The sequence below is a fragment of the Numenius arquata genome, chromosome 12 (assembly GCF_964106895.1).
Source record: "Numenius arquata chromosome 12, bNumArq3.hap1.1, whole genome shotgun sequence".
Taxonomy (NCBI): domain Eukaryota; kingdom Metazoa; phylum Chordata; class Aves; order Charadriiformes; family Scolopacidae; genus Numenius; species Numenius arquata.
The window spans coordinates 21,994,476-22,066,149 of NC_133587.1; the positions used below are offsets into that span (position 1 = coordinate 21,994,476).

Here is a 71,674-nt window from a genome sequence, read left to right on the forward strand (position 1 = left end):
GGCTACGAGATTTCCATTCTGTGATCTTAGGTCATCCTTATTCCGTGTTGGTAGCCAAATAGTTAAAGCTTGATACATCCGGTCTGAAACTATGTACAAAGCCAGATCATTTCCTACAGGTTCCTCTTTTAACATTGTTAGCAGAGTTTGTAGCTCTGCTGCTTGTGCTGAGTGAAGGCAGGCAGTTCTTTATTTTTCACAGGGGTTGCAGCGTATCTAATAGAAGATTTTCCATCCTTTTGATGAAAATTGGACCATCTGTGAACCATACTGAAAATCCTGTAGCACGAAGTCAGCAACGGAGCTTTTATCTGGTGAGAGACACATAAGCAGGTAAAGGGCACTTAATGTTCTGTTCCAGTGGTTAAAAGCCATATAGTGCTGGTGACAAAATCTTGTCATCTTCTACAGAAAGCTCTTAGTTTATAAAAGCCAATGTCCGTCCAGCTAACCTAGGGTTTGTTACTTACCTGATTTGTACTTTTCCACTGATTATGTACTTCAGTGGAATGTGTGTGGTATGTACCGCTGCAAAACAGCCTCTAGTGATGTACTCCCAAAGCTCATTGTCTATGCCAATGCTAAAACTGGTTTTTATATGGAATAGAGTTCTTTCCCAATGATATTAAGACTCTCAAAGCAAAGGCTGTAACTTGCATATTATTTCTGTGTTCTTAAAGTAGCACAGTCCCAAGGTCTAGATTGGTAGTGGCCAGTTGAACATGAAACAGCTTACAAGAATCTGTGCTTCTCATGGCCAGGGTTTGAACTAGTGCAGTTTTGCTTCTTTCTATTCTTTTCATTCTTGTTTGTGAGATTTCTTCACTAATTTCTTCACTAATTTAACTTACTGATTTCTGCAAATGTAAGGATATTCTCACAAAGATATAAGCAATTCCAAAAGTGAATCTAATACCATTATTACAGACTCTTATTGTCACTTCTACCCTTTAGTGACCCCAGTATCACCCTCTCTTCCTGGCCTCAAAAACTGTTTCTGAATATTTCACTTCAGAGTGTACCAACTGAGTTTTGTTGTGATTAGCTTTAAAGCCTGTGTTTTGAGTAATGCTGATTATTTCTTGGGTATATTTCTTGCAGTTCAGTTTTTCCATGTACCAACACATCACCCACTTATGATATGACATAACCCATTTTGATGGTAATTTCATTCACATTTGATACATTTGATCTGAAAGTCTTGAGGCACATGGATAAAACTATTACTTTCCCTCACAGGTAAATGCTTTTTTTTACCAGCTTTGCTCTCCTAGCGAAATTGCGAAGAAAGCACTGGCTAAGTTAATAACAAAAGATCGGTGAGATATTCTTAGTGCTGCAAGAATTTCAGGCATCTTTCCATCACAAACAACCTGAGATGTGGCTACCTTATTTAAGTGTTAAAAATCCACTTTTAGGCTTTTTTTTTTGCTTTTAACCCTGGACAAAATGGGACATTAAAATTATAGGTCTCTGCACTAGGACCTTGATTTCCAGTAAAGTTGTTGATGGTGGGTTGCATCCTTCCTCTGCTTCTTGAGGGTGTTGATATTGGTTTTGGGAAGGAGGATCTGGACCTTCAATTAATACACAACTTCTATTTTTTCATATTTTAACTTACAGACACAAAAAATTCGAGGAAATTCTGTTACCCAAATATCCACTGTTTTGCTTCCTCCGGATTCTTAATAACAAAGCATCAATGACCTGCAGGAATCACTCCACCCTCACCTCCTACTGGTCAGCCCCAATTCCACAAACATCCGTAGCAAAATCTGCAGCTAATCCATTTTGTTTCAGCAAGGCTGTGCCAGTAATTCCCTGCTGTTCATAAGAGGGATCCTCCCATCCCTACACTCAGAAGGAACTCCTGAACCTGGCAGCTATTTAACTGCAGGCAGAGACCTTAATACAGGTGCTTGAACATCCTTTCATGAATATAATACAAGTTTTATAAGTTTTCCACTTTGATGAGTTCCAACTGCAATAAATCTTAATTGAAGAGTATTTACTGACACTATGGTATCAATTAACATCATAGCACTAGTGGTAGTTAATGTTCTTTCCCTGACCACCTGGCACTAATATTGTTATTGGCCATTTGCGTTGGTTGTATTGTAATTTTACCACTAGACCAGGGGCAGTTAGACATCAGAGTGCCCCTAGCCTTTGTTATTGAGAGGGAGGGATGATGAAGACTTCACTGAGAGGGACCTGTTAGGTTCTGTAGTTTTCATTCCTCCTCCTCATCTTTTTTCATTAGCTTGACAGAAGCAGCCAGTTAGGGAATTTATGAATTCTATCCCATTTTCTCATATCTTTGCCTCTTTTTCTCAAATTTTACCATGTTGCTTTCCTGCAGTCCCATTGGTGTTCCCTAAAGGAAGTTTTTATCATGTTCTCCAAGCATCTTTTGCAGTTACTCTTTTTTACAGAATGAGCTAAACCCACACTGGGGACTGTTTTCCCTTTTCTGTTCCTTTTGATCTTTATTTTTAAATGGAGGCTGTGGGTCCTTTATGACCATATTTCTGAAAATTGCAGTATGTACAGACCTTCTGTCAGATCTACAGGACTGAGATTTCCTTGCATTCCTTCTTACCTTCATTACCTTGCCCATTGGATGAAGCTGAATTTGTAGCTCCTCCCATTGTATTTCTGCTTGATTCACAGGTCCCAGAAATTATTCTTACTGACTTAACCCTTGTACTACTGCTACTTTAAAGGCACTGTTGTTCTATTAACCCAAACATACTTCCCTGGATGCCAATCCCAACAATTTTTCCAGGATTCATATGATTTTACATTTTTCTCATGATGTTCTTCTAGGTGGAGTAACCTGCTAGCCAAATCTCCTTTCAGTGCTCAGGTAACTGTTCTGAGACATCTATCTACTAAATTTTGTTTAGTACTTTCTTCCTGCAGTGTAGCTGATAATCATACTCCGCTCTGAGGCTGTTTAAGGGCTGTGCAATCTTTACTAGTTAAGGAGAGCTAATCCTTAGGGCCTGCAAGCCCCGTTTTACAAATTTCTGAATTCAGTGGCCTCAGGGTTTAAGCAATTACTCTTGCTTGCTCTGCAGTCAGGTCAGTTCCTTTTGTTATAATCCCCCAAGTTCTAGGAGAAACACAACCAAGCAGGAGTAGCCAGAGCTAGAGTTCTGTTTTTACCACTGTTTTGGTTGTAACTGCGTAACTGGATCAAAAGCCTATTTTGCTCTCACATCAACATGAACTTTCAGGATAGTTGAGGACTGTCTTATTCTGCATAGAGAAATGTTAACAAATTCATTATGTATAGTTGACAGTTGTGTCCTGGGTGACTGCAATTGAAGTAAAAAGGCTCTCCGAGTGTGCAGAAATCCATCTACAGAATAGTTTTCAGGATTAGTCTTCAAGTTAGTAAATGGTTCACTGCAAAAATTATAAGGTAAACCTAGCAACAAGAAACTGATGACTTACTCTTAAACACCATTAGACTAGTATTCTATACCCAGATCAAGAAAGAGACAAAATTCTGACTTTTTATCATCATCTAGATCAAAGCAGATGCATAACAGAGGGTTTTGGTAACATTTGCCATAATTTCTATTCATATTTTGCTGGTATTGAAGATATATATACACACATATTTCTTTTATCTGTTGTTCACCCCTTTCTTTTTCCATATATATTCATATAAATACACGTGAAGAAGAAAGGTGATTTTTATAGGTGAACAACGTCATTACTGTTTTCCTCTATTTCCTATCATGGTTTAACACTAACGTGAGACTCATCTGATATGGCATGACAATCAAGTCCTTATCTGTATCCATGTGATCCGTTGGGAGGAGATCAGTTTACTCAGTTTACCATTAACAGAATAAGCCACTACTATGCCAAGATGTTCCATGAATAACCTAGGCAGATATGTTCTCCTCCCTCATGAGCACCATATCATGGAATCAGTTTTGGGTTTAGAACCTGGCCTTGTTCTGGAAACACCTGCTTATAACTGCCAACTCAATAGACCTCTCCATGAACTGATTGCCAGCTATAAGTGATCACTGTCTTCTTTTGGATGTGGGATAACCCAGCAATGTATCTGTCCCAGACACCATGGAAAATGCTATAATGTCGTCTGCAAATGGCCCATGACATGGAATCACTACCAGATCATTTCCTCTAGTGGTTAGATAAAAGGCTTTGTTTGCATGCCACCGACTCTCAAGATACTCACCAGAGGTAGACTAAAACAGATTCATTTTCTAAATTCAGTTCTGCTTCATAGTATCAACTATAGAAGGAACCCCAGAGGATGCTCCCACCGAGGAATTCCTGCAGTATTTAATAAGCGTACCTGGCCCACAGGGGGAGCCTGTGGATCCTTAGGATATCTAGTTTCTACTGGGACAACATTCCTAGTGTGCCAGGCGCAGACACAGAATACAAGGGATATAGGCCTTTTCTTACAGTAGTGGGTATGTCAGTTTGACTAAGTGCTCAAATGAGCTTATGAGAGTTGCTTCCTTGAAAGTTTTTCCACGTTGACAAAATCACTTGCTCTTAGTGAATGGTGACATGGACTGCTCTGAACACTTGGTTCAGTCAGAATGAGTGAGCTGTTAATCATTTATTATTTTTTTGCTGACTATAAGATGAAATCAAGGAATTACATTTAGTATCGTGACCCTCACACAAGGTCATGTGTCATTGTGTGCAAGCAGAATGTAAACTGGGCAGTGGTAGTGACTCAGGGTTGAGTCAGAAAGGAGGAAATCTAGAGTGCAAAGGGTGAAGAATATGATCAGACATCACTGCGTCCCTTCAATTAGCTCTGATGGTCCTGGAACACTATCCTAAGCCTTGTGGTTCAAGGGCCCCTTTGAACAACAACTTTTCTGTGGAGCCACCCACTAGTCCTTCTGTCTCTGACCTACAGCTTTCATCTCCCATTCTGTCTGGGAAGCAGACAAGAAATCATGTTGTAATTTCACAGTCCACACAGGGAAGGGAAGAAAGCATTGGGGAAGAACCCTGAGGCTTGCTGATTAGTTAAATACTTTGTATTGGTTCTTTCTGCTGTTTATTGGCCAGGAAGGACTTTGTTTACTAACATTACCCTATGAGTTTGGCCATGCTTAGCACTTCTTAAATTTCATGGATCACATTGCTGTTTAATATGGTATGTCACTTTTATACAAAGTTTGTGCTTAGAAATGAGTAAGAAATAAACAAGAAAAAAGAAATTTGGATTTGCAAGGCAGAATTCTAACAAGTTCAAGTTTCGGTGGGAAATGTATGGGAAGAGGTTGTTTTGCCCTTGATACAGCTAATATTTGGGAGTACAGCAAAAAACCTTGTTGGAATCAGAATACATTTTAACAACCTTATGATGTGCTAGCTTGTCAGAACTGGAGTGAGTTTCAACTGAAAAGAAAGAACAGAGAAAAACAGTATTTTGAATAGGTGAAAAACTAGTTTTAGTTTAGAATATTGGTATAAATTTAAGTAAAATAACAATATTATTTTAGTATACATATTATGAAGTTATATCAAGTGCTATAATACTGTACCCTATGGTGGCTGCTTAATAAATACATGAAGTAGTTGCTGTGAAGATAAGCCAGTTAAGAAATGTGTTTTAGGAGTCTTTATAGAACTGGCACTCATTTAGATTTTTACATAGCAGAATTGTGAATGAGAGAGAATGTTTTACTGACTTGGGAAGACAACTTTTCTATCCTTTAAAAAGCACAAAACATACAGGATAAAGCAGATCAGCTATCAAAACTGACATCTAAATGCTTTGTTCCTCTCAAAGTGATGTTTGGCTAATGATGAGGCAACTGAATTGTGCTCACTAGTGACTTGAGAGCCTGTGGCTTGTAAAAGAGTTATCTGTTTCGTAGTGTGAGAATAGATTTATGATAATTTCTAGAGACTAGAAACCAGAATAAGTTACGAATCTTGGGCGTTTCTGAGTCTCTGTGAAGAAAACTATTTTCTCCAAGAAATATAAGCCACATTCTTTCTTTTTTTTTTTTTTTTCCCTAAAAGAAATCAAACAAATTATTCTAACAGGGGGAAAATTTCTTTATTCCTAAGAAACATTAGCTATTGTATACTTATCAGTAGCTGATTAACACTTTATGAAAATCTATCTTGCACCCAGGAACTGGAAGCAGAAAATGGAAAAGATACACGGTAGGCAACCAGTCCACAGGAAGAGTAACAGCTGTAGTGAGTGAGCTCAGATGTATCTTGCTTGCGATCACTGTAAATGTGCTTGCTTCTTCCTGATCTCTTTTTCCATCCTCTCTGCCACCAGCTTCAGCTGCTGACACCCCCTGGACTAAAAGATGGCTCAGAACTGCAAGCAAACCAGGAGCTTGTACCTGGAAGTGTTGGGAAAGATAAGGAGCTCTGATTAGCCATTGGATAGGACTTTAGGAAATTATTTTGTGGAAATTAAGATTAATTAACCCATATAGAATGAGGAAAATTGGTTGTTAAGTGAAGATACAGGTACTAGATGATCTTAAAGGTCCCTTCAAACCTAGGCGATTCTGTGATTCTGTAAATTAGCAAGACAGTAGAGCATCTAATCTGGGTCAATAGAATGACTACAGATAATTGTGCCTTCGGTACTTGTAGCCATAATGTATCTGGCCACAACAGACAGAAATCCAATGTTCTAATTGCTGAAGTCCTGCATGGTGAGAGTTAATTCCTCTGGTCTCTTTAGAACTATTTCTTAAAAAGTGATCACATGCAGGCATATCTTGATACTGTAACTGGAACCTTCCTGGTGGATCTACCTGGATTGTTGTCAGTGATGCATCAGCATTGTGGCATGTAGCATGTTTCTGGAAGCAGAAGTGGTTGGTAAGAGGAAACATTACCTCTAGTGTCTATGGATATGGTATTTAAAACATTTGGAGCTTGTGAAAAAGTGTATCTACACTGAATAAAATTGCCCATAGAACCACATTTACCTTACAGTATACAATCCTTTGTTTTACAGTAAAACTTAAAAAGAAACAAAGCAATTTGACTCTGGTCAAAGACTAAAATGCAGAACATGGCCATTGTGCCATAATCGATCTCTTATGAGATGAACTGAATAAAGGGGTTATTTTTAGTCATTTCACTACAGTGGCAGAATCCCATTTACAAGATTAAGTAAAATAAGTAAGTATACTTCCATCCTGCTAGAGCACAAGAAAGTCAAATTAGTATAGAAATTAAAAATATTTGCCTATTTTTGAAATAAACCCCTGTTTGGGGCTACTTTCCTCAAAAAAAACCCAAAACAAACACAACAAAAACATTGAAACAGTTTGAGTCCAGAGGATAGCGATGTCAAAGATCAATAGCACAAACTCTTTCCAGAAGGGTTATAGGAACTGGGTTTTTTTTTTGTTGTTTAGAGAGGACACACAACACTTGTGAAAGCAGTATTAAAATTTCAAAAGTACTGCAAAGGGGAATGGAAGAAGTCGTTCTTCATATTTGCTGAGTATAGGAAAGGGGTAACAGTAACCTTTATCAAGGGCAATTCAGATAAGACATCAGAAAAACTTCCTAACAGTTCAGATAATCTGAAATCTCCATCTTCGATTTTGGAAACTACAAATAGAGTGACAGAACTCAAATACCTGTCAAGAGAGCCAGATGGAATAGCTGATCTGATCTGGAGAAAGGAGGATGGATGGGATGATCTTCTGAGGTCTCTTCCACTCCTCATTTTTGTGGTTTGTAAGGGATATGATGAACTGTAACTCTAGAATAGAGACTTAAATAAAATTTTGAAATTCAGTATTAATAAGCAGAAGCTGAATAACAGGTTTTTATTCTCAGAATTTCCTGGGTAATCTAGACATTTCAGAAATTGTGTGGAACAGAAGGCAAGTATTTATAAAATACATTTTTAAATAGTATTGTAGAAGGGAATAAGTCGATATAAATAGCTTTGTTTTCTGTTTATATATTTAATATGTAATTACTTGAGTTTGTAAACCCCTTCCCGTCCTCCTCAGGAGTTCAGCTGCCTGTGATCCAACGCATAGCTATGTAACCCTCTCTGAGACTTGTGAGGAAATTGCTAAATTCTGAGCAAGAACTCCAAAAAAGTTGATAGAGTGGACTTCTGCAAGCTAAGAGAGATAAAATTGCAGACAGAGGTAAGACTCTTGAGATGGAGCTAGACTCAAGTATTCAAGAAGGAAAACATCATTATGAAAAGGAATAAGATCCTAAGGGAAAAGCAGGGATTTGGAAGATGGCAATTCAGTCACACTGAGGATCCATTCCAGGGGCAGTGGAAACCAGCCCTACCCCGCCTCAACAAGAACTTCCTGGCCAGCAAAGACTTTTTCTGTTTCTTATTTAGGGCACTGAGTGTACTAACACTTAGTTTAGTATTTCATTAATTCAAGTTATCTTTTTTCTGTCGTGACTAAGCACTAACTGCTGAATACTTTAAGTTGTGTATATTCAGCTTACAAAGGCTCTTTGTGCTTGGCAAAAGCTGTCCCATCAAAGTGATTCAGTGAGGGAAGGATAAAAGTTCATTCAAGTTCCTTGATTATTTGTACTGTTGCAATGTTACCAGGCGTATCATTGGCTAGAAAAATTATCAGGGAAAAAAACCTGGATGTCTGGAATAATACATGCTTTATTCAGCTTCAATAGGTGTGTGAAACTGGATGTGAGAATGTGTTCCCAGTTGTTCTAACTTATGTTAGGGCTGAATGCAATTGAGTAATCATTACAGGATTCCTGGGACCCTCTCCACCATTTCACCTACCTGGAGCTTATTGGAAGATCCAACTCTCCACCTTCAAACTAAATAAAAGAAAACAATAGTTTTTGTCCTTTTCTCTGGTTATAATATGTAAAGACTTTGAAGTGTTTGCCTCAGTTACCTGTCCTGTTTGCTATTTTTATTGATAAGCTTAAAAAAGCTGTTCATTTTTATTGATATTGTTAAAAAAATTTTGTAGGTATCATGCCATCATTTCACGATGTTTCAACTCTGATGTCAAAGTTAGATTAAACTTTCTGTGTTAGTTGTTTATCCTCAATCCAGGACAGATATGATGTATCAATTGGTCATCCCCTTTGCTGGCCTGTATCAGACCAAAAAAATACATGGAATCAATGTGTGATTTGTGGGATGAGATTCTCTCAACATGAGTTGGTTAAATCAGTACCTTACCCTCAGCTTTAACCAATCTTTGATGTCATCAAGGGAGATTTATTTTTAATTCTGTAGGCTGAAGCCCTGAAGCATGAAATCTTATATGGATATTGTCTGTGTCAAATGGACATTGATTTAATGCAAAGTAAAGTTATTTTGAACATATTGAAAGTGGAGTGTCCTATACACTCAAAAGTCCAAGAAGAAAGAAAACCTTTCTTTTTCTCTTTCTACTTGACACAAAATTTCCCACAGAAGATGGATTTAAACAGAGGTGACCAATCTATGACCTTTGAGTTATTTTAGGCTCATAAACTATTCAAAATTCACTCCCAAACCAGTTTGTTATCCTATGATCAGAAGCAGCAGGGATCTGCTGATATGGGAATGGTTGGACAATTCAAATCACTTGTTGTACAAGCAAGTGAAAAATGGCTAATAAGGTTCACGTACCTGAATTGTCCAAAAACCTGCTGCGCGTCCATCTCACAGTGGATCTGTGGGACTCTATGAACATAATGACAAATGCAGCTCAAAGAGCTACCTCTATTAAGTTATATGTTTTAAGAGATTTTAGCCAGTAGAAAAATTCTGGAAAGCGACTCACAGGATCAGGAGAGTTGACCTTGTCTAAATGAAAGCCTATACAGGGGGAAAGCATCTAGTTTCATTTTAAAAATTGCAATTGCTCACAACTTCATTGCACCTATTGTCTATCTGCTTCTATGCTCCATTTTCCTTCATGGAAATTGTTTAGTTCAAGACAGAAAATACCTCTTGGATATTATTACTTCTATAAGGACATTCATTTTCAGATATCTTTTCTTTCTGAAAATACTTATAAATATTCATAAGGTTTATTCAACCCTGTTTTTATTAAGGTAGTAGCCAACTACCTTTTACCTGACAGTTTTATAGCTCCTGGATTATATTCACACAACTTTTCTAGAATTTTGAGCATAAGAACTTGTGTTTTTGAAGGATGATCATTAGTGAGCTCTCACGGCAAGTGCAGGGCAGCCGAGGGATCAGGGCCAGCCAGCATGGGTTTATAAAAGGGAGGTCCTGCTTAACAAACTTGATCTCTTTCTATGACCACGTGACCCGCCTTCTCGATGCGGGGAAGGCTGTGGACGTTGTCTACCTGGACTTTGGTAAGGCCTTTGACACCGTCCCCCACAGCGTTCTCCTGGAGAAGCTGGCGAATCATGGCATAGACAAGTGTACCCTTCACTGGGTAAAAAACTGGCTGGATGGCCGTGCCCAGAGAGTTGTAATTAATGGGATGAAATCCAGTTCGCGGCCGGTCACCAGTGGTTTATATATTTTTATATATACAAAAATATATAGACACTATATATTTGTATATATACAAAAATATGGAGGCCTTCCTACCCTCCAGCAGGTCGACACTCCCACCCAATTTGGTGTCGTCTGCGAATTTACTGAGGGTGCACTCGATCCCCTCATCCAGATCATTGATGAAGATGTTAAAGAGAACCGGCCCCAGTACCGAGCCCTGTGGGACACCACTCGTGGCCGGCCACCAACTGGGTTTAACTCCATTCACCACCACTCTCTGGGCCCGGTCTCCAGCCAGTTTTTAACCCAGTGGAGAGTCCTCCCATCCAGGCCATGGGCAACCAGTTTCTCCAGGAGGATACTGTGGGAGACTGTATCAAAGGCCTTGCTAAAGTCCAGGTAAACAACATCCACAGCCTTTCCCTCATCGACCAAGTGGGTCACTTTGTCATAGAAGGAGATCACGTTTGTCAAGCAGGACCTGCCTTTCATTGCCTGGTTGTCCTCCATGTGCCGTATAATGGCACTTAATGGTTAAGTTAGATAACACAGATCATTCTATATTGTAACTCACTATTAATTATTCCAGACTGTTTCCATGCATTTATTTATCTAAGTTTACCATCTCCTATATGTGAAAATGTCTTAATGTTTTATGAACAAACTGATCATAAGTCAGCTTCTGGAATGGCAGAAAAAGGCATTTGAAAAATAGGGCGCTTATGTTTTGTGGTGAAGTTTCAACTACTTATGCTTCTAAAGCTGGGGGAGAAGCTGTCGCTTTAACCAAATAACTGATCTGAGGGAAGACAGAAAGTATTTTTCAAGCCCTGGGTTTATGACTTTTGTAGCTTACTAAGCAGGTGTAAAATTCTGTACTGTCCCAATTTTCCCACTTTTTAAAAATCAGTTTAGTTGGTTCAGCTGTAGTATAACAAGACTGACTATAAAAGAGTCTCATTTTCTTTGCACTACTCTATGCAGGCAATAGAAACTCTAGTACAAATTGATATTCTGATTTATTTCTATTTCACTTTATTATCGTGATTGTACTCTAATAGCATTGAGATGTTGCAATGAGATAACAGAACATTGTGACAGATCTTGCAGTTTTGTCCATTTTCCCTTTAAGGTGAAACAGTTATGAAAGACCTGCATATATATGTTAAATTTGTTTAAATTAATTGACTTTTCTCCAGAGTCTCTCATTCATCTTTATTCAGTTCCCACTGAAATAAATTGACAAACAGACTTTACCTGAAGTTGGACGAGTCCATTAAGATCTAGTCCAGGAAAGCACGTAGGCAGGCAAGTTAAAACCCAGAAGTATTCCCATTAACTGCTGTGGATAGAAATCTATACAGATATCTCAGGATGACTTCTCATAAACAGATAATACTTATATTTACTAATCCTTTATATTTTGCTTGGCTGACAATGGTAAACTACCCTTCCTAAAGTAATCCTCACTCTGGTAAGACTTTTTGTATTCTAAAACATTGTAAAAGTAGTCAGTTTTATTAAAATTTTGAGAATACAGGTAGGCATGACTAAAAGCAACAAAAATTATCTCTTCTGGTTAATTATCAGATTAAGAAATTTTTGTTTGAGTAAAGTGATAGAAGATCTACAGAGGAATTCATATAAAACTACTTGTCTTCTAGGAGAGGGATTTTTATTTAACTTCTCATAAATTTGACTTCTGTAAAGGTGTTGAACACATCTAGTTTACTCTATACATTGAAATGACAGTTAAGAAGTATAAGTAATTTATTTTAAATGTTTTAAATATTTGTTATTATTTTCATTCAAGTAATGCCTACAGATAATGATAAAAACAATACGTTTCACAATAAAATAAATGGTCACTTTAAAATAGTTTAGAATCTGAACATACATTCAAAAATCAGAAGAATACTAATGGAGCAGATTTCTGCTGACCATAGCTATTTCCAAACCATTTCTAAACTCTGTCTGAAACTCATCTTGCTATTCTGCAGTTACTCAAGTGAGAAACGATATGCACTATAGTAAAATCCTGTTTTCTTTCAGGCTAGATGGGTCATGTTTCTCTGGATTAGACTTAGAAGAAGGGAAAAGAAGCAAAGGAGTAATACCCTCCTTTTGTGTTATTTGGCTTTGTTCTCACTGTGTATTCAAGAATGGATTCATCCTTAAGTGTAACAGTCACTTGGAGCATTCAGCACCACCTCTAATAAGGTAAAGAGGAATTCCTGGGAGTTTTAAGGGGCATAATTAAGCCAACAGTAGATAAAGATAACTTTTCTTGGTGGAAAAATAGTCTGTTCAGGCTTGTTTTCCTCGGCAACAATGAAATAAACATTTATTTAAGGACTTTGTTTGCTATATATTCCCTTTAGGAAAAGGGAGACAGAGTCCAAAGTGCATACACTTTCCAAAGTAGGCGAGGCAACAGGAGTGGAGAAAAAAAAAATCACACACAAGAGAAAGCTGTTGATCATCTGTTTTACATAAGAAGAGCAAAGTCCAATCATGCTGCCTGTCCTTAACCATATTAATTCTGCTGATTTTTGAATAATCTTTCAGAGAACTAGAGGCAAACCAAGAACAACCTTCACGGTAAGTCAATAAAAAAAATAAAATCAGAGCTGTTTTATAAAATTCACTGATAACTACAATCGGGGAAATTCCAAATAACTGCATATTTTGTAAATCTGTGCTGAATTGGAGAAAATTTAATGCTTTTATCTTTCAAATGAAATTAAATGAAGGACCATAGTTATCAAATAGGTACTAATACAAAATGTAGATGTTTGTAAGCAAATTCCAAACATCTGGACTTGTTTTAACATGTTTATACTTGCCCATTATGAGGGTTCACTTGCAGTATATTACATTAATAACTTTATTGATTTAAATAAGTATCTTTTTTTTTCAAACAGATGGTCATTGATTTTACCATCCTTGGCTTTAATACTTATATATTTCTCAGTCAAATATTATTTTACAGGGAGCTATCTTAAATAAATTTAAAATGCGTTCTGAAGATGAGAACAAGCAGAAGCATACTGCAGATGGAAATAGTCATGAGATCACTGCACCCAGCCAGGGTCATGAAGCCGAAGACAGACAGTAAGTATTCTTAAACATTGTCAACATGTTACATATTGAAGCTTAGAAGATTACATTATCTTATTTTAGATTTAATTTTATTCAATTTAATCTTTTTTTTATTTTACTTTATAAGGAAAGCCTAATAATCAAAAGCATTATAACAACTTGAAAGTAGCGTTGATTGACACATTTATTTGGTGCAGAAGAACTTTTTATTTTTTCTCTTAAGGACTAAGTGTCCGCAGTATTGACTACAGTTTATTGAAAAATAAATCTAAAATATGTTAGACATGATGTCAGAATGGTCATTTTGGATACAATTATCTCATCTGTTAAAAATTATGTTAAAATATTTAGTATGGCAAGGAATCAATATTTTACATACCTTGAACATTTTATTTATTCTCCATCCCCCATGTGCCAAAACTTGATTTTATAAGTTATCTTCCTCTTTCCCATTTTAAAAGCTATATACTGCTTCGGTTCATAGCTTCCCTGATCAGATAGTGGAACCACCAGCCCTTGTTGGTGGTGTTGCACCCTTGAGAGGAATGAACTGGGAAGAGCTTGACTTAAATGTATAGCAGTCGGGAGCTGATGCTATTTATATACCTGGTGTTTTAAAGAAAAACATCCTAAGAATGCTCAATAAATAATATTAATTTTACCCAAAATTATTTCATAATTATATTTTAATTGAACTTCATTAATACATTGCATTAGTATTTCTGTGAAATGTTGTCGCTTTTCAAGTGCACTAAAACTATCATACCTTTTAAGCAGGGAAAAGAAGAAAACAGAAAAGGCTAAGATGGTCAGCCCATTTACATTGGTAAGATTTATTCTCTCTATATATTTGTACATATATATTCACATATGCACATTTCAAGGCGTACACAAAGATGGTTAAAGTTATGTTAGAGTACTGCATATATGGTCTTGTCTCCACCAAATAGTTTGATACTACAGAATATTGGATATAGTATAGCAATCAAGCAGTTCTTTTTGTGGATGTGCTTTTATTAAAGAAGCTGTCTTATTACTGATATGGCTTCTTAGAAGTCTTCCCTTAGTAAGTTACCATGCTAAAAACACCTGTACTAGATTTTTGTTTGTGAAAGGTAGGGATTTCCATGGTCTGTCATTTCTTCCAACACAATGAAAAAGTGTCCATATACCTAAAATTATGTGTGGTTTTGTCCTCTAAATTACCTGAGTCAGGTACTAATCATACTTATTAGGCCCTTTAGTCATTATTCAGTCACCTGAGTCAGCAGTAAAGGGCAACTCCATGGCACTAATGAAACTTATAATTAAAAATTAAAAATTAAAAAAGTACTTTACAGAATCACAGAATGGTATGGGGCTGGAAGGGACCTCTGGAGATCATCTAGTCCAACCCCCCCTGCCAAAGCAGGTCCACCCAGAGCAGGTTACACAAGAGCGTGTCCAGGTGCGTTTTGAATGTCTCCAGAGAGGGAGACTCCACCACCTACCTGGGCAGCCTCTTCCAGTGCTCTACCACCCTCAAAGTGAAGAAGTTCCTCCTCATGTTTAGATGGAACTTCTTATGTTCAAGTTTGTGCCCATTTCCTCTTGTCCTGTCACTGGGCACCACTGGAAAAAGACCGGACCTGTCCTCCTGACATCCTCCCTTTAAGTATTTATAGGTGTTGATCAGATCCCCCCTCAGCCTTCTCCTCTCCAGACTAAAAAGACCCAAGTCCCTCAGTCTCTCCTCGTAAGAGAGATGCTCCAGGCCCCTCGTCAACTTTGTAACCCTCTGCTGTACCCTCTCCAGCAGTTCCCTGTCCTTCTTGAACTGGGGAGCCCAGAACTGGGCACAGTGCTCCAGATGGGGCCTCACCAGGGCAGAGGGGGAGGATGACCTCCCTCAACCTGCTGGTGACACTCCTCCTGATGCACCCCAGGATGCCATTGGCCTTCTAGGCCACAAGGGGACATTGTTGGCTCATGGTCATCCTATTGTCCACCAGGACTCCCAGGTCTTTCTCCTCAGAGATGCTTCCCAGCAGGTCAGTCCCCAACCTGTCCTGATGCAGGGGGTTATTCCTCCCCAGGTGCAGCACCCTACATTTGCCCTTGTTGAAGTTCATCAGGTTCCTCTCTGCCCTGCTCTCCAGCCTGTCCAGGTCTCGCTGGATGGTGGCACAGCCTTCTGGTGTGTCAGCCACGCCTCCCAGTTTTGTGTCATCAGCAAACTTGCTGAGGGTATACTCCATCCCTTCATCCAGGTCATTGATAAAAATATTGAAGAGGACTGGACCCAGTACTGACCCCTGTGGGAGCCCACTTTTTACAGACCTCCAACTAGATTCTGTGCCCCTAGTCACGACCCTCTGAGCTCTGTCTTTCAGCCATTTCTCAATCCACCTCACTGTCCATTCATCTAACCCACACTTCCTAAGCTTACCTCTGAGGATGCTGTGGGAGATGGTGTCAAAACCCTTGCTGAAGTCAAGGTAGACAACATCCACTGCCCTCCCCTCATCTATCCATCCAGTCATGCCATCATAAAAGCTATCAGGTTATCCAGAAATTTTTAATTTACTGGGTATTTTAAAATAAGGCAATCTGTTAATATTTAATCACAGTAAATACTAGGTCCTCTTTTAGTAATATTGAAATGTTTACTATTTTGTAGATTTCATGTTCATAAGGTGCAGCAATGTCATGGCAAATAAAAGAAATAAAACTATAGCCCATGATGATGGCCAATGCCTGATTTTTCTGCTTTGATATACCAGTTTGCACTTGTACAATTATATCATAACACTATAATTTACAACAGCAAACAGTATTTTACTGTAAAGAATAAAGCCAATGATTTTGTAACAGATGAGCTAAAACTTTATTAAGTTCAATGGCAAGAAGTATTTAGAATTTCAGTAAGTTTTGATAATGTCTATGGTACATTAGGAACAATTTTCTGACTGCATAATAATGATTTTACAGTAAAAGTAATTATTGCCCTATTTATCACAATGCCTTTTTTTTTAATATAACTTGAGCTTTAAATAAAAAACTTTAAAAGGGAAAATTTCTTATACCTTGTTTTCATATAACCTTTCTTACACATGTGCTGATATTGATTCATTAAATAGTATACTTCTCTGGTTTTAAGTTTATAGTCTAGAAGTGCTTATATTAGAATGATTTATTCCTGTACATTTAAATTGTTTCATAAACTAAATTTATAATCAGATAAAGTTGTAGTTTTGTGACACTAGGTGTATAATTGATAGCTTTTTCTTGACTTTCTTGCCTTTGTAGACAGAGCGTGTTAGTATTCTAGTATCACAGTTAGAATAAATGTCTCTTCTCCATCACAGTTTCGCTACTCCAATTGGTCGGATAAATTGCTAATGATACTAGGCACTCTCCTGGCAATAGCCCATGGAAGCAGTCTACCTATTGCGATGCTAATTTTTGGTGATATGACTGATAGCTTTGTTAATTTTGGAGACAAAAATTATACAGGTAAGAATATATCTGCTATGAAGAGAGCAATGGCTCATATTTGGAAAACAGCTAGGGAGATTAAAGAACCTTGACATAAGATACTGATGTCAGAAACCCCAACTAGACACAACACTATGATGCAAACTAGCAGCTCTTGTGTTTGCTGTAATAGAGATACACTTTGGAATTTTTTTGCCCCTAATTCCTACTGTCTGCGTTAGTAGACTTTCACTGAATTTCACTGAATTTCACTGAATTTTTCTTAGAGTTGGAAGGGACCATAGAGATCATCTAGTCCAACTTCCCTGCTGAAGCAGGATTTCCTAGAGCATGTTAGAGCATGTTACTCAGGACTTTATTTTTAGTTTTTTCAAATTATCTACTACAATGTACATTCAACAAATCACATTTAACTGTGGCTATGATAAATGGAGAGAGGCTGGTTTTCCATCTCCTCAGCATGAGTTCCTGTTGATTCCCTTGCATCAAGTCTGGCAATTATAGTCCACAAGGCGAATCAGATCAGTAAGTAGATCAAACAGAAAATTTGCCACCGAAAAAAAAAGTACTTATTTTCTCTTGGCTCAATTTGTTGAATAGCCTCATTTGCTAAATCAGAAGTATAAAATCAAACAGAAAGGAGAGCTGGCATGCACTGCTGGATACAAGAGGGAGGAGTGATACTGTCACTTTGGTTTCAACTCACAGCCCATATTATATAGTTCTCTGGATTCACACATTTGATGCTAAACTTGTGAACAGGTTTTTTGCCTGAAATATTACCTAATAAAATTTTATTAAACATTTTAATAAGTGTCTATGGTGATACAGAAAAAATAACGAATATGACTGTCTTCTGTCCTGCATCCATTTTTTCTCTTATTATGCTGCTATAAGACAGGAACATGGGCATGCTGCCTTTATCAGAACAAAGAATTTATGATTTACTCCTTCCCAAGTACAATAAATTGGTCAGATTTTTATGGTGCAAATGCAAAATGCTGCAGCTGTAGTCTTCTCAAAACATTTATCACTAAGTTCTCATGTGGGGGAGTAAAATTTTAAGGCAAGTACCAACATTATAGCCAATGTTTTCATAATGTATTAAGCTATCTATAGTTACTGATTTGATGTCAATGTCTAGGCCTGTACTATTTTGACATTTTGACATTATACAAATGCCCTATGTTTTCAGAAAGAAAAAAAACCAAACCGAGCATTCAATGAATGCTCAGGAAAACCTTGCAATCTCAAATCACACTGATGTAGTTTTGTAGTCAGTGGAGTTATAGTATATTAGTATAATCATTGTTTTTGAGTAGGTAGATGCCTGAAATCATCCCACTCCTCCTTTCATTAAAGTCAACTTGATTCAAAAGGAGATATAGCAACTCACAATTTGCTTAACAACATGCAGGAAAACAGATTTGTTAAAATTTTCTCTATTAAAAAAATTTACTCTTTTCTTCCTTTCTGCAGTGAATTTCACTTTAGATTTTGGCAATCTGGAAGAAGATATGACAAGGTAATTAGAAACTGATATTTCCTCTTCTTTTATAATGTAGGCACACATTTCTAGTGGAGCCATTCTTCTCTCACAGATGTTTTACATACTTTAAACAACATCAAAGCATTTGTTGTTTGAATAATGTATGTAACTAAAGATTTACACATGAGATTATTGGAGGCACTGATTCTTGAACATCCCCATCCATTCCCAACAATTTCCCTGTAATCTCTTGCTCTCACAGATCCCACCCTCTTTTCAGGGGTGCTCTGTGTCCCAATGCCATCTGCATTTCCTTCCTTCCTTCCTTCTTTTCCTCTGAGATTATAAACAGTAGAAAATGTAAAAAATTATGTTGATTATCATCCATCAATTCCTTGAGCTATGATGATTCACTGATAAAAAGCAGAATTAAAATTGCTAGATGATACCTACTTTGCTGTCAAAGCCTCAAGCTCAACTAAATTAACTAGACTACAGAAAATACAGAGATATATTATATGCAAACTTAAATCTAGGATTCTAGAGATGGCAATAGCAGAAGACAATAGTCAGCAGGTGCTTCTGCTACAAAGCTTCATAAAGAAAAGGGCAAATAAGCTGTCAATAGATGTGTTTTGTTCATGGGCTTTATTAACTACTGTCCATGGACTTGGTTTATGCATGATGTCTAAAGTTCACACACATCTTCTTGTACCACTTCAGCTTCTTTTCTTCAGGTTGAAGTCTGTTCCTCATTAGGTATTGAAAAACATCTGAAATCTCAGGATTGCTGATGTGATCTTCAAGGCAATTGTCTTTTCTGAAGAGAAGGAAGAAATCATAGAATCATAGAATGGTTACAGTTGGGAGGGATCTTAAAGATTATCGAGTTCCAATCCCCCTGCCCTGGGCAGGGACACCTCCCACTAAACCAGGTTGCTCAAAGCCCCATCCAGCCTGGCCTTGAACACGTCCAGGGATGGGGCATCCACAGCTTCTCTGGGCAACCTGTTCCAGTGCCTCACCACCCTCACAGTAAAGAATTTCTTACTAATGTCTAATCTAAATCTACCCACTTTCAGTTTAAAACGGTTACCCCTCATCCTATCACTACACTCCCTGATAAAGAGTCCCTCCCTGCCTTTCCTTTAGGCCCCCTTTAGGTACTGAAAGGTTGCTGTAATGAATCCCTGGAGCCTTCCCTTTTCTCTTCTCTTCTCTTCTCTTCTCTTCTCTTCTCTTCTCTTCTCTTCTCTTCTCTTCTCTTCTCTTCTCTTCTCTTCTCTTCTCTTCTCTTCTCTTCTCTTCTCTTCTCTTCTCTTCTCTTCTCTTCTCTTCTCTTCCCTTCCCTTCCCTTCCCTTCCCTTCCCTTCCCTTCCCTTCCCTTCCCTTCCCTTCCCTTCCCTTCCCTTCCCTTCCCTTCCCTTCCCTTCCCTTCCCTTCCCTTCCCTTCCCTTCCCTTCCCTTCCCTTCCCTTCCCTTCCCTTCCCTTCCCTTCCCTTCCCTTCCCTTCCCTTCCCTTCCCTTCCCTTCCCTTCCCTTCCCTTCCCTTCCCTTCCCTTCCCTTCCCTTCCCTTCCCTTCCCTTCCCTTCCCTTCCCTTCCCTTCTCCTCCTGTGCCTGACCACCCACTCAGTAAAGTAATTCTGCCTAGTATCTAATCTAATCCTCCCCTGCTGCAACTTCAGACCATTTCCTCTGGTCCTGTCATTATTCCCTTGGGAGAAGAGGCCAACACCCACCTCTCTACAACCTCCTTTCAGGGACTTGTAGAGGGCAATGAGGTCTCCCCTATCCCTCCTCTTCTCCAAACTAAACGTGCCCAGTTCCCTCAGCCTCTCCTCGTATGACTTGTTCTCTAGACCCCTCACCAGCTTGGTGGCTCTCCTCTGGACACGCTCCAGCAGCTCAATGTCCTTCCTGTAGTGAGGGCCCCAGAACTGTGTGATTCTGTGATTTTGTGAACTTCAGTAGAATATACTTGTGCCCAGTTATTTGAAAGCAAAATTGAAGGCAAAATTGCAGAACAAAATAATTTGTGTATGGGTGAAGTTAAACAGCTTTAAAATCAACATATTTCCCTTTTTTTTCTACTCAAGCATATCTAACCTGTATTTTAAGAGCAGGATGCACTAGAATTACACAAAGTATTACTGATCCTTATAGCATGAGTAGTGTGTAAATCAACATGTCATTTTTAAGTCTTTTAGAGCAACAACCAATCAGAACTATTTTTGATTAAAGGTTTGGGATTCATTTAATCCCTGAACTCCTATCACGTCATCTCAACTAAAATCAATAGGAATCCTCCCATTGTTCTCAGTGGGCTGTTGTCTGGAAGTCACTACTGCTTAAAGAACAAAGAGTACAGGAAAGCAAACAAGCTGACACAAAGAAAGTGTAAATGTGAATTTAGATTTACATCAACATCTAAATGTTGAGAACTGCCTGTTCTCAGGACTCTAAGAGATAGTCTGTTTGAGGCAGATCTGTTATCAACATTGTGCATGCTACCTTGAGTTTCAGACATTAACTCTGAAAGTACGAGTACGAGTAAAAAGCAGCCTGAGCTTCTCTTTAGAAACAAATTGTTGAATGAAAGTGCTAGTACTTATTAACAACACAGGAATAGGTTCTCTTTTCTAAAGATTCTGGATAGAGCCTTGAGTTAGTGTGTTCACTGGTCTGAAGAAGAAGCTGTTGGTACCTACCTTCTGTTTCTCTAAGAACATCTGCCAGCAGGTCAAATAATAAAAACTGTTTGCAAGGCCAAAGTTCTCACACAGGTGTGCTCAAGTACTGAACTATACACATGGACCTGGTTGTGTTTGTTACTCAAAAAACAGTTTGTCTAAAACCCAACTTCTCAAGACAAAAAGAGACATTATTTTACAATGCAGCGAGCATTTACTCTGTTAAGTTTCAGCAATGAATTTGTAGAATATATTTCATCAGCATGGAATCCGGCAGAGAGATCAATCCCTTTTGATACAATTTGTCATGAAACAAAGTCCAAACATAAAATATACTCTGAAGTGATGTAACATCATAAAGTAATTGTCTCAAGTAATTGCAACTGAGTTTTGAAGCAGTGCCCTCGGTTTTAGTTTGGTAGTTTCTGTGTAGAGTTTTAATGGAGCTGAAGATGATGGAGGTCAATATTCAACTAACCAGCATTCAGTTAGGCATTAACCCATTTTATTAAACAGTCTAGATAAAGTTCATTTCATAATGACTATAGTTCCAAAGTCTGCCATACTAAACTGATGGTATCTTAGCCACAAAAAAAGACTGGATTAAAATTTGAAAAGTTTAATCTATAAAGCCATTATCTGCTTTTTTGGAGCAAAGCATTTGCACACAGATTTCTGCAATTTGCTCCTACCAAGTCTGATGATACAGTTCTAAAGAATAAGTATGCATCATTTACTGCATGTGAATGAAAGTCTTAAGAAGTTTTAAGCTTTTTTCTAATTATTACTTTTATATGGATGCAGTAGTCTTACAATTACATGAAAGATACATCACAAATATCTAGCCATGGTTTTTGCTGATGTTTATGATCATGAACAGAATCAGTTCAGTTACATTTTTCTGGTTTAGTTCTGGTTTAAGTTCACCTGTAACTGCTTCTGATGTCAATTCTTAATCAAATAAAAACTGATTTGGTTCTGTTTGAATAGTTTAAAACTGTGGCTCAAATTCTTTTCCATTTTGAGAAATATAGTCGTTCACAAACTCCTTGGTTTTGATTTGACACCCTGTTCATGGTACAAAGCTGAATTAATTTAAAAGTAAAATATCAGTTATGAATAAAATAAAGAGCAAAAGAATTTTTGATCTAATGGCATTTGCTTGCAATAGATGTAATGCTGTATTCTCAAATTGGTAAATATTTATAGCATGCATGTATATAGACAAGGATGTTATATGAATATAGGTATGTATAATTAGGTCTGTCTATATGAGTTAAAACAAAAATGTTATGAAGTTTTGGGGAATTATGCATTTAAGTGAAAATCTAAAATATAGTTCTTAAATATTCTTATGAGAAAATATATACTATATTGACAAAAAGAAAAAGTAATTCCTGTCTAACAATAATTTTGATCAATTTATTGCATATCAAAACTGATGATAAATACTACTCATGGAAAACTTGACAAATTTTACAAAGTATAAACTCTAGTAGAAGCGTATAAACTCTAGTAGAAGCATATAAACTCTATTTCAGGCCTGAAACCGAAGAAGTAAGCATCAAGCTAAATACAGACTAGTGAGGCAGTTAAAACTAATGTCAGAGATTCCTGCCTTTTTTGTTTCTTTCAGATATGCATACTACTATTCTGGAATAGCAGCTGGTGTTCTTCTTGCTGCTTATATCCAAACTTCATTTTGGACCCTAGCAGCAGGCCGGCAAATAAAAAAAATCAGAGAAAAATTTTTTCATGCGATTATGAGACAGGAAATTGGATGGTTTGATGTAAATGATGTGGGAGAACTTAACACTCGTCTTCTAGAGTAAGTATACTATACCTTTCCCAATGTTATTTTATCTCATTAAGCATGTATGAGTTACTAATATTTTTATTTTTAAATCGAATTATTTCATTGTGAAATTAAATTTAATTATTTCATTGTGAAATGAAGTTTTCAGGTTTTCTAATGGAGAGTTTCAGAGACTGAACTTATGATACTTATGATACTGGACTGCGCCAAGAATACCAGAAAAGCATTTAGATAAGTCCCCTTGAACTCTGAGGATGACTAAAGCCCAGCCTATGAGATTATCCCCATGAAGAGAAAACAGTTCATTTCTGTGCATGGGGACTGAACAAAGGTGCCAACTGACCCTTGCAGTGTGAACAGCTTTAATTGCATGACAAGCTATTCCTTTCTCTTTGCCTACATAAAAGGTTTTGTTTTTTCTTCCCAGTTATCCCATAGTTTCCAAACAGATCAAAAATTTGGAAATAAGAAAGTGAGAGTAACTACACTGTAGGCAGAATTTCAACCTTTTCAGACAAAAATGAGTTTATAGCAGTACATTTTCACAAGAAATACAAAATTTTCCTTGACCACACTATATAGTACTCTATTTTGAGGCAAATTTTTGTTTGGAAGTAATTGAATAATAAAAATCGTCATGTACACAGATGCCCATGTAATGAACCTGAAAAGTTTTCTTGTTCTTTTTACATTTTCCTTCCTGTCTGCGTGTAATTTGTTTTTCAGTGATGTCTCCAAGATTAATGAAGGAATAGGTGACAAAATTGGATTGCTTGTTCAAGCGGTAACAACATTTGTAACAGGATTCATTGTTGGTCTCATAAGAGGATGGAAATTGACCCTTGTAATACTAGCAGTCAGTCCTGTACTGGGACTTTCAGCAGCCCTCTGGGCAAAGGTCGGTTAACATACATTCATTGTCAGGTTTTATATTAATGAGAGATAATGAAATAAATCTACATATCTGTAATTCTTACTGTTGGAATGTATTGCTTAGAATTGCTTTAGACAACATCTATGTATGTAAGCTCTTAGACGAACTGTATATAAGTACCCTCATGTAATCTGAATACTGTAATTCCCATAAATTGGAGAGACTTGTTTGATTTGAAGCTGCTTCTGCCAATATAACATATTTTTATATAGAAAAAAAAGCAAGATATATGGGTAGAATCCACATCTGTAACTGTTAAACTTCACCCACATGAGTACTTGCTCTGTTGAAAGAAATAATTGCACCTCCTGAAAAATAAGTGAACAAATTAGACCAAGCCTTTGTCTCAAACAAAGAGTTTCTATTCAGAGTTTTTAACAGCTTTGGTAATAAATTTTAGACAGACGTAGGTGAGAGAAGTACCCAATTACCATGGGATTGGAGTCACTTACATTTGTAGTTTGGAAGCCTTCAGATTTTTATAGTATTTTACCTCCCTTACATTTCAAAGATTATATAAGCCTTCTCTTTCTTGTGGAAGAGGTAGGAGTAGAGAAGCATGTGCTACATATGTCTGGTGGCCAATTAATGTAAGCTATAGAGCCCTCTGGCTAAGGTAGCTAGAGATGAGAATAAGCTGAGGAGATCTGCCTGAGGAGAACCACACAAGCCCAGTATAAGTAGTCATCTAATCTCCTGCAATGGGTGAAAGCAGAGTGGAAAATCCAGCCCTTAGTTGTTGAGAATGGGCAATGTTGAATTATTTGATTGAATTCATAATGTACTTAAGGATTTTGATATTGAACATTCTGCACTCGTACATAATATAATCAAAAGGCTTCATATTGAATGAAAGTAACTGTGATAAAAGCCATTATGAATTGCTTGAGCTCATTCTGGTTTTTTTTTCAAGTCAAAATATTTGATCCTGTATTAGGTTCTCTCTGCTTTCACTGACAAAGAACAAGCTGCATATGCAAAAGCAGGTGCTGTTGCAGAGGAAGTTCTGGCAGCAGTCCGTACTGTAATAGCTTTTGGAGGACAAGAAAAAGAAATTAAAAGGTAAGAACAATGGTTGCTTTCATCAGCTGATTTTGAAGTACTTGCTTCAGATGGTTTGAAATTTTCTTGTATCTTTGCTGTTCAAAGTCTGTCAAAACAAGTAAATATTGTGCTTCCTGCATTTTTAGGTAATGGGAAATTGTCTGTTACAGGCTAGTTTCACTACGTGTTGAAAGACAATTAGTTATTTTTCTAGAAAATGACAAAATAATTGGAGATATACTGTCTCTACTCTAGAAAGTGTACAAACTACTTTAAACATCACACAGTGAGAGCTTTAGACCAAAAAAAAGAGGCCCTGCCATGAGAAGAGATGATGGTATCCTTGGCAATCTGCTTACGCAGTAGTTGTGAAGGTACTAATAAACAATATCTCTATTTTTACTATACTATAAAACATCATTCTTGTGATATATTTTAACCTTTTATCTAAGCTAACAACAATAATCTCAAAACCTGTCATGAATGGTTTATGATCGAAGTTCACTGACCTGTGGGTTATTTAAGGAACCTGAATGCCAGTCCCTGAACTGCAATGCCATTTTTTTCTGTATACCAGGTGGGCTGATGTTGACCTTTTTAGAGTTACCTTAAATTCTCTGTGAAGCCTGTCAGGCTTGCCTTTGTACAGTCTTAGGGTTATATATTTTATATATCTTGTACTTTATGAGTGTTCTTTTTCTAACTCATCCACAAGAGTGTTGTGGCGCTGTGTGCCATGGTGCACGTCTGAGTCTATTTTAAACTTCTATCTTTCTTCCAGATACTATAAAAATCTCGAAGATGCAAAAAAGATTGGAATAAAAAAGGCCATTACATCTAATATTTCTATGGGTGCTGCTTTCTTACTGATATATGCTTCATATGCACTGGCCTTCTGGTATGGAACTACCTTGGTCATAGCTGATGATTACACTATTGGCAATGTTCTTACAGTAAGTATTAAAGAGTCAATTTCCAATAACAGTGAGAAATACTAAAGGAAATACATTAAAGTGTATTTTTGGAACTTATTTGAGTTTAATAAGAATTATGTGCCAAGATTGGCAAAATAGCATCCTTTCTTCTTTACAAAAAGATTCTCACCATGAGAGTCTACACACTGTTTCTATAGTATCTCAAAATCTACATTGAGCCAAATAAAACGTGTATTATTTTACACTGTTTCTACATCTTTTCTGACTTCCATATCATCAGACTGATATAAAAACAGTTCAATCAAAACCTTAAGTACTGTATCCTTCATAGCTGCTATTTGTTTTCAGACTTGTGGGGCCGAATGTATTTTCAGAATGCAGAGGCAAATGGTTTCTTTTTTAGCTGTTGTGTGGTCTAAGTAGATTATATTATTGATACTTTTCTTGTATTTTGCTCCATAAAAGCTTGGAATTACTTCTTAGTATTTTTAGAAATCAAGGGGGAGAAAAGATATACTTGTGATTAGGAAACATGTCACCAACTAACTGAAGAAAGAAAACCATAACTCATAAGTCATAATTTAAATTCTTCTCTTGATGTGGCAACGATTCTAGTTTCATATGAGATATCAAACAAATATAGTAAGAAGAATAACTTTGTTAACCATGATGAAACCCAGCCAGGAGATACTATATATATGTATATATCTTTTTTTTAAGCTACCTGTTTTATTTATGAATCACTCAAGTTTGTGAAAAATGGCTCTGATATGTGTTATTGGCTCTTTTGAACTTGCCTAATTTTTTTTAAAGGCAGGCTGGCATACAAAACATCTCAGTGAGGTTCATGCCCTTGTGTGTAATTTTTTTTCAGTTCGAAGTATTTGCAGTTTCTGTTGTCTATGTTGTACTTCATTCAAATGATGTTTTTATAACATGAAAGGGAGGGTGTTGCCTTGTTAGGTATCATGTCTGTGAATGGCCATTGTTGGAGAAAAGATGATGGGTGTGACAGGCCTTTGCTCTGATGTATTATGGCTCTTACTATGATCTCTGTTCGAGCAGTGAGTTTTTATTATTTTTGTTTTGATATTAGCTGAAAGCAATGAACTATGCTTCCTTGAGAAAATAATATATTTTTTCTTTTTCTGTTTTCTTCTTGTTTGCTTGCACTCACTCTCTTTCATGCCAGCACCCTTTATTACTTTGTGATGCAGAGGTTGCATTTATATACTTCTATTTCCCTGTCACTTTGAAAGCAGAATGATAGTGCTTTGCATATCTGTCTTTGTTCTGTTTGAAGACATGCAATATACTTTCTGGTCTTTGGAACATCTTTCGCCAAAGAATTAGTACAATAAATCCTTAGACATCAAGTGTAATTACACATCTTTTGGCATTGATTTGGCAGGTCTTGGTCACTTTTTCACTTCTTACCAATATGTTTGCAACATTCACACTGTGCAGGAGCTCAGTTCTCAGCTGAATCTTAAAAAGCCCTTTTCTTAATATTATTCTCTGTTTAAGAGTGAGTCATTTTTTTCCTTTAGTTCTAGATTCCTTAAACTTCTGTTAACAGGCTTGGAGACTCCTGACCCAAGGATATCTAATGTAAATACATAAATGTAATTCTCCGCTTATATAAGAAATTATATAAGTCACCAAAAACATTTCTTTCAGGTCTTTTTCTCTGTATTGATTGGAGCTTTCAGTATTGGACAGACTGCTCCAAGCATAGAAGCATTTGCGAGTGCAAGAGGAGCTGCCTATGCCATCTTTAATATCATAGACAATGTGAGTATCTTTCCCTCACTCTCATTTCAAAAGTGAGAGACCCTTCTTTTTAAAGTACAGGCACTATTTATGCACATGAAATTAGTGAGAGTAAATAACAGGGTGTAAAATAAGCAGAAATATAAACAAAAAAGCAGGTAGAATGTGTAATTATTAGTCAGTACCTCTTTGTCTGCTAGAGTTACCAGTTCTTGCTTCAAAGGTAAAAGTACTGGATCTCTGAATCACTTGGTGTTGGAGGTATCCTCTAATGTTTGTATCAAGAAGGGCATGTCTCTGGTGCTATATAGATATGTGATTACAGCCGATGTAGGTATACGAGCAGAGGTTTCAAGGTTACAGTGGCACCCCCAGTAGCGTGGGTGTTGGCGAATCGGTGAAACACAACCTGGTCATCTGGATATGTACTATGCCAAGAGAGTCTGAAATCAGGGAAGCTGTTATTTTACTAGCTAATGAATCTCTATGAAATGCAATTGCACGTTTCAGGTTATTGTTAAGACATGTTTCGAGTTCTAGACCCACCCTGGCTAGAAACAAAACCAGTGATGATTAAGAACTCTGTTTCTGCTTTGTGATCAGTGGATTGGTTCTTTCTCACACAAATCGTTTCAGCAGAAAGGGCAAAGCTATAAATGAAAAAAGTATGAACAGCTTATTAGAGATCATCTCAGGTTAATCATCACAGTTTTAAAGACAATGTACTAAATTCACACAAAAGCTTAAATGGAGAAATTATTGAAGTATTCTTGCATGAGCAGATTGTCAGTGTAGTAATGAGACTGCAAAGCATCATGCAATTTACATATTTCATAAATCTCACCTAAATTACTTTAAAATTACATTTAACATCTCTTCAGAGCGATGGTGTACTCCAGGACTCCTTTATGAAAAAAATCATAAGGAAATAAGTTGGTTTTTTTTGTTTTTGTTTTATTTTTTTGCACAGGAACCTCAGATTGACAGTTATTCAGAAACAGGTTACAAACCAGACCACATTAAAGGGAACTTGGAATTCCAAAATGTTTATTTCAACTATCCATCCAGACCAGATATTGAGGTACTGTAAATGAAACTTTATAGATATTACAGTTAAACATGTGGATCATTTGTTAGGAAAAAAAAGTCAGAAGTTGAAAAGTGAAAATATAACAATTCAAAGTTGTTTCTCTTATTTATATGAAACTATCTTCCCATCACTGATTTTAGCTAGAATTATTTACACCTGATAAATATTCTGAATATTTTTCTAAATATTCAGTCTAACGCTATACTCAGTGTGGCTATGCAATAAAACTTAAAGATTTATTGCTATCAGAATCTTAATTTATGCATCTGACTTGTGTTTGTGTAATAATAATGAGATAGTGGGTTTCAAAAGTACTTGCAATGCAGCTCTGTTAAGGTTATATCTAAACCAGTTAAAGAAAGCAGATCCAGTAAGGACTTGTTATATATGGAATGGAGCTCAGAATCTGTATTTTTCTGCCTAGACAGCAAAAATGTCTGCTTTTTAAAGCACTTTCATAAATCCAGAGTCTTAATGCAGTGGAGGTGGAAGACATTTCAATGATTTCTGAAAATATTTTCACGAAGAGTGTCTTTGCACTATGTAACTATTCCCTTCCCTACCTTGAAGGAAAATCACTGACCTAAAGGGATAAAGGGATCTTTTTTACTTTCAATAGGCACAAAGGAAAGACAGAGAGCTTTCTTTTTATGACATTTTTACTCATAAATATATTAAATATTTTGGCTTTTCTTTCTATCAAGAAAGTGAATAAAGTGAACGTGCTTGATTTTTCTATAGAAATATAAATGAAAAGACAACTATTGATCTCATTGGATTATTTTATATGTTTAAACAGGTATAATATGAATACAGATTTCTCCCTTATGGTTTCAGAGACAATAATTATAGGAAGTTAAGGCTACACAAAATATTTACTAAGTATTTCATAAATTATACTAAAAAGAAAAATGAGGAGGTGAAATAACTCAGGGTATTTAATTTCTGCCTAAGTTTAACCTACCTGACTTTCAAGTTAACTCTTTTTTTCAACAGGATTAAGTGAAGCAAAGTAACTGACAGGCAGGATGAAAATTGCAAATTACTTCCTATCTCACTAGACTGATTTATTTGCTGGGCTTACTCTCTCTTCTCTGTTTGCTTTAAGTTGTTTGAAACAGCCTAAATAGATTTAATTACGGATTTTATTTTGGTGTAGGAAAAAGGTTCTGATCAACAGTCCAATGAAATCAGTGGTAATCCACAAGTTTTTGATCAACTTCTATTCGCTACTTTATTTGTGTTAGATTTGTTTGAGTTATTATATGTAAAGTCGTAAACTAAATTATCTATAGCATTGTGACCAGACAATTAAATAAGGGTGCTTCATAAATTTTCAGTTGTTATTACTTACATTGGTCTTCTTGTTTTGATCTAAAAATATTATAGCAAAATAAGACATACTAACAGTTATGATTTTTCTATGCCTAAACAGTTAGATATATTTCACTTGTAAAGCACAAAAGTACTGGTACTAAGGGTGAAGAGGCAGCGGTAGTGCCAAGGGTAGAAATTTAGGAAGAAAGAGACAGTAACAAGGACACAGGGCTGCAAGGTATTGGGAAATACATTGGGAGAGTATTGGAACATATATATTGGTGCAAGATTGTACATTTAGAATGGAAAAATGCACTCAGCCATGAGGCAGATATTGACATTCAGGTATGCATAGTTCATTGTAGCCTAGTCCTTCTAGAACACTAATTAGCAAAATATATGCTTTTCTCATTTCAGTGTACATTTCCAACCACAGAGGTTTTACAAAGTAGTGAAATCTTTACAGATTCCTGTACACCTTTTGTCTGTGTAAAGTAGAAACAAAAGCACTTTATTCCTTTTTCCCTATTGTTTTATCTTCTTACTAGGTGGGCTAAATTAAACATATATGTCATGGACAAGATAACTGTGTGCCTATTCTCCAGCCCCACTACACAGCCTAATACAGGTTATATTCTTGAAAATAAAACGAAAGAGCAATTACATGGCACCAAAGAGCTACATTTACTGTTAGTAAGAGTCCCAAGAAAAGCAAAACTTTGTATCTTCAATGGTTTTGAAATGCTATATTTTATGCTAACTAGTACAAAAAGGTCATATATCATGCAATGAAATGTCACTGTTGTAAAGAAGTCCCACCAGCAATCCTAATCAAAAGGGGAAAAATTAAGGGTACTTCAAGGTTACTGAAAAGACATTTTCTCCAAAACAATGTAGAATATATTCTGTCTCTTTTAACTGTGACTTTACTGTACAATAGTTTTCCTGTAGCTTGCATGGTGCATTAAAGAAAAAAGTGAGGCAACATAAAACAGAAATATTGCATCATATTGTTTCTATATTATATTTTTGTTATGGGTAGTAATCATGTTACAAGTGGTTCATGATATGGGTAATTGTGTAGTGTGTTCTATAATACAATATTGATATTGGACCAGATGTAAGTATGAAGAAAATTAAGCTGAAGTAATTAGTTACCCAAAAATTAAACTCTCATGTTTATAAATTTTATTTTGTATCAGATTCTACTATAAGTACAAAGGACATTTTATTGTAGTCTTTAGAGTTTCTTCAAATCTACACCGACATTTTTACACACTGTTATGGTTTTGGTCACCTTTCTTACATGCGCAGATACTGAAGGGCTTGAATCTCAAGATTAGTTGTGGCCAGACAGTGGCCCTGGTTGGTGGCAGCGGCTGTGGGAAAAGTACAACTGTTCAGCTCATCCAGAGATTTTACGATCCCAGGGAAGGCACGGTAAGATATCTCAAGTGAGAGGACTGCTCTGTGTGTCCCAGGTGTTGCAAGTCTAGTTCTGGCCTCACTGCCCTTGTTCCAGTGACATGGTAAATTCTCCCCTAAAAAGGCTTGGGGAGACCTGGGGAGAGAGGTTCCTTGACCAAAACACTTAGTGAACAGTTTTTGTCTGCTTCCCTTTGCTTAGGTGACCATTGATGGGCAGGATATTAAGACCTTAAACGTAAGATATCTGCGGGAGATTATTGGTGTGGTGAGTCAGGAGCCCGTGCTCTTTGCTACTACCATTGCAGAAAATATTCGTTACGGCCGTGAGGACGTCACCATGGAAGAGATTGAAAAAGCTACCAAGGAAGCAAATGCTTATGACTTCATCATGAAGCTACCCCACGTAAGCAAACCAGCTGTCCTGCTGAAAAAAATTAATTCTATAGCTTCTTGTACCAAATAGGTCTTTAGAATGGATTCTTGTAAACAAAGGAAGCTGTTTTCCAGAGCTGTGAATATGCAGAGCTTCCTCATAACTTTTGAGAATAATGTTAATTCTTTAGGTCATGACTTGATGAGCTTTTGAAGAACTATTAGAATTCCAGGGCCACAAACAATGAGGCAGCTCTATCCAAGTGGGTGTTTATCCTGCAGTGTTTTAGAGGAAGGAGAAGGTGCCGCCGGGGTTCCTAACACTGATGTGCCTTTTCTTTACACTGCCTTTCTTTGGCGAAAGGACTGTGCCACAGAATGTTTTGGAAACATGTGTGGTTGTCTTGTAGAAGTTTGAAACCGTGGTTGGAGAAAGAGGGGCACAGCTGAGTGGAGGCCAGAAGCAAAGAATAGCCATTGCCCGAGCTCTGGTTCGCAATCCTAAAATTCTTCTGCTTGATGAGGCAACGTCAGCTTTGGATACTGAGAGTGAATCAGTTGTACAGGCAGCACTGGACAAGGTCAGTAGTGTTCTAAAATGAAGCAGGTAAGCAGGAGCCTAATACTTACTTTTTTTCCAGACGTTTGTTGAAAATGCTCCAAGAAATAGAGATCCTTAAAACACAAGAAAAACTTGATTTCGCCATATATTCTCTGTGCAGAGAATTTCTGAGATCCTGCAGGTATTACAGAGAGGAATCTTGTTTCAAGTGTGAAGATGGAATTATATTTTCTGCATTATTAAGCTTCAATCAATGTTTTCTTGGTGTAAATACTATCCCCTGCGATTATCTGTCTTAGACATGCATGTTGTTGTTAGGCACCTACTTAATTAACTTGTGTTTTAAGCCTGGCAGACAAAGTGCTACCAACATGTCATAAGTGATTGTAGCAGTAACTTGCCAGGAAACACTCCAAGGAAACATTTGCTTCAGTTAACATGAATATGTCTAGGTGCTTGCTTTGTTCTTAGAGTAGAGCTGTATCACTAAGAGACAGCTGATCCCTGGTGCAACTCAGGAGTCTCTATATTCATAATGGGACTGTACTCCCAAATGGTATTCTGAATTTAGTCAGTTGGATTCTGCTGGAGTACTGTAATGTTTCCCACTGATGTTGGATAAAGACAGTTTGAGGAGAATTATTAATGGAAACTCATTTAATAGAGAAGTTATTTGTCTAGCTTTTCTTGGTCACATTATTTTATAAATTTGGATCCTCATAAACTTTTGGAGAAGACATAGGGAATCATAGAATCAAAGAATGGTTTGGGTTGGAAGAGAGCTTTAAAGATCATCTAGTCAAACCCCTCTGCCATGGACAGGGACATCTTTCACAAGATCAGGTTGCTCAAAGCCCTGTCCAACCTAACTTTGAACACTTCCAGTGATGGAGAACCCACAACTTCTCTGGGCAACCTGTTCCAGTGTCTCACCACCCTCATTGTAAAAAATTTCTTCCTTATATCCAATTGAAATCTACTTTCTTTGGGTTTAAAACCATCATTCATTCTCCTGTCTCTACAGGCCCTGGTAAAAAGTCTCTCTGCACCTACCTTATAAGCCCCCTTCATATACTGAAAGGCCACAATAAGGTCTCCCCAGAGCCTTCGCTATTGCAGGCTGAACAACCCCAGCTCTCTCAGTCTTCATAGGAGAGGTCTTTCAGCCCTCTGGTCATTTTTGTGGCCCTCCTCTGGACTCACTCAAACAAGCCCATGTCTTTCTTGTACTTGGGACTCCAGAGCTGGATGCAGTACTTCGGGTGGGGTCTCACCAGAGTGGAGAGTAGAAGGGGAGAATCACCTCCCTCAACTTGCTGCCCACACTTCTTTTGATGCAGCCCAGGATACAATTGGCTTACTGGGCTGCAAGTGCAAATAGTTGGCTAATATCTGATTTTTCATCCACCAGTATTCCCAAGTCCTTCTCTGCAGGGCTGCTCTCCATTCCTTCGTCCCCCAGTCTGTATGGATATTGAGGATTACCCTGGCCAAGGTGCAGGGCCTTGCACTTGACCTTTTTGAACTCTGTGAGGTTCACATGTGCCTACTCCTCAAGCCTGTTAAGGTCCCTCTGGATGCCATCCCTTCCCTCAAGCAAATCAACTGCACCACTCAGCTTGGTGTCATCTGCAAACTTGCCGAGTGCGCGCTCAATCACATTTATCTATATCAATGACGAAGATATTAAATATTATGGGTCCCAATATAGACTCTTGAGGCATGTCACTGAAGATGAGCTCCATCCAGGTTCCAACAAAATTCCACTGCTTGGGATTATTACTTTGATTATTTAAACTAAAAGTTTTTTGATCATTTTAATACAATCTGGTAATGAAAACAGCAAGTTGTGACATTTGATACATTACGTGCAATAGGCGCGTAAGTATCCAAAGATAGGTAGGTAGTTAAAACGTATTTCACATGAAATTATAGAGAACTTTCTTTTGATTGAAGCTACTTGAGTCGGCAATGACTCAAAACTTAAAACACTGAAATTCTTTAAATGTCAGCATAAAATATTTTCTAATGCTTCTGAGTATAAATTATCCTTCACAGATTTTAAGGTTTACACAAACAACTATGAGCTTAAATATAAAAACTTTTAGCATTGTTAAAATTTTAAGTTTTGTAATATCATAACATGTTAAAATTTTAAATATTGACAATTTTTTTAAGATATCTGTGATCCAAATTTGATGGTTTTATGTGCCATAGTAAAAGATTGTCTCTAATATTAACTTTCATGCTAAAGATTAGGGTTTTATGTTTATGTTTTCTGTTTTAAGGAACGCATTGAAATCTCTTTTTAATTTTTTATTGAAAGTTATAGTTTTCTGTGAACAATTTTAATGTTTCTCTTAGGTCTTACTCAACTCTAATATGAAGATGAACAATTTTTGAATACACTTAGAAATACTCATATTAAATATTGTTATTTCTAGGCAAGGGAAGGACGCACAACAGTTGTAGTAGCTCATCGATTGTCAACAGTCCGAAATGCAGATCTTATAGCTGTGTTCGAAGGTGGAGTTATCACAGAACAAGGGAATCATTTCAAATTGCTTGAGAGAAAGGGAATCTACTACAAACTTGTTAACATGCAGGTACTTTTTTCTCACTAGCTGTTGCCTCATTGTCTTTTTTGTATTCCATGCCCATGGTTATTGTATGCTCTCAGAAGTATGGGGAATTCTGCAGCGTATTTTGTTAACACCAAAAAAATTACGTACTTTGAAAGTAGAGCAGTAATTTGAGAGAGAAGACCACTAGTTTTGACACCGGATCTATTTAAACCCAGGATAATACATTCTTAATCCTCTAGGGATTTGAGCTTAAAAGATTATTCTACGTTTTCCTTTCATGCAATTAATGTAGAGCAGCTGACTACAGTAGTTTTCTATTCCATTGCTTGTTCTTAGCCTATGATAAAAGGTAAAACACAGTAGCTGATATAGGAGGAATAGAGCATGCATATTTTAAGCTGTTTAATTATAATACTTCATACTGAATTTCTTTCTGAAGAAAAAAAATGTGGAGGAATAGGAGAAAAAGTAAAATAATCCAGCTATGCTGAATGCAAAATTATGTGCACTTTTAAACTTATGTAGCCAGAAATAAAGAGATTAGAAATTAATATATCGGAAATGTATTAATTATGAAGCGAATAACAGAATACTTTGGTACATTCCAACGTCCCATGCGATAGTTTGGTTATAGCTGAGCTTCACTGTAGCCTTCTGTGTCACTAGTGTTTTACTGCATAACCACCATGCCCATTAAAGGAAGTGAAACTGCTGTCTCAGTATGTCAGACTGGAAAGAGTAAACCAGGCCAATTAAAATTCAGAAAATAACTACAAGTATGCATTTGGTCACCTTAGATTCAAAGTAACTTTGTATTCAAACAAATGTGATAATGGAAAAAGTTAGGAAATATAAAATGGAAAGAAAACAAAAAAGAATGCAAAATATAAAAAAATGAAAAGAAAGCAAAAAAAAGTTCTTTTGATTAGAGGTACAAAAAGCAGTAAGAAATAAAAACTTTCTGGAAGAAAAAAAATACAAGTTGAAAACAACTTTGAATCCATTACTGTTAAGCACCTTAGTGGTGGGTAGACATTTATTCATTCTGTCAAAGAAACTGGCAAAACAACCCCAAAAGTAGGGCTCTGTACCAGAGTGTTCAAATTTTTCAGTTAGAATCTCTTTTTGACCTCTTCCGTCCTGAACTTCGTTATTACATTTTAAGTCAAGAATTTTTAAGTGTTCTGCGGTAAAGAAGGGTAATTTTTTCTCACTTCATGAATAAACAGTGTATCCACTGAAAACTCTTTCAAAAAAATCCCAAGATGGGTGCAAATGGTTTACACTCAATTTAAAACTCTTTTAGGAGTTAATTCATAAAAAAAGAGCAGCTGCTTCTACTCCCCTGCTCTCCACTTAGTTCAAGTATTTCCTTGAGAGGTAGGGTACTCTTAGATATGAATCAAGCTCTGAAGATAGACATCTACTCAAATATAATACAGGTTTTCATATCTGCTTTATAGCATTATGTATTGTTTTCCTCATATCTCTTTCCACTGAAACAATCAAAGTTAGTTTTACTTTGATTACCTAATAATTTTTAAAAGTTCAAAGTAATACAGGTATAGTTAATCTTAGCATCATGTTCTTTCCTCTATTAGGCAATAGAAGCTGAAGCTCCATCATCAGAAAAATATGAGAATGTACTTAGTGTCAAAAAAAGTGAATCTGAAGCAGAATTTGAAGAATCCTTAACAAAGGGATTGAGAAGACGATCAACTCGGAGAAGCATGAAAAAGCCAGGAGCACAAAATGGTGATCCTGATGAGAAAACTAGTTCACCTGTAAGTATCTTTGCAACCCTGTTTGTGAACTTTGGTTCCTTTCAACAAAGTATGTTGAAATTATATTCATTATCCTGCTCTAGAAAGGTACAAGAAGAAGGAGGCATTTGGAAGGGGTGAAAAAAACATGAGAATTTTCTCATTCTAAATAGCCTTTGATTAATAGTGTCCATAACTTGTTTTGTTATTCTCACCATTAATGTTTATACAAATAAAATTGGACTTTAAAAATCTATAACAAGAAGGAGTTTATTCTTGAAAATCAATTTGCTATAAAAGAAACATACTTACATATATTTGCATACCATACAGACATAGTCTATACAGGTTAAGCATTCGTTTTTGGATCAGAAAGAGAACATTTGACCCAACATAAAACTCTTAGAGGAAACCTTACAAAAAAAAATCATACTACAAATATAATTGCATTCATATTTGCAACAAATATTTTGCCATTATAAATCGCTTAATGAACAATTAATTAATTTAGTCCGGGATTACACTCAACAATATGCCCAGAATGAATAATTCAGTCACTGTTGACCAATACCAAGAGTATTGATCAATGAAAATGATATAAATAAACTAAAATATGATGACAAGAGCTGTAGATATGTTCTAACAGCTCTTTTTTCCTGGTATTTAAATAACAAAAAGAAATGTACAATCTGCTAATTTTTTGTGTTATTAAAATATACATTTTAAATTCCCCTGAGTAGATTCTGGGAGTAGGAAATTGAGTATTAATCTCTCTTTTTCTCCATATTTCTCCAAATACATACATGTTTATCCTAACAGAATTCTAATTTCATAGGATGAAGAATTACCTCCAGCTTCATTTCTGAAAATTATGAAGTTGAACAAAACGGAATGGCCATACTTTGTAGCTGGAGTTTTATGTGCAATTGTCAATGGAGCTTTACAACCTGCATTTGCAATCATATTTTCAGAAATCATAGGGGTAAGTTTGAATAAAATATGCAAAAAATTATAAAGCCCACAAAATTTATCTTTAATAAAATCAGATCTTAAACAATCACAACATAGTGAAGCTGAGGAGTGGATGAAGCACTATTACAAAAATATGAAGAATTATATGAGATTTATAAAATCCTAAAAATTTTGCTACAACCTGAAATTTGCTTGTTATATCTATAGTCACATGTAACATATGCTTAATTTTATATGAATGCAAATGACTACCAAACATAGTTACTGAGAAATATGGAAGAATTTTAGATTATTAGTTGATTTTTAAAGATGTTGTTTTAAATATTATTTTATAGATTTTTTCAGAAACCGATGACAAAATTTTAAGAGAAAAGAGCAACTTGTATTCACTGCTGTTTTTAGTACTTGGGATCATTTCCTTTTTTACTTTCTTTTTTCAGGTATGTTTTATTATTTTAGCTTTATTATAATTGTTCATCACATTTTAGAAACCAGATCTGAAATTTACTAAAAATGTTTATCTTCTTAATACATATCTCCAACTTAAACCAGAATTTATGGTTCTAGATGTGCCTTGTGCTAAACTGTATCTTTTTTGACGTAGAGCTTCTCATGTGTTAGAGACCTTCCAACCTATTCTGACCTCTTAACTTCAGAAATTCCCTTCTTCTCAGCAGTCAAATACCTCTCAGCATGAAACTCTGGATTCTCTTACTATTTTTTCTGTTGCCACCTAAAAGTCAACCCCTCCAGCCTTTCACTGTACCACTCCCTTTTTACCCTCAAGCACCCCTGTTTGAGTCTGTTAGTAACTGCAAATTTACCAATCTCCTGCCTTACCTCTCCATTTTTTCATTCCCCTAACCTCTTCCCCATTCAAGTCTTATCTTATGTGAGCCCCTCCAAAGATTCTTAGGCCCAGTTCCTCAAGTAATGCTCATCATGCTGATACTCAGCTCCTCCTGCTTAAATACTAGTGGCTGAACAGTAATACCCCATCCCCTGTTCTCACTGATTTCTATAGCCATCTCAACTTGCATAAAAAAAGTATTTCAACTTTACCTTAATTCTTATATGTATCTAACTGCTACAACAGTGCCACAGTAAAGAAGAAAAAAAGGTAGTAATCATACAGGTGCAAACTTTGGCATTTAAATATTTTCATATATAGTCTGATTTATAATTTCTGAATATGTATAGTTTTACCCATTAAATGAGCCTACACAGTGAAATAATAAAGTGCATTTGGAACAGCGGCATAAACAGTCTCTAACAAAATCCTCCTGATTTATTTGTGGAATTATCTTGTTGCACATGCATGCAAGAAGGCCTTGAGTATAGAAGGCTGAGTTGTAGATGGCTATGACAGGTTTTCTCAATTTATCAATGTTCACATAACGTTTTCAATATGAGTGGGAAGTTTGTTGAGATGTAAAACCACCAAATTAGTGTGAATGAAAGAAAAGTTAAAATCTCTTTAAATAGTGCCCATTCGCTGATGTACTTTTATGGTTTTCTGTGTCACATACTTGTGCAAATTTACTGATGGTATAGGACCACAGCAAAGATAATGATCCAAGTTAAATGAGAAATATTTGCTGATTGGAATATGCCATAATAATTTTTCCTAGCATCACATAGTCCAGTTGCATCTGTTCCTTGTATTTTAAAAGTATTCAATTTCACAAATGTAGGTTCCAAACAATTAATATTTGTAATCACATAAAGGTGATAGTGAGCTAAACAAAGCTAATTATAAACACTGAAGTCATACTAAATTGTAGGAATAGCGTATCTTCCCAAAATTTTAACCAGCGCATTCCTCTTTGTATCTTGTTAAATTGATTCATATATCTGGCTAAAAATATGTTCAATTCATTATTAAACATCACTTATGTGTTACTGCTGATAGCTATGACAGTTTGTGTTAGGATCCCAGGGAAGAAATCTTAATTCCATTGAAGTCCATGGGAAATTTGCATTTGGCTTCAATGAACCCAGATTGCCTTATGAAGTCTTTAACCTAAAACAAGTGGCCTAAAAGCCACTTGTTTAAACCTGACTTATGTCAACTCAGATAAAAGTCAAATGGCTGATTAGTGATCTTTTCCTTGAAGCATGCAAGTGAAGCAACGTCGGGAAATATTGCTATGCTCTATGCATTTTTTTGAGAAGTAATATTTGAATGTCTGTACTGTGAACCTACTATAATTTATGAATATTAAACCTGGTTTTATATTTGCTTTGTGCAATCAGGACTGCAATATTTTGTACTTTGACATTGTAGGGACAATGTATCTAAAATATTTATTGAATAAACACAAAAAGTGTAATAGTATGCTAAGCATTGTACCTTTTCTCAAATAGGGTTTCACATTTGGCAAAGCTGGAGAAATTCTTACAATGAGGCTTCGATTCATGGCATTTAAAGCAATGCTTAGACAGGTAAAGATAATAATTTTTTTTACTTCCAGGGTTTTAAAAATAATTATATAGATATCATAAAATAACCCTATTCTACATTATTCTATCGTATTATGACTTGTCTGCAGAGAATATTCCTTAAATCAGTCTAGAAACCAATTTGGTTAGTTTCATGTGGTTAAGCAAAGTATCCTTAGAAGGAGAGTCTTAAATCAATACAAATGCAATTGCTTTTTATGTACCCCTTGCCAGGAGTTAGATTTACAGTCAAGTTACTATGGCCTGACAGGTGGATGTGCACTAGCAGTATCCCATTATGTGTTCATTTGTCTGCTTTGCTTTCTCGGTGCCCTTTCTCCCCTCCAGAAGTGCAATGCAGTTCAACTTAAATTGTAACTCTTCAAATGCCTGATTTAAATTGTGATATGTACAGCTATATTTTTATTTATTTCTTGAAGGTGTCTTTCAAAGAGTTCCCAAATCTGTAATTGTTGTTAGTTAATACAATAGTGAGATTGTAGACTTAAATCTAAAGCTACTTTCAGCAAATTAAAATACAAGTATTTCATAGTGTTTCGAAGTAATTCATGTAGTTATCTAAATTGGCTTTAATCTTGCATGATTTCAGGATCAATATTTTAGATTTTCAAATATACAATGTCATATTTCTGAGGTTTTATGTCTTGCACATAAAGCTACATGCAGACACAGAATTTACTTCATGTGAACATGACTATTTGCAATGCAGACAGAAAGCTGTTGTGGTCTGAAAAACTATGATTTATAGATCAGCCTCACTGAAAACCTAATGAAAAAGCAATCTTAAAATTGAGTCTTGAGGTCACAAATGCCTGTACTACATCACCGGTTCTTCATTCAATGCATATTACACATGAAAGTTTAAATCAGATATTTGGTCACATGGTGAATAAATTATAAACTGTGTACCTGACCTCAACAGTTGAATTTGATCAGATAGACCAGTTTGTTTTGTTTTGTTTGGTTTTTTTTTTTGTCTCGTAGCTTCCAAATAACCCTCTTCAATCTGAGGAGAAACAAAGCAATGAATTGGGAGTTTTTACCTTGAAAACGCTTGACACTTAATTCATCCCCCAACAGCTTTGCAATTGTCAAGGAGTGTGACTCAAGAGTCAACTCCTCCAAGGAGATGCAGATGCAGCAGTAGTGGGGCAGAGTAGATTTTAGTTTTGGGAAGCCCCCAGGCTGCTCTCCTTCCTTCTCGGCAGTGACAGCGTACACATCATATCATCCACAAGCATATACTTTTTAAAAAAAAATATTCATTGTGCAATGAAGGAATTAGACTTAATTAAATATGCAGAACTGATGCACTGCCACGTACCCAGTCTTGTGACACTGAACTCAGTTATATTAGGTAGACCTCAGTTTTACTTTGCGGTTTACATGAAATGTCCAAAAACTGGTCCTAAGAAAAATGTTTCCTGTTGTAGGACATAAGCTGGTTTGATAATCCTAAAAATAGCACTGGAGCCTTAACTACAAGACTTGCTAATGATGCCTCACAAGTGAAAGGAGTAAGTAAAGTTTCATTTCAGAATTTTTCGTATTTGGTTTAGTAAGTAATAAAGTTGCGGCTTGGGTTTGACTAGTTGGATAAGCCTTGACTGATAACTAAAATTTACTAAAAAATGATAGATAGAATGCATGTGATAGTATAGAATGCACTGATGTGTTTTATAACAGTTATGATAATATAAGCTAATGAAATAATTTCCAAAGAAACCTTTTTTTTTACTTTTACTACTTTGCTGTATTGTGATGTTCATTATTAAACCAATTCATTGGGAATCTCTTTATCTAAGTAGTCTGTTTAGAACTATCTTTTTTACCTGAAGATATACATCTAAATTTGTTCAGTTTATGATCTCGTATTATTTCTTTGATTGTACAGATTCCTTATATGAAAAAAATAGACATAATAGCAACAGACTTCCTTTTTCTTGTTGCTTTTTGGAGATTCTTTAGGAGTAATTTGTGGACTTTCAGGGGTCTGTAGTATTAGGCTAAAGAGCACTAAATGTAATTATTCTTGTATACTTAAGCAAATTTTTACTGCTACATGAAGTTATGTGCTTTTTTTCTGATCTGAGGAAATCCATAGTATTTTTGGCTTTATAAGTTAAAAATTTAATTTTCTTCTTCACTGGGTTGTATGAGACAACTTATAAAGCTAGCTGCATGATCTACAAAATGTGACAGATTTTGATGTTTAGTTGTAAATGTAAATATGTGATATGCTTAAAGTGTGTTCAACTTCAAGAGCAGAATTTAGAAACTGCAGTACAAATTTAAGTAATCAGAACACGGGGAGAGAAGAATTAAATGTGATCTAGATAATTTTTTACAAAATCATTTAAGAAACTCCCATTTTGAAGAACAGCAAAACTGAATTCAGACTTTCTAAATAGAGTTTTGAGAATCGGGAACATTATAGGTGAAAATTCTTTCCATATTTATGATGCAGTTACTTTAGCAAGAAATGTCTTTTTATTTCCTCCAGGCAACTGGCATCAGACTAGCATTAATTGCCCAAAATGTAGCTAACCTGGGGACTGGAATTATTATATCATTAATTTATGGCTGGCAGCTGACCCTGCTACTTTTAGCTGTTGTGCCAATCATTGCAGTGGCAGGAATGATTGAAATGAAGATGTTGGCTGGGCATGCTAAAAAAGATAAAAAAGAGCTGGAAGCTGCAGGAAAGGTGAGTCTAGAGAAGTGTATCTATTCCTGTTTAATGTATAGTCATGTTTACCAAGGCATTGTTGATGGATGTATTACTTCCAAATACAGAATATATCATATTTAACTTCCAGAGACAGCCAGACTCTATGTAGTTACACTAGTAGACCTACAGAGCATAACTGAAGACTTCTGTTACTGACCAATATTTATTTTATAATCGATAAACCCCAGAATGTGCTAAGCACTATTCAGGCACATTCTTTTCTCCTTCGTGTTCTGATCTGCTCCATTTTCCTTATTTTGCAACCTTCTTCATTTTGACATTCTCTTTTTTCTTTTGTCATCCCTTTTTGGCAAGTCATCTATCGTATATTATACTGCTTTTTTTTTTCTCTCTTTCATCTTATTAATGATTTCAGGGTTAATATGTATATATGCACTGGTTTCTGAGTCAGTTTGCCATTCCTTTATTTCTTGAATGGAAGAGCAAGATGAGAACTGAAAAGCGAGAAGGCTAGACTCTTGTTTAAGAAATTAGAGGAAGGCATTTAATGTCACTTCATTCCAAAAAGCCGTTTGGAACAGAACAGCTATTTCATCACTTCCCAGATATTGCTTTCTTCAAGGTAAAACTTTTCTAAAATCCCTTCATATGTCCTACTGTTTTTAAAAGTTGTTGAGAAGAGAATAATTTATCTAAGACCATGCACATAAGGAATGGTACTAATCTTCAGATTTGGTGTTTAAATGTATGTGTCTGTATATGTGCTAGCAGTCTAATGTCCCCTTATAGTTATTGGAGACGCCATAGTATCCGAGTGGCCTCCAGCTGCCATTTCTGAAGGGTATGGGTCCTACTCTATGTTCTGTGTTGTATCTACCATGCCTTACCCAAATGTTTTGAGTATCCTAGAGCATCTCCAATGGCACAAGCCACCTGCATGTGGGCAACTGAGTTAGAGTCCTTCCCATGCTAGCTGGTGATCATGGAGAAAGAGACTAGGTATGCACATAGTGCCTAGGCAACTGAATTCCTTTCTAGTTCTGTTGAATAGGTATTCATGGACTACACTAGTAGTTTAGGCACAGAAATTCAGGTGTCCTAATCCGGATCTGAACCCCCACCTAGTAACTCCTATTTACTGAATGGGTTTTATTTCCTTCCATCATGTCTGTAGATAAAGTTGCTGAAAAACATTTTTGTCCCTCCAAGTCCACAGGGATTTCTGAGTAATGATCTTCCCATGGGCTTTTTTGTACAAACCAAAGGATGCATTTCTTTTCCTTTCAACTGACTACATTTCTTCTGCTTCTTCTTTCTAATAGCTACACATTTATTGCATATTGTTTTGTTGTAAGACATGACAGAAAAAAGTTGACAATTCTTGGAATAGGCACTAGAGACTTTCTTAATGCATCAGATTGTGAAGAATTACCACAGGTGTTACAAAAATTTATGATTTTTTTGCAAAGCTTGAGACATGTTTCTTAGCAACATATGAGTTTCCCCTCTCAAGGCCACCTGAGCAAGCACTACAGTACAGGCATTTTATTCAATTATGAAGTTTTTTAAAATCAGTTTTCTTCAGTGAAAATGGGGTTCCTTGAGTGTATGGAAGATAACTTCCTGACACAACTGGTAGGAGAGCCTACCAGGGAGGTGCCTTGCTAGACCTACTTTTCACAAACAAAGAAGGGCTAGTGGGAGATGTGGAGGTTGGAGGCCATCTTGGTCTTAGCAATCATGAAATGGTCGAGTTTTCAATTCTTAGTGAGGTAAGGAAGGGGGTGAGCAAAACCTCCACCTTGGACTTCTGGAGGGCAGACTTTAGCCTGTTCAGAACCCTGGTTGGGAGAGTCCCTTGGGAGATAATCCTGCGGGGCAAAGGGGTCCAGGAAGGCTGGACGCTCTTCAAGAAGGAAATCCTAAAGGCCCAGGAGCAGGCTGTCCCCATGAGGTGCAAAATTAAAGGGAGGGGAAAATGGCTGGCCTGGATAAACAAAGAGCTTTTGATGGGACTTAGGGAAAAAAGGAAGGTTTACCACCTTTGGAAGAAGGGACAAGCAATTCAGGAAGAGTACAGAGATCTTGTTAGGTTATACAGAGAAAAAATTAGGAAGGCAAAAGCCCAGCTGGAACTCAACCTGGCCATCAATATAAAGGATAACAAAAAAAGTTTTTATAAATACGTCAACAAAAAGAGAGTCAGGGAGAATCTCCATCCCTTACTGGACGCGGGGGGAAACGTTGCGACCAAGGAAGTGGAGAAGGCTGAGATACTTAATGCCTTCTTTACCTCTGTCTTCAATAGTCGGACCAGCTACCCCCAAGGTGTACAGCCTCCTGGGCTGGAAGATAAGGATGGAGAGCAGAACAACCCCCCTGTAATCCAGGACGAAGCAGTTAATCATTTGCTTATGCACCTGGACACGCATAAGTCCATGGGGCCGGATGGGATTCACCCAGGGGTACTCAGAGAGCTGGCGGGAGAGCTCACCAAGCCTCTCTCTATTACCTATCAACAATCCTGGTCAACAGGAGAGGTACCAGATGACTGGAGGGTGGCCAATGTGATGCCCATCTACAAGAAGGGCCGGAAGGATGATCCGGGAAACTATAGGCCTGTCAGTCTGACCTGGGTACCGGGAAAGATGATGGAGAGGATCATCTTGAGTGAGCTCTCACAGCAAGTGCAGGGCAGCTGAGGGATCAGGGCCAGCCAGCATGGGTTTATGAAAGGGAGGTCCTGCTTAACCAACTTGATCTCTTTCTATGACCATACGACCCACCTTCTCGATGCGGGGAAGGCTGTGGATGTTGTCTACCTGGACTTTGGTAAGGCCTTTGACACCGTCCCCACAACGTTCTCCTGGAGAAGCTGGCGAATCATGGCATAGACAAGTGTACTCTTCACTGGGTAAAAAACTGGCTGGCTGGCCGTGCCCAGAGAGTTGTAATTAATGGGGTGAAATCCAGTTGGCGGCCGGTCACCAGTGGTGTCCCTCAGGGCTCAGTTTTGGGGCCAGTCTTGTTTAATATCTTTGTTGATGATCTGGATAAGGGGATTGAGTGCACCCTCAGTAAGTTTGCCGATGACACCAAACTAGGTGGGAGTGTTGATCTGCTTGAGGGTCGGCAGGCTCTACAGAGGGACCTGGACAGGTTGGATCATTGGGCCAAGGCCAATGGGATGAGGTTTAATAAGGCCAAGTGCCGGGTCCTGCATTTCGGTCACAACAACCCCAGGCAACGCTACAAGCTTGGAGCAGAGTGGCTGGAAAGCTGCCCGGCAGAAAAGGACCAGGGGGTGTTGGTGGACAGCCGGCTTAACATGAACCAGCAGTGTGCCCAGGTGGCCAAGAAACCCAACGGCATCCTGGCCTGTATCAGGAACAGCGTGGCCAGCAGGAGTAGGGAGGTGATCGTGCCTCTGTGCTGGGCACTGGTGAGGCCTCGCCTTGAGTGCTATGTTCAGTTCTGGGGCCCTCACTACAGGAAGGACATTGAAGTGCTGGAGCGTGTCCAGAGGAGAGCCACCAAGCTGGTGAGGGGTTTAGAGAACAAGTCATATGAGGAGAGGCTGAGGGAACTGGGCTTGTTTAGTTTGGAGAAGAGGAGGCAGAGGGGAGACCTCATTGCCCTCTACAACTACCTGAAAGGAGGTTGCAGAGAGGCGGGTGTTCTGTGACCCGCCTTCTCCCAAGTGAATAATGACAGAACAAGAGGAAATGGTCTGAAGTTGAGGCAGAGGAGGTTTAGATTAGATATTAGGAAGAATGACTTTACTGACAGGGTGGTCAGGCACTGGAACAGCCTGCCGAAGGAGGTGGTGGAGTTGCCATCCCTGGAGGTATTTAAGAAACATGTAGACATGGCACTTCAGGGCATGCTCTGGTGCCCGAGATTGTTGGTTTCTGTCTGTTTGTGGGTGGGGTGGGGTGTGGTTGTGGGCGTTTGGTTTGGTTTTGGTGTTTGGTGTTCTGGGATTTTTTTTTTTTTTTATTTTTTTTTTTGGTTGGACTCTATGATCTCAAAGGTTCCATCCAACTAAAAATATTCTGTGATTTTGTGATTCTGTGTAGTTGAACAGGACTTTCACCTTGTGAACCTGTGTTAGCTATGACCAATGACTGCATTGTCTCTCAAGTGTTTTTCAATAACTCCCAGAATAACCTCCATAACTTTCCCAGACACCGAAGGGAAACTGACAGTCCTGTTGGAGTACAATGTTAAACATTGCCAGTCTCTTGGTGAAAAAACTCTCCCCAGCTTCAAATGTTTAGATGCAAACAATAAGGGGATGCACCACACCTGTGGGGAAAACCCAAGCATAAATAGGGATTCAGTGCTGAAAAAACACCATCACTATGGAAAGCCCTTCTTTTATAATCTAAATTTTTATGAATATAACGTGCAAGCAGAGGTACCTGATTTCTTACCTTTTTCTGGGCAGATGCCATCTAATGGTTAGCTTCAGATTTATACCTTGAGTTACCTACGGCACTGTAATCTTGTACCCCATGGCCAGTTCTGGTTATTAAGATTAAAAGTTCACTCATTCCTGAGTCTTTTGTCTAGATATACTTTCCTTTGGTTGTATTTTCCCTTGACCTTACTTTATGGTGTTTCCTAGACTAAAAGCATAAAGCATGACATGCACGTTTCCGAAAATATCTATAAACCTTGAGGATCTTTTGTAGACAAGGTCTACAAACTCTAGCTACGTTACGGTTGGCATTGTCCATGTTAATTTCTTGCTAATTAATACTTTCTTGTACATACAGTTCTCTGAGTTATAAACAGACATTACTGTGCACTTGTACTATACACTGTGCTCATAAGTGAGCTTTCCTGCTAAATACCCATCCTTGGAAATGAAACTGGTTGAAAACTGAATAGAGCCTAGATATGGGTGTTTAATACTATTTGAGATACATCAGGAAATTGAAAACATCCATCCCAATGGGAGGCCAACTGGAATACCCAACATATCGTGTATTGCACAAGAAGCAATGTGTAGGTCACAGCCTCAAGCCCAGTGTTTGAACCAGAGGTGAATAGAGGGATGCAGCACTAGTTCCAGTGTCTAAAGTGAAGTGATTGTTATGGGTATTTTCCGTTGGCCTTTTCTAAGCATCATTCTCTTCTACGTGCACATGGACTGAATTGGCCATCCAGCCTCCTCGCCTCACTGTGTGGTCATAGAGGAGGACTTTAAGGGCAACTATATAGACTTAACAGTCTACATAAAAGCCTTGAATCAGTTGCTGCCACGTAGGCGTGCATCTACTGCCTTCAAATGCCATTAGATACCTTTATGTATGCAAATGACTCAAGACTAAAGAATATAGAACCTTAAAGCAAGTATTACTGATCAGATCCAATATTTACCGCTGAGACCTAAGTTAGGCTCTAGGCACAAAAGTAACCTGGACACTCTGATTATACCCCAAATTCAGTGGACTGAAATTTGAATGCTAAATTGCCGTTTTTCTTATAGAATATCTTCTCCATAATTGTCACTGCTGTCTTACGTTTTTTTCACTACTTATTTGGAGGACATTAAAGAGACCTTATCAGAAAATTCTGAGTATCATCAGAAAATCCCACTGTTGTAAAAAGAAAAATGTAAAATGCTTAATTTTCATACCAAAGGTCCATTATTTTAGTAATAATTAACTAATTAATAATTATAATTAATTAATTAATAATTATTAAAAAAATATATTCCAGCAGACTTTTTTTAGTAGTTTAGAATAAGGAATTGCAATATAATCTTAACTTTTGATTAAAACATTTGTGTTTCTATTGCAGATTGCCACAGAAGCCATAGAAAATATTAGAACTGTTGCTGGTTTGACCCGAGAAACAAAATTTGAGTCGATGTATGGAGAACATTTGGTTGTACCATACAGGTATAATAAAAATAACTAAGCTAAAAAAATATATATGTATTTAAACTATAGAATAAATTACAAACATTTACTTGGACAAACATTAGGGTTTTTTGTTAGTGTGTATCATTTACTGTATAATTTCATTACATCAGAATGAATGTAAATATTATGCATATTTTTATTAACAAATGTAACCATCAGCCAATATTTTTGTTCTTTGATTTAATTAATTTTCTGTGATAATATTGGTATCTTCTATTGCAATGTCACTTGGTTTGGAAAAATGTTAATTTTAAGTGAGCTCTGGAAGTCACCTGATCTAACCTTCCACCTGAAGTGTTTCAGATATATAATGAAAAACTTTTTAATGTAAATTGAATATTTCATTAAGCCATTTTTGAAAGTATTAATAGTATTGAAAGAAACAGACTGTTGAGTGTATGATATTGAACTGTTTAATATCTTTGTTATTTATTTAACACAAAATTGCATGTAAAGAAAAAATGACACAAAAGTTTGGCTTTGGCTGAAGGTGAGCTAACCTTCAAAAAGGGCTCTTTTTTTCCTTTTATGTGATGCAGTAGTAAAATTTACATCTTCAAAGTGGTAATCATGGACTGAACTGTAAAGTGTTTTAACACCCAAACTATGACATGGTAAGACAATATACATAGAAGCTACGGTGTCACCCCTTTCTGCACCCATATTCCAAGCTGTTCTTGGAAGTAAATAAAATTCTGGAAACAAGACTCACTTTTCTCTTGGACACAGCCTAATAGGAGACAAGGGATTGTGTTATTTAAGCATGCGCATACTTCCCATTCATAGCAGTATCATCTGAAGTCAATTAATTGGTTTTTGCATACTAGGACTTAGGTATGATTGCACATTTACATGAAAACATGCCTTTTTTCTTACAGAAATTCTGTGAAGAAGGCACATGTATTTGGATTTTGTTTTGCTCTTTCACAAGCAATGATGTTCTTTACCTACGCTGGCTGCTTCCGGTTTGGTGCTTATCTAGTGGTAAATGGACACATGCAGTATAAAAGCGTGTTTCTGTAAGTATCTCTTTTGCAATCTTTTTTCTTCTGTCAGTCCAGAGGTAGCTCTTTGTTTACTGCTAGAGATATAATGGAACTATTGGGTAAGCTATGAGAAAACAGGCAAGTTCTCCTTCTATACTTAAATATAATGAAGGCATATTACAAAGTGGATTCTCTAGGTGACTGCAGAGTCTGAGCTGTTCAAGTAGGCCTGGTTTTGAATTTTCTTTTCTCTATTTCTCTCTTTTCTAGAGGTTGAGACAGTATCCTACCTACTTTGTTTATTCTCACCAACTTTTTTGTTCATGTAGCTGTAAGGTCCTCTGTATATTCTACGAAAAACATAGTTGTACCTGTTTATTGATGCATAATAATACTGTAAAAATCCTTTTAAGAATAAGTAATCGTTGTCTTTGTTTTTTGTATGTCAGGTTTATTCACTGAAATTTGAAATCTCTAAAATACACATTAAATAATTGGAGACAAGGATTCCATTACGTAGATGCTGTTCAATATAAGGGAAGGAAAACTAAATATTTTAGATTACATCCTGATAAGAAGCTTTTTCACTTGGATGAACCAATTTTGTGTTGGAAATGAAAGTATGAAGCATGAATGTAAGAACAGTATGTAGAGTACTGTACATACCCACAGTCAGGTGGAGAGTTTTATTTTTAATTTAAACAGGTACTGCAAATAAAATATGACTTGAATTTGCAGTATTCTTGGAAGATGTATCCATTACAATCTGAAATTATACAAGGAATAGTACAATTATGTATCTCTAAGGGCACTTTATAGGCCTTTAAGGACAGAAACTCTACAAAATTTAAAGTAGCATATGCTTAGCTTTTTACCTTTATATTTTGGGGTTATAATCACTGTTTATCCAATCATTTACCATAATAACTAAGAGCCCCTATCATAACCAAAGTCCTGTTCCTCTAGATCATATATAAACTTGGAAGAAATATAATTTCTAATTTAAGAGGCAATAGCTCAATACAGATCTATGGAAACAAGTATGAAAAGAATGAGATTCTACCAGTATGGATATCAGTGACCACAATAACTAAGAAAGGCCAGTCATACCACTTTTTTTGCTGGCAACCTGATTAAAGATAGTTAACACAGCTTATTTTGACTGGAAGATGTTGGAAAGTGTCTGCATCCCATCTCTAGCCAGCTGGTGGAGTGAACTTTCAGTGATTTAGTTAGATTTGGAAGGGATTGTCTGACCTAGAACTGTGTGAGCCCTTTTAGGCTGTTCAAGTGCAGAACAAAACAGATTAGTTTTTATAGCTCTGAAGATAAAAGATAAAAAATCATATAAATGAATTTATTTTACTTTGCCTTAAAACAGGCTAAGAGGTCTCATATGTCAATTACCATTTCTCAGTGATAAGTAATCCTATGTTGTGTGGAAGTAATTAATAACTGAGGACAGCAGGTTCTTAAACCATTCTAATGTAGCCTGTAAAGATACATCTACATTCACCATGAAACAACAATAACGCAGTTTTCAACCTTTTTCTGGTGTTGTGAACCCTTCATTTTTTTTCCAGCAGAGCGGTGATAGCAAATTAAATTTATGTTGTCACCTTGTTACAGGCTTGATTTCTTATTTTCATTGATGCCTTAAAAATGAATCACTAACTCCCAGAGGTCATTGAATCGTAACGAGGAAACCACAGCAAGAGTAGAACAGGATTAGAGTAATGATTTTACCATCCATTGACCACTTTTCTCCTAGCCCCAGTTGAGACTTCATATAGTTAACTAGTATTAATAATTAAAGAAATTAGTGTTAATAAGTAACAAAACCATTGTATTTGGGATGGAGGCTTGTTTATCTTACTTCATTAAAAGAGCATAAAATCAAATTTCTGAAATGAAATGAATAACTAAAGCAATAATAGTTGTTACTTTATTCTTTTTAAATTTAGTCCCCTTTTTTCTTCAAGTAAAAGAAAAAGTTGAATGCAGCCCCATTTCCATTTTCCTTGTCTTCATTGTCTATTTATTGGCCTATTTTTTTTCCTGTTTTTTTTTATAGAGTGTTTTCAGCAGTTGTATTTGGTGCAATGGCACTAGGACAAAGCAGTTCTTTTGCTCCAGACTATGCCAAAGCCAAGATATCAGCAGCCCACTTGTTTCTGCTGTTTGAAAGAGTACCCTCCATAGATAGCTACAGCAAGGAAGGAGAGAAGCCTGTAAGTAAGCCATGTGTAACGGGCGATATTATTTATTGACAATGTGGACAGTACTCTTCTCACTTGCTTCAGACTCATTTTTTGTCTACTTCTGATTACTTCCTTATCTCAATGTATTCTTGACACTTTATCCAAACATAACACAGACCGAGTTCTCTATCGTGAGTCTGGCTTTTGCCCATGTTGTCTAAATGTTATTTGTTTTGAAAATCTGGGTAAGGTACAACTTGTGTAGAATCAACCAGCAGAGTTATAAGCATTTTCAAAATAGTTCAGTGCTGTACTTTGATTTTATATCTTCACAAAGTTTCAGACCACAGAGTTAAAGTCAGCTTTCCAGCAAATGTAAAACCATTGGTTTCAGCGGGGAAAAAAGGAGTTCTACAGTTCTATTTTAATAATCTGACAAATTTTCTTAAAAATGTAACACTGATACTATTTCAATTATAGGAAACGTTTGGAGGAAACATAACTATCAAAGATGTGGCATTTAATTACCCAAACCGACCAGAGGTCAAAATCCTCCAAGGTTTGAATCTGAAAGTAGAAAAGGGACAAACTCTGGCTCTTGTTGGTAGCAGTGGCTGTGGAAAGAGCACTGTCGTTCAGCTGCTTGAGAGATTCTACGATCCACTTGATGGAGAAATGGTAAGTATCTTCGTAAGAACATGTCAATGGAACGGTTGGACTCGGTGATCTCAGAGGGCCTTTCCAACCATGACGATTCTATGTTAAGTCAGAGTGTGCTTATTTGGTTTTATGTGATGTGATCAAGTATAATATATATTTCTAGTTTAATTTTTTAAACATTTTTAATGTTAAAGACAAGCAGTGACTCATCAGCATTCCTTACTTAAATGCGATGAAATAATATAATGGAAAAAGCCCTGATTTCCCACATTATAATGAATTAATGAAAGAACATCATTGTAAAAATATGCCTGATCTACAGCCTAATGATGGCTTTGAATTCAGAGCAAATTTCCTGAGTATTTTATGTTAAGAACACTTTAGAAGTTATTAAATATGCGCATCTACTTCTGTATAATGTAATAAGAGAATTTGCTATCTATGTTCTGTCCTAGAATAGTGGACATCATTACAAATATAATTTTTATCATGATTTTTGCTTGTCAGAAACATTTTCCAGAGTATGACCACTTACCAAACGATAGATTGTAAATAATTTAGTAATTTTGGTTTAAATACATCTAGGGTTCCCCATACTACTTATTCAGCAACTTTACTTTTTTTTTTTTTCACATAATGGTACTGTTTATTGCTTTTTGCTCTTTGGTGTAAATGTGCTCAGAGATTTTGTTTGAAAAGGAACCCACATATTTTGCATTGGATGAGGTGAGAATAAGGATTTCAGAACTTGTCTGTGCAGAGATACTCACAAAAGATGAAGTGATACTTAAATAAGGCCTAGATGCAATGGGCAAGATTTTTTTTGAGGTTGGAAATGCCCATCCAGGTCCAGTGTAGCAAACTGATATGTAGAAAGAAGCAACACAGGTTCCCCAAAAGTATGTTTAACCAAGTGCAACTTCATCACCAAAGTTTTTGACCTTGTGTCCATAAATAACCAAAAAAGGTTTACTGAAGGGAAAAGCACAGACCTCTGACATAGAAACCACAAAAAGCAGTGGGCTAATTTACAAGCTCTGTTGCACTGTGGACTGAGTGAAAGGAGCGTATGCTTAAAAACACTATCAGAAGAACGGCCGTTCACAACAGTGAGTGATACCTTAGTCTGGGAAAGAGAGAAGCTGTGCCTAAAAATTGTGCTATTTGGTATAGTGGATCCAAAATGCATAATAACTGAGTTCTCTAGCTTCATCAGTGATTTTTAACACCAAATAAGGAACAGGAAGCAGACCTTAGCAGTCTTCAAATGCATTGGAATTCTAGGGAAAAGAAATGGCAAATGCCGATGGATGTAATTGAAAGCAACATCTCCTTCTTGCTTTTTTTTTTTTCCCCTCCCCTTTACATCTGCTGATGCAGAAATGCTGCCACTGATTTCAGTGGATTTTGAATCAGGTTCATTATCGTCTCTTTCCTTTGAAAAACAATTATATTGACTACGAATTGGCTGCTCTAGCACAAACTGTGGAATTAGTAGATTAATCATGGTAAGTAACCATGCTATAAAGGGGCAGGCCTTCAATTAGCCAGCTGATCACGTCACTCAACACAGAGCCTGAGCTCTGCACTGGGTGATTCTAGTGGTGACGTAACAGCCCTCTTAATGTCCTCGTATGTTTGTGTCCAAGTCAATATGACTTGTATAATTATGAAACTAATCTATCCAGAAAAAAATAATTCTGTTGTCGTTTATCTAATAGACAATGATAGCAACTCAGTAGCCAAAGTTAGTAGGTGTGACTGAGTTGCCAATAAAGAAAACTGGCTGCAAATGACATCTTAAGGAATCCAGAAATAAATTTGTACATTGTCAGGCATTACATCACAATTAAATTTATGATTGGATTCTTGGCTTAGAAGCGTGTGAATGAATGAACCCAACTCTTCCTTTATTTTAATGGAATGCTACTGCCAATCTGTTCCTTCAGTGGGAATATATAAACAAAACAGAGGAAAGTTTTCCCACCAAAGAAAGAAATGAAACAATTTTAGCCAAAGTTCTTTGATGTTGCCTTAGCATATCCTGTCTTCCACTTTCAAGTCTTCAAAAGCATGATTAAATCTTGAAGCAAATAGAAGGACTGAGGTAGCAGAAAGAACTATGCTCAATTTTATATAATAGCCCTTAGAAAATTTTGGAACATACAGGAGAAGGAGGGGAAGGGATTATGTGAGCTTTCAATATGGTATCTCTATGGAAAGACTTGCAATTGCACAACTTCTGGGTATGAATTTACAGTAAGTCTCGAATACATATATAGCCACGTGACTAAAATTTAAAATGTTTGGTTTCTCAGCTTTTTGATGGCAGAAGTGCAAAGACACTAAATATCCAGTGGCTGAGAGCTCAGATTGGTATCGTCTCACAAGAACCAATGCTGTTTGACTGCACTATTGCTGAAAACATTGCATATGGCGATAACACCCGGCAGGTGTCTCATGAGGAAATTGTTAATGCAGCAAAAGAAGCCAATATTCATTCCTTCATTGACTCTCTGCCAGATGTAAGTTACTTCTTTTCTCTCCTTCTCAGAACTGGAGAAAATTGTGTCCATTTATGATTCCCTGTGGTACAATAATTCCCTGAGATGCAAATAGATCTGAAACTGATTTTTAAATCTTATCCATTCTTAATTATGTTTACTGTACTTATTTTCACTCTGGGAGACTCTATTGTCAGGTGGGCAGCTGAAAATTTTAAATATCAGGGAAGAAAATTCACAATTATATTTAATTGAGAGCTGGAAGTGTGGGGTGGGGTTTTTTAAGTGAGTTAAACATTTATTCTCAAGATCCTTTTTATCTCAAGCAGATGTAAAAGACTCTGCTAGACTGACAAGGTTTTTATGCGTTTCTTCCAGCTATACCTAGTCAGAATTTAAATTTCTAGTATTCCTACAATTTACTAAGAAAGTCTTTCATATATATATATATGACCAACACATAATAAAGTAAGAATGAACATGTTGGGCCAGATGAAAGGTCTGCAATGAACAAAGTCATGCAAGATGTATTTACAAATAAGTATTCGAAAAGGCTAAACATCTGATCACATTTCCCTTGAATTCTCATCTAACCGCGTAATTTGTGACTCACTTCCTAAGGTAGAAATCATGTTTTGTTATTTAATAGCCCTTTCTTCTGTGGGTTTGACAAATCAAAACTTCCAGAGGCAAGGAGATTCCCAGCTGAGTTGTGTGTTGTACATATTCAGCTTAATTGCAGGCTATTAAGCTGCTTTATGCAGTTCTTGAAAAAATACAAAGGCCAAAGCCCGTGATATTTGCAGATCCTGTTTAGTTGCTAATCACTTATCGAGATCTGCTCTTTCCAAATCTCTGTAGAGAAATCTATATCTAAATCAGAATATAATGATGTCTCATAAATCCTTGGTACTTTTTGCAACCAAACATATAATAACTCAAAGACTATTGGGAGTTTTTCCAGAGACCTAATTGGTCCACCTTAACTTACATAACTAAATTAAAAGCATAACTGTCCAAAACTAAAATATAGATATAGATAAATATATGTATAAATGTCTATGTCTATATAAAGATATGGTATATAATTTGGCCTGAAACTGGTACATCTTATACATTGCTTTTTTTTTTTCTTCAGGATGAATAGATGTGGGTTAGAATGACTGATTTGTTAGGATGCTAGCTTGGAGAGTTTAAGGTCAGGGTTTGATCCCCAGTATTACTATATACTATCCCCAAAGTCAGTGAGCTTTGGTTTTCAGTCTCCTGAGTGAGAATAATGTTCCCTTCCAACCTTAGAGGGGTTGCTGCTTTGAATTTCATAGAATCATAGAATCATAGAATCATAGAATGGCTAGAGTTGGAAAGGATCTCAAAGATCATCTAGTTCCAACCCCCCTGCCATGGGCAGGGACACCTCTCACTAGAGTAGGTTGCTCAAAGCCCCATCCAGCCTGGCCTTGAACACTTCCAGGGATGGGGCATCCACAACTTCCCTGGACAACCTGTTCCAGTGCCTCACCACCCTCACTGTAAAGAATTTCTTCCTTATATCTAATCTAAATCTCTTCTCTTCCAATTTAAAACCATTGCCCCTTGTCCTGTCACCACTCTTCCTGACAAAGAGTCCCTCTTCAGCTCTTCTGTAGGCTCCCTTCAGGTATTGATAGGCTGTTATAAGGTCTCCCCGGAGCCTTCTCTTCTCCAGGCTGAACAACCCCAGCTCTCTCAGTCTGTCTTCATAGGAGAGGTGCTCCATCCCTCTGATCATCCTCGTGGCCCTCCGCTGGACCCGTTCCAACAGGTCCATGTCCTTTCTGTGTTGAGGACTCCAAAGCTGGACACAGTACTCCAGGAGGGGTCTCACGAGCGCAGAGTAGAGGGGCAGAATCACCTTGCGAGACCTGCTGGCCACACTTCTCCTGATGCAGCCCAGGACACGGTTGGCAATTTATGGAATGCTTGATGCTACAAAGAAGTCTCCTCGTGGAAGATCTATAGATCTGTGACAGATGATAGCAATTCTGGTCATCTGGTTTCAGAGAGCTATTGACATGGAATATGCACTTTACGGATGGCTGGTGTCAGGGTCAATATGCTTAAATATACTTAAGAGTCAATTTGCATTCATAATCTGAACTTAATATATTGTTTCTAGAAATACAATACACGTGTAGGAGACAAGGGAACTCAGCTTTCTGGTGGTCAGAAACAACGTATTGCTATCGCCCGAGCTCTTGTACGTCAGCCCCAAATTCTGCTATTGGATGAAGCTACGTCTGCCTTAGATACAGAAAGTGAAAAGGTAACTTGACTGTGAGCCACGACGCTGGAATCTAAATCTGTGTTTCTTTGTATAATGATTATTGTTTTCACTCCCACAGCTGGAAATATGGTGTTTTATGAAAATTACATATTTATGCTAGCAATAAATATAAAAGTCCTACTCCTCCTTGCCAAAAAAACCCAGAATTTTTTTGCATCTTTATGGCAGTAGGCAGATTGAAGTAGCAATGAAGAAGGCATTTCTTTGCCTGGAATTCTTTAGGCTTCCATTGGAAAAGTGCTATCAAAGTTGAATCAGGAGGCACAACTTTCAGAACCTGAAAAGTATGAGGATGCTGCCAGAGATGCTTTTTTCTGGGAAATGACCAAATCTTGCTTTCATAATTTTTCTTGCTTCTCCCATTGCTCTCCACTCCTTGATATACGTTCATGGCTAATGTGCAAACTTCCAGTGAAAAACTTGCTAGAACACTTATTTCTTTTTTAAGACCAAAGCTGCAATCTTGGCATAACAGAAGTACAATCTAGCTGTAAAAAATCAACACAGATTCTACCAAATTACTTAGTATTGATAGGCAAATATTATAACAAATATTATAATTTGAAAAGCTCAAACCCTATAGACTAAGTTTTGATCAATTCTAGGCATAAAAACATAAGGTTTGATGGTAAATTAAATATGTCATTAAATAATTCCAGGATTCTTTGTTTTCTTAATTATGTGCCAGTTGGGTACAGAAATTTAATCTCCTATTTTATTCTGTATTAATAAACATACAGAATAAAGAAAAGAAAGCAGAGATTCTTATTACTATTTTTCTGCCAGTACTAGCTTTAAAAAAAACATGATTAATGAGACTCCCTGTGAAATCATGAGAATTAGTATGATAGTAGTTGACCCAAGATTACTGATTTAACTCCTATATATAATTAATCACTCATGGAAGGGACCTCTGGAGGTCTCTAGTGAAACCTCCTCTTCAAACAAGGGCCAATACTGTATTCAAACTAGGTTGCTTAATGGCTGTGTCCGGTAGGGTCCTTGAAAATCTCCAAGGAGTTTCAACAAGCTCTCTTTTGTCCCTGTTCCAGTGCTTAATTATCTTCGCAGTAAATTTTTCTTATATCCAGTCAGAACCTCCCCTGTTACAATTTATGACCATTTTCTCTTGTTCTTCTGCCACATATCTCGGTAATGAGCCTGGTTCCATCTCATCCTCCTAGCTATCGTGGCATCATCTGCTCTGACAGTTTTGACTCCTTGCCAACATAGGCTAATTCTAAAACAGGAAGCTAAAACCACAGGTTCCCTTTGCTCACTGTCATATTACAGTTTACTTCACAGATGGCAATTGAGGTATATCTCACAACAAGTGCCAGAATAGTTCATCTTTTGGTTTGTTCATTACACAGATTGTCCAGGAAGCGCTTGATAAAGCCAGAGAAGGTCGCACCTGCATCGTGATAGCTCACCGCCTCTCCACCATCCAAAATGCTGACAAGATTGCTGTGATCCAGAATGGCAAGGTCGTAGAGCAAGGGACCCATCAGCAGCTCCTGGCTGAAAAAGGCATCTACTATTCTCTGGTCAATGTTCAAAGTGGGTCATCCAACATGTAAATTAAAGGCTGTACTTATCTCTGAATTGTCACTGTAATTATTTCGATACTGCTATTGTTGTCACTGTAATTATTTCAATATCAATAGTCAGTCTTGTTACTTTTGGTTTTCCTCCTTCCTTTCATAAGTCCTACAAAACCAAAAAATACCAAGCAAATATGTACCAGTTTCTCACTACTAGTTTTCACTATTCAAACCACTCTACTATGTGGCCAAAGCAGGTGCACTCATAAAAGTAGATGCATAGTAAGCCAAATGTAATTAATACTAGCTTGCTTTGGATTCTGTCAAAATCACACTTATCAGGCATGTCTGGTAAGCAACCTGTAAACATTTTTCATGCTCAGTAAAAATATTTTTTATTTTGCTGTTGCCAGAAACAAACCTCAAGCCTTATCCTCACTATGCCTGTGTATGGCCCAGTCAGTTCTGGCCTTTTAGGCTTGTTATCAACTTGTTAGGAAAACTTGCAGGTCAGCTGGAGCTTGATGCTAGACGTCTCTTGTTACAATGTGGAGTTTTAGCCTGGGATGACATCAAAGGTCTTGGAAATACGGGCACAGGCTGAAAACAAAGATCCCAGAACTGTAAGTACCACACTGATGGTCAGTTACTGATCATCGAAGAAGTGCAACCTTAAGAGCTGGGAAAAGACTGCTTTAAGTATAACACAGAAAAGAAGCAGCAAATAAGAAAGACCCTCCAACTGATGGGCAAGGCAAGTCAAGGCAAAGCACCCGCTGCAGCCTGGGAAAGTAGTATCTGTACGTCTCCCAAAGTCCTAGGAGTCAGAGTTCAAGGGCTAAGAACACTCTAAAGACTGCAATATTTTATAAAAGGTGAAAATCTTGAATTTTGGCTTGGAGGAGGGGGAAGGAAGGATGCCTTTTTCAGTGTTAACATCCTTCATTGAAGAGCTCTTGAACCTGATCACCCTGACCACCAAGACTGTCAAGGACTGTAACCAATGGTGTTAATTACATGGCATCAGCTCTGTGATATTGTATATTAATCGCTAATTTAGGATGACTGTTAAGGACTAACTGCTTTGAATATGTAGTAATAGTGATTAATAATTATTAAGAACTAACCATTAGCAATGTATATTGTTAATGAATATCTATGCAGTAAAGTTTATTTTTAAGTTTAAAACTGGCCTCATTAATCAGTCTTCCACACTTTCGTGATAGCAATTTCTGATTCCCTGAGATTTATGTATATGATCTGTCATATCTATGTGTAGATATTTATACACACACAGCCTAACTGATAGGCATTTCGGCTCATCAATGTACTAATAACACTCTCCAGAACACTGATTGATGCAGTCTTCCTTTTGAATCACTTACCTGTTTTCTTCTGTTCCTGGCTTGGATGGAAAACCGATTTGACCAGCAAATTTGTTTGTTTCCTATTTATGTATTACTTGATGCAATAAGGTTCTTGTCCATAAGTAAGGCTATTGGCCTGCACCATAATATAAATAAGTTATACTTGCAATTGCAAGAATGGAATTGATATGCTTTAACATTATAGCCTGAAGATTCAAGTGAGAACATATTTAGGTTGATTTCTTTAATAAATTATGGATTTTAGTCTTTTCTTTTTAAAACTAAGCTTTTTAATTTTTGATGATACAGCTTCTAATTATTGGATTAGTAATGATTGGATTGTTTTCCCGGCTTGTATCATTTCAAAGATGCTTGATTTACCAGAAAAATTTAGCTCTTTCTGAAAATCAGACAAGCACTGTAAATGTTTTGCCACAGACATCTGAAAATCAACTTTGAAAATTTTGACCGCATAGTTTAAAATCTATATCAGAAATTCACATGAAATGTAGAAACTTTCCAAACAAATCTATTTTTCTCTATTCTTTTGTTCCACATTTCTAAAGAAATATTTCCTCTTTTGCTGCGGGCGGAGTGATTAACTTCACTCGTAAGAGACTAGTGAAATTTTTATTAAGGTGAAACAGTGATTTAACAAAATCAGTAGTAAATACAATAGTGTTTTATGAGATTCGATGGCAAGGCACACTCTATTATTTACTGCCCAGAGGACAGGGTCAGACAAGCTGTCAGGGAGACCCTCCCGTTGAGTCATGAGGTTCAGAAAGGACCCCCTGGCTTTCTAAACCCCTTCTCAGAGCGGAGTCTGGGTGCAGCTGGATCCAATCCTAGTCCCAGACTTGGCCAACGGTTTATGTCTAAAGGATTATATATGCACAATCAATCCTTTATAATACTTAGCTAGGATTTCAAAGTTTAGCATGCTATTAGTCACTTACCGAGAATCTGTTGAACTTACCTTTCTGGAGGAAGGTAATCTAGCAGTGTTTTTAACACATTTTTTGTGCCTCTTGCCCCATTACCTTTGGAACAAGTCTTTAGAGAGATGTCAGCATCAACACCACTTTGGCAATCTGAACCTCTTTCCAAGCATATGCCACTGACTGTGGGGAAAAAGGAACCAAGAAGCACTTAAGTTCAACAGTCTGATAGCCTTCCTGTTAAAACAACTAATCAAAAGGAACTCTCAGAACAAAAATGAGGTTTGGGTCTAGAAAGCCTTTCTTACTGCAGATTCTTTTCAGGGTGTTGAGAATACTAGTGTTCTATTGCCCAGCATTTTCCAACATACTTACCCCTAGAAGGGCATTTTTCTATTCCTTATGCAACAAATACCTCACTACCATGCCCTTCTGTAATTTCTGACATAGAGCAAGAGCATAAATAAACTTAAATAAAAACATAAATAAAGGTGATGAAGGAGTATTTCTCAGCAATACCATAGACTATGTTTCATCTCCAAACTAAGACTGTAAATCACTTCTGGATCTCCACTAGTCTCTTCTTCAGGCATTCCCTCAAAGTTCTTCTGGAACTACCCCACATATCAGGAGATATTCAACAACATTCTACCCTGACATTGACTCCCCATCAATCTAGCTTTAATGGAACCAGTTCTTCTTCCTTATGAGTAAATCCTTTGAACCTGTTGTCTCTTTCTTGCTGCTATACTTGTCTAGGAAAATGACCTTCCTGGTAGCATTCATTTCTGCAATACACTAAAGATCTCCTTGAAATATTTGTTAATGAGTAATTCTTGTAATCACTCATACTACAAATAGACACACAATTAATCTCTTCCTCAAGAGGCACTATCTGTTTGTACATTTACAACTCTTCCTCCTATTCCTCTCCCTCAAAATTCAATCTACCTTGTAGATTTGTTGAAAGGAAAGAAGACGACAACTTGGAGAAGAGGAGAAACATGGCACGTGGCCTACGAATACAGGGTAAAAACACTCAACTAGCAATTTTTCTGCACAAGAAGCCACATTATAAATGTATCTATAGAGAGCCTCAATAACTGTTACTGTCAAGTACCCAGTCTTTCTTGTATATGAGTTATCAAGAACAATGTAGTTTGTATTTCTAAGAATCATAGAATCATAGAATGGTTAGAGTTGGAAGGGACCTTAAAGATCATCTAGTTCCAAACCCCCTGCCATGGACAGGGACACCTCCACTAGACCAGGACAGTATCTTTTATTCTAGTTATTTTAATGCAGTGAACTGAAAAAAGAAATTAAGAAACAGGACCAGCAGCCACTTCAAATCCTTTGCTGTGAATTCCATGGACTGTAGAGATGTAGAGATTCTCAAAAGTAGAGAACAGGAAGGAAAAGAGCAGAAGACAGAAGGACAACTATCATTAGCAATCCTTGCTATTGTAAGGCGAGTACATTTCCTTTTGTCTTTGTGTGGTTATTCCTGCAAACATTTCATTCCATCTGTACTCTCTTAACTAAGGAGATCAATGTACTAACACTGTTGCTGTAGAGGTCTAGGACAGGACTGCATCTAACTGAAAGTGAACATTCATGCCTAAGCTCATTTCTCTAAGCAAGCCCATCTTCTACAGGGTTGACAAAGATCTGGCCAATGAAGTCTAAGGCACAGTTCTTCCCATTCTAGAGTTGCTGTCACTAGCTGGCCCCATGAACAGCGATCTTGTATTGTATCTCTTCATTAAAGGATATGAGCATGATGATAATAAATACCTACATTGTCAATGCCTTAGTGTAGTGAAAATGAGTCTTAGATCCATCACCACAAAATGTCTCAAAAAAGTAGATTTGAAAACACTAGCTGCAGCTTTGTATTCACAAAGACGGAGACATTTTTAATGGAAATACTAGAAACTGTATGGGGCTGTTTTAAAATCACCAAACATTTAAAGTAATTGGTATTTTAGAGAACTTAAAAGGCTGCTTCTGCATATATAATGTGTATATAATCTGTATCTTAATAGATTTGCTTGAAGAGTCTGTGGGTAGAAACTATATCACTCATTTGCTCAGTAAAGGAGACAAATATAGTAACTTTTTTTTTAATACAGCAGACAATTGTTCTAAAATAAAATAGCAGGGTCCTTACATCATAAACAAAACAGGAATAGTCTTTTATTTCCATGTGACTTATGATTTGGTTCTCAAATCACCTATGAAAACGGGGTAAGTGAATAATGTGATTAATGTGGAACCTAAGAAAAAAATTAAATTCAGGATATGGAAGATGCTAAAATGATATTGAGGGAGAAGGAATGCATATCTATCTGTCATAGTAACTCCTAGTTCCCACCTATTTTTCAAGTGTCCTTAATTAGGATAGCTTTTTTTACAGCAATATATAAAGAGAGTCAGGGCAGAACGTAGAAAGAATTCAGTTACTCTAGCTGTAATGTGACCAGCAAGTCAGCATTACCTGCTCTCTATTTACCCCTGAGGCTCTGACAAGCTGTTTGGTTAACACTGGCTTCACACTTTTTTCTTCCCAGGCACTCTTGACTTTCCCCAATATTAATTTATTCTTACCTTCACTTGTACGTATATCACATTTTGTACAGCTTTAATCAATGTACTTGGTGCCTGGGAAGGTCATGGAACAGATCATCCTGAGTGCCATTATGCGGCACATGAAGGACACCCAGGTGATCAGGCCCAGCCAGCATGGGTTCATGAGGGGCAGGTCCTGCTTGACCAACTTGATCTCCTTCTGTGACAAAGTGACCCGCTTGGTGGGTGAGGGAAAGGCTGTGGATGTTGTTTACCTTGACTTTAGCAAGGCCTTTGATACAGTCTCCCACAACATTCTTATGGAGAAACTGGCTGCCCATGGCCTGGATGGGAGGACTCTCCACTGGGTTAAAAACTGGCTGGAGGCCTGGCCCAGAGAGTGGTGGTGAATGGAGTTAAACCCAGTTGGTGGCCGGTCACGAGTGGTGTCCCACAGGGTTCGGTACTGGGGCCGGTTCTCTTTAACATCTTCATCAATGATCTGGACGAGGGGATCGAGTGCACCCTCAATAAGTTCGCAGACGACACCAAGTTGGGAGGGAGTGTCGACCTGCTGGAGGGTAGGAAGGCTTTGCAGAGGGATCTGGACAGGCTGGATCCATGGGCCGAGGCCAATGGGATGAGGTTCAACAAGGCCACGTGCCGGGTCCTGCCCTTGGGTCACACCAACCCCCTGCAGCGCTACAGGCTTGGGGCAGAGTGGCTGGAGCTGCCTGGCAGAAAAGGACCTGGGGGTTGGTCGACTGTGGGCTGAACATGAGCCAGCAGTGTGCCCAGGTGGCCAAGAAGGCCAACAGCATCCTGGCCTGTGTCAGGAACAGCGTGGTGAGTAGGACTCGGGAGGTGACCGTCCCCCTGTACTGGGCACTGGTGAGGCCACACCTCGAGTGCTGGGTCCAGTTTTGGGCCCCTGACCACAAAAAAGACATTGAGGGGCTGGAGCGGGTCCAGAGAAGGGCAACGGAGCCGGTGAGGGGCCTGGAGCACAAGTCTTATGAGGAGAGGCTGAGGGAGCTGGGGGTGTTCAGCCTGGAGAAAAGGAGGCTGAGGGGAGACCTTCTCGCCCTCTACAACTCCCTGAAAGGAGGGTGTAGCCGGGGGGGTCGGTCTCTTCTCCCAAGTCACAGGCGATGGGACAAGACGAAATGGTCTCAAGTTGCTCCAGGGGAGGTTCAGATTGGATATTAGGAAGAATTTTTACATGGAAAGGGTTATTAAGCCTTGGAATGGGCTGCCTAGGGAAGTGGTTGAGGCATCATCCCTGGAGGTTTTCAAAAGACGGGTTGACATGATGCTGGGGGACATGGTTTAGTGATGGTTTTTTTGTCAGAGTTAGGTTGATGGTTGGACAAGATGATCTTGAAGGTCCCTTCCAACCTAGATGATTCTATAACTCTATGTTTGTTGTACAGACTCCACAGTCATTCATTGATATGCACATATTTTATAGTGATGTAAAATAATACTTCATTATTGTGGAGTTGTGGTGTTGTGGAGTTGTGGAGTCCCCTTCTTTGGAGATTTTCAAGACCCGCCTGGATGCAGTCCTGAGTAGCATTCTCTAAGCAATCCTGCTTCAGCAGGGGAATTGGACTAGATGATCTATACGGTCCCTTCCAACTCTAAAAAAATTCAGTGAAATTCAGTGAAATTCAGTGAAATTCAGTGAAATTCATTTCCATGTTGTTCAAAAAACAAACAAACAAAATTTATGCACACATTCCAAGGGATGTGTTGAAGAAGTCATTATGGAATTATGACATTTTTCTCCAACCACAAAGTGAATTCAGCATGGAAATTCCTAATTTAAATTAAGTTTCCCCAAGATTTTCTGTTGGGTAGCTCCATAAAAGATTTATCTCCATGTACCTGTCTATTCTTCAATGTAAAAGAAGATGAGTAGTTAAAGATGCGAGTTATTTACATATCTGCTAAACCAGCAACAGCTCAGATATTAGTCTCATGCATGACAGAATTACAGTTCAGGACACTAATGTTTCAGGGTTCAGCTTGTACGTTCAATGTAGTATATTCAATGTAGTACATTCAGTGAAACATATATCAATCTAGTTTTGCAGATGTTTATAATTTCATTTCCTGAAATTCCCTGAGGAGCTTGATAAATCATCAGAAACTTAGTTGCTCACTTGGGTCTCATTTGAAATCTGTCCTTTGAAGACATGGTTATTCCTTCCAACTCCCTTTCTCCCATTATTACCTATGAGACTTTAAAGACAGAAAACATACATGTGCTTTCCACCTAAGAACCTTTCATTCATAAAGCATTTCTAAAATATCTTTCAAAATCTCTTTAGAATTCCTCAGGAAAAAATAAAAAGCTAGGAGGAGTTTCTGTGTCTGAACTTTCCCATGTTTTCTTTGAGTTCATGATGGAAGGTGTATATTTTCTTCATTATCGCCAGTACTATTAATCAATGACTTTTCTTTCTGTGGCCATGTCTTTAATTTGCCACATGATGGCCTCATTTGTTCAAGCAAAGTTAATGTGCATTTTCTTTTAGAAATCTTTTTCTTTTCTTGTTCATGTATATCTTGTTCAGCTAAATACATACAGTGTTCTGTCTAATACAAAGAGCAATATTCTTATGAGCTTTTGGTTACTGTCCAGGATCCCCACCCTCTTCTCTGCCCAAGGGAATAGTAGTACTTTACAGTCCTGACAGCATTGCTACCATGTCTACTAAAGTCAGAGTTCTTAAGACTAGATTAAGGCAGTAGACATTAACTGCTCTTCCCAGCTTGTAACACGTTAAGCAGTCCTACTGGAGGCAATCAATGATGGTAGATAAAGTTTATCTTAGCATTTAAATCAAAGGCCTTTCATTTATTTCTTCGTAATTTAATCTCATTTGTCACAAAATATATTAAGATAAAGGCAAAGGTTAAAGAAAAGTTCTTCCCATGTATTAAAAATATTTCTGTGTATTACAAGAGCAAAGAGGTTTTCATTTAGACTGGGTAATTTGGTTCCACATATAGAGTTTGAGTGCCATTTTCCTGAGTCAATTACTTCTTTAAGAGATATTATGTTCAACACCACTATTCTACATTCTACTCTACTACATTCTACATTGAATTTCAGGTGTCCTATATTTTTTAAAGAACAGCTATAGAAATTTACAAAATAGGGTATTAAAATGGTACAGTTATGTTAAAGTGAACCTTTTCACTTTTAACACCAACATCAGTATGTTATACTAGGTGAATTTAGCATTTCCTGCTAATAAGAGATAAAAGTATTAGATAATTGCTTGATTTTGCAGCTGCGGACAGGAAATTCAATGTTTGGTTCAATTTAATACTCCACAGACTTTAAAACAGACATACAATGCACTTCTTTGTCACCTAAATTAACATATTAATCTTAAAATAATAATTGGAAAAACTGGCTGCCATAAGGATCTTGTGCAATCAGCTACAAGCACTAAAATAGCAGCTGCAGTCCACCTGCCCTCAACCTCCTACCTCTTGTGGTTAGGGCAAACCCCTCTTTTAGGTGTTTGCCTCAGGATTCCCCATATCATGTCCAAAGCAAAGCATCAGAATATTAATGCCAGTAAAAGGAACTTCTATCTCAGATTAAGTCAACAAATGTTTTCGAATATTGCCTTAATCCACAGCTTTTGTTTCGAACCAGATGATCTTTGGATGTCCCTTCTAACCTGGGATGTTCTATGAGTCTATTCTACTAATGTTTTACCTTCAACTCCGTAGGCTTAATGTGAAGACAGGCTGAGAGAGTTGGGGTTGTTCAGCCTGGAGAAGAGAAGGCTCCGGGGAGACCTTACAGCAGCCTCCCAGTATCTGAAGGGGCCCTATGGGAGAGATGGGGAGAAACTATCAGGGATTGTTGCAATAGTATGAAGGTAACGGTTTTAAATTGAAAGAGGGAAGATTTATATTAGAAATTAGGAAGAAACTCTTCCCTGTGAGGGTGGTGAGAGCCTCGCCCAGGTTGCCCAGAGAAGCTGTGAATGCTGCATCCCTGGAGGGGTTCAAGGCCAGGCTGGATGGGGCTTTGAGCAATCTGCTCTAGTGGGAGGTGTCCCTGCCCATGGCAGAGGGGTTGGAACTCAATGATCTTTAAGGTCCCTTCCAACTCGAACCATTCTATGATTCTACAAAATTTTACCGGTAAACAATACAGGAATAATCAGACAGTTTTTGTTTTTTGGAAAAGTCTTTGATATCCATTATTCTCTTCAGACAATATAGACAAACAGATACAGAAATGTATTAATATCTATATCTAAATATGGATAAATAAATCTAAATATAGACAAATTGTTAAGATAAATCCAGTTGAATCCCCCAGGTCAGGGGAAGCCTGTCTGGGGAGCAGAAAGCTTTTCTTGTACCTTGATGCTATGATTGAGAATTTCTACAGGGGTTATTGAATATTTGGCTGCTTCGTTCATTCCTTTGCAAAAGGACAGTGACAGCTGTATCTATCCTCTTCTGCTAAAAGGCTGGTCCAAAATATTGAGAGAACTGAAGTCAGAGTAGCTAAAGGACAGCTAAGTAAAGCTGTTCTCAGAAGGAAGCATAACTTTTTCCTAGAATGGAGGGCCAGTTGTGGTCAGATGTTTGGCAAGCTCTCCTCTCCACACCTTTCATATCTCAAAAAAAAAAGAAACAGATCACAGTGGAATATAGATTCCATAATTTAAAGAACTGCATAATATTGTAATTCACTGTTTTCCATATTACGCAGTAAAAGACACTTAATCCCCATGTACCTTTATGGGAGAGGGTTGAGGATGGTTTGAATGGGATTTCCAGGCACGAGAAGCTGACCTGTGTAGGTAGAAGAAGTGGAAACAGTGACTCTATCCAGTTAGGATTAATTAAGAGTTTATGAAACTGATAACTGGTACAGTGTTTTGTGTCCTTTAAAATAACTTGTGCTGATGACAGCACAAGAAGTACTAGTATTTGGTCTGACACTGAACTTCTCAGAGCTGAGAGAAGCCCCATTGCAAAACAGTGGAAAGAGTCTGACATTTTACCTACATCTTGAAAATGTGCTGGATGTGTTTAGTTTTAATGGGAGAGCACAGGCTGTTGGGAGGGAAAGCTCAGTTTATTCAGATAACAGCCTTCTCCCGCCTCCTTTCTGATGGATTAGAGTTCAAGTACCCTTATTAGAGCTCATCTTTCTCCTTTCTCATGCCAAAAAGGAGATTATTTAATTCTGATTTAGACAAAAACTCTTAAAATTTTAACAAAATTATATTTAATTTGTCCATGGAGAGAAGTATGGTAATTTATTATTTTAGTGTTCATCAACTTGCAGTCTCTGGCATGTCAGAATGAAGCTTACTGCTATCACTTGTAGTTATACCATACCAAAAAGCTGTGAAAATGTCAGGTAAAAATAAAATATCTCATGTTTTCTCTTTGAATTTGTTAAGAAACCCCACCTACAACCAAAACCCCTATTTCCCGCTGCAAACAAGGTAGGTATTAATATTCTCAGAGCCTGGCATGTTTCAGAAAAACACAAATTAATACAAAACCATATTATATTTCAGAGTATCCAGTGAAAGTCTGATGCATTGAACAAGATGCCTGTTTTCATTGAGGATTACACTGCACATTTCACTGAGCATGCTGCCTTCCAGCATGTTTATCCAGCATGTTTAAATACAGTTTAATCCCAAAGTGGCAACTGTGAACAGAAGAGTTTATTTTATTGTCTCTGCCTAGGCAAAGACTGTTTATTGCCACTCCTTAATCTAACCCCAGTACCACTCATAATGGCAACGCAATGAATACATATTTAGTACCAATAAACCCCAATCCCCAAACCCCGAGGTTTTCCCCACAATAGAGTCAGTTAAAGAGTAGTGCTTTAACTAACCTTTTTTCAAGTGGAAACCTTCAGTATGAACCTTCAAATTTTTCAAGCAGAAGCAAAACTCTGAAATCATTCTAGCACTGTCTGTTGGACACAGATCATCTTCCAGCCCCTTAAGCCACGTTAATAACTCACAGAGTATCATGTAATAGGACAGGACACCACGGACACCACCCTGCAAACTCACAGTGATTTTTCCCAAATTCCACCTGTTCATTTTCTCTTTCTAGTACAAATCTTCCGATCATCACAAAGCATTGCATTCTTTCTGCCACCAAGTCCACTTTCTCCAAGTTTGCTTCACTTTCCCGCTTTGCAGTCCACTTCTCATTGTTCAACATATTCATCAGTGACCTGGACGAGGGGACAGAGTGCATCCTCAGCAAGTTTGCTGATGATACCAAGTTGGGTGGGGTGGCTGACACCCCGGAGGGCCGTGCTGCCATCCAGAGAGACCTGGACAGGCTGGAGAGCTGGGCAAGGAAGAACCTCATGAGGTTCAACAGGGAAAAGTGTAAGGTGCTACACCTGGACAAGAAGAATGTCAGGCACCAATACAGGTTAGGCGTGGACCTGCTGGAGACAAGCTCCGAAGAGAAAGATCTGGGAGTCCTGGTAGACAACAAAATGACAATGAGCAAGCAATGTGCTCTTGTGGCCAGGAAGGCCAACGGAATCCTGGGCTGCATAGGGAAGAGTGTGGCTAGTAGGTCGAGGGAAGTCATTCTCCCCCTCTACTCTGCACTGGTGAGGCCACAACTGGAGTATTGCATCCAGTTCTGGGCTCCCCAATTCAAGAGGGATAGGGAACTACTGGAAAGAGTCCAGCGAAGGGCAACAAAGATGATTAAGGGATTGGAGCATCTCCCTTATGAAGAAAGGCTGAGAGAGCTGGGACTCTTTAGTCTGGAGAAGAGAAGGCTGAGGGGAGACCTTATTAATGCCTATAAGTATCTCAAGGGTGGGTTGAAGGAGGAGGGAGCCAGACTCTTTTCAGTGGTTCCCAGTGAGAAGACAAGGGGCAGTGGGCACAAGTTGGAACATAGGAGGTTCTACTCGAATATGAGAAAGAATTTCTTCATGGTGAGGGTGCCAGAGCCCTGGAACAGGCTGCCCAGGGAGGTTGTGGAGTCCCCTTCTTTGGAGATTTTCAAGACCCGCCTGGATGCAGTCCTGAGTAGCATTCTCTAAACAATCCTGCTTCAGCAGGGGAGTTGGACTAGATGATCTATATGGTCCCTTCCAACTCTAAAAAAATTCAGTGAAATTCAGTGAAATTGTAATAGCCTAGTTTCTTCCAAGTTCAGTTCTGTAGGTTGAATTTTATGATTAGAGGGACCAGTCTGCCCGACTGCAGTCTAATGATCTGAAATCAAAGTACTTAGCTACGAGAGGTCTTTGACAGACAACGAGCAGTAATGTTAGATTAGCCCACCCACCTAGTTTTCCCAAGCTGCTTAAAAATATGGTCAACAGCTACCACTAGGCAAAGTTTGCAAGAGGACTTTTGCTGAATTATCAAAGTCCCGCTGTAGATTTAGCTACAGCCATTCTTCATACTTTCTCATAGGAGTTGTAATTTTAAATGTCTTACATCAGTAGTTTGTAACCTACAGCTAGACTGTATGGGTTTTTTTTCCAAATAGGTTCTGAATTAACACAATATCAAACCCAAAGACTTCTTGAAAGTATTTTTGACAGTGTTCAGAGAAATGCACTGAGATTACATTAAAAATTCTTA

The 71,674-nt window shown here is 37.5% G+C and overlaps 1 protein-coding gene across 3 annotated transcripts; it reads left to right on the forward strand.

Moving 5' to 3' along the window:
* Nucleotides 1-12,566: 12,566 nt before the first annotated feature.
* On the forward strand, nucleotides 12,567-60,336 carry ABCB1 (ATP binding cassette subfamily B member 1). 3 transcript variants are annotated; one of them, XM_074157158.1, is made up of 29 exons: nucleotides 12,567-12,709; nucleotides 13,058-13,094; nucleotides 13,464-13,603; nucleotides 14,366-14,417; nucleotides 16,939-17,090; nucleotides 18,537-18,593; nucleotides 22,886-23,077; nucleotides 23,792-23,963; nucleotides 24,937-25,061; nucleotides 25,825-25,996; nucleotides 27,659-27,772; nucleotides 28,722-28,832; nucleotides 31,473-31,598; nucleotides 31,786-31,989; nucleotides 32,369-32,539; nucleotides 34,965-35,126; nucleotides 36,707-36,889; nucleotides 37,704-37,850; nucleotides 38,176-38,280; nucleotides 40,208-40,285; nucleotides 41,737-41,820; nucleotides 42,807-43,010; nucleotides 48,807-48,907; nucleotides 49,810-49,950; nucleotides 51,992-52,148; nucleotides 52,599-52,796; nucleotides 55,097-55,303; nucleotides 57,441-57,587; nucleotides 58,982-60,336. In XM_074157158.1, the coding sequence occupies exons 3-29, from the start codon at nucleotides 13,506-13,508 to the stop codon at nucleotides 59,186-59,188; spliced, it is 3,867 nt and encodes a 1,288-aa protein (XP_074013259.1). In that variant the 5' UTR covers nucleotides 12,567-12,709; nucleotides 13,058-13,094; nucleotides 13,464-13,505; the 3' UTR covers nucleotides 59,189-60,336. The 3 variants fall into 3 exon arrangements, with proteins under 3 accessions (XP_074013259.1, XP_074013258.1, XP_074013257.1); XM_074157157.1 differs by lacking the exons at nucleotides 12,567-12,709; nucleotides 13,058-13,094 and having other exon boundaries at nucleotides 13,488-13,603; nucleotides 16,939-17,086; nucleotides 18,548-18,593; XM_074157156.1 differs by lacking the exons at nucleotides 12,567-12,709; nucleotides 13,058-13,094 and having other exon boundaries at nucleotides 13,506-13,603; nucleotides 18,540-18,593.
* The last annotated feature ends 11,338 nt before the right edge of the window (nucleotides 60,337-71,674 follow it).

What these genes read in the sequence shown, in the direction of transcription:
- ABCB1 (XM_074157158.1), top strand. Translation starts at nt 13,506, where the DNA reads ATGCGTTCTGAAGATGAGAACAAGCAGAAGCATACTGCAGATGGAAAT. An exon ending in TCTTTAATATCATAGACAAT is followed by an intron (nt 27,773 to 28,721) that starts GTGAGTATCTTT and finishes TTTTTTGCACAG; the next exon opens with GAACCTCAGATTGACAGTTA. An exon ending in ATCCACTTGATGGAGAAATG is followed by an intron (nt 52,797 to 55,096) that starts GTAAGTATCTTC and finishes TTGGTTTCTCAG; the next exon opens with CTTTTTGATGGCAGAAGTGC.